The 72,089-nt window shown below is 35.3% G+C and overlaps 1 protein-coding gene across 3 annotated transcripts; it reads left to right on the top strand.

Moving 5' to 3' along the window:
• The first annotated feature begins 17,035 nt into the window (after positions 1–17,035).
• On the top strand, positions 17,036–47,715 carry LOC136028006 (uncharacterized). Of its 3 annotated transcripts, none has more exons than XM_065705548.1 (2): positions 17,036–17,417; positions 46,603–47,713. In XM_065705548.1, the coding sequence occupies exon 2, from the start codon at positions 46,921–46,923 to the stop codon at positions 47,614–47,616; it is 696 nt and encodes a 231-aa protein (XP_065561620.1). In that variant the 5' UTR covers positions 17,036–17,417; positions 46,603–46,920; the 3' UTR covers positions 47,617–47,713. The 3 variants fall into 3 exon arrangements, with proteins under 3 accessions (XP_065561620.1, XP_065561618.1, XP_065561619.1); XM_065705546.1 differs by lacking the exon at positions 17,036–17,417 and adding an exon at positions 39,457–39,484 and having other exon boundaries at positions 46,603–47,715; XM_065705547.1 differs by lacking the exon at positions 17,036–17,417 and adding an exon at positions 39,461–39,506 and having other exon boundaries at positions 46,603–47,715.
• The last annotated feature ends 24,374 nt before the right edge of the window (positions 47,716–72,089 follow it).

Genomic DNA, 72,089 nt, shown 5'->3' with positions numbered 1-72,089 from the left:
CTCTATTTTGCTGAAAGTTCATTTACGACATATGGACATCTCCCTTCAAAAGTTATTCTTGGCCTTGTAAAAACGTCGAATCAGCTGGGAAGCTATGAATCCAGTCCGTTTAAATTTGAGCTTTTTCATCTATCTTCTCTGCATTTTAAAGTGAATGGACTGCCAATATATTCACTAAGCTTTTCTGATCAGAATTATAGACTTCTTTATGAAATGAGAATGCGAACTTTGGGAGGAGACGAAACAACTTTTGAAAATGGACTATCCTCTGATAAATGGATACGTGATTCTTCCCTTATATGCTTGGATATCTCTGGAACTCCAGACCTATCTCTTAAAAAAGACGGAACACTACGATTAGATCTCACTTTTTCACAAGCTACAGATGCGTCTGTTAGCCTTATAATTATCGGATTTCAAGAGACATTTTTGGAAATTGACAATTCAGGAGCTGTATTTCTCCCGATTGCACCATGAATACGAATCAAGTGCTAGCTGTTTTAAAAAAGGGCATTGTTACTAAACAATACAAAAATTTCTGCTTACCTTCCAACTTTCTTGATCGTCTTACAATCACAAGTTTCCCGACAATCATCTTGGTGAATACCAGTCCATCTAGGCTGATTTTTAGCCATTGGGTTGGTTTACTAGTGATGTCCCGGAAGACAATTGAGGTTTTCGACACCTACGGAAGAAATTATTCTGAATGGAAAAATATTGGACAATTTGTAGACAAATTTGATATAGTGACTCAGATTCGAAGAAAAATTCAAAATACAATGACTATGGCTTGTGGATTTCATGTTTTAGTGTTTATTCTTTTACGCTTACGTCGTTATTCATTTCAAAGTATTGTTAATATTTTTACACCTAATGCATTGTGGAATGATTTTTTAAGTGAGAATATTATTGTGAAATTGTTTAATGTTGATTTCAAAGCATTGTCTTCGTTCTGTATTGATAAGCATTGTGTACAAGTATCGCTTTCTTATTAAATTTTTAAGTCGATCAGCTTTGTCCAATAAAAATTATGAAACTCGAAAATGTATCTATAGAAAGTTAGACATTTGACCCAACAAAGTATAACCATAAGTGGTTGAAAACTAGACCTTTTACGTACTTTTCTGGTGGAGGCTCGAACCCAAGTCCGATATGAAAAGTTGGATATGCAAGTCCAATCTAGAAAATATAGTCCAAGCTGTATTTAGCCTAGGTATATTTCTCTATTCAGACTTTGCAATTCTTTAACTACAGGTACTAGTTGAAGTACAGTATAATCTTCTAAAACCTACCTATACTAGAAAACATAATGTAAAAAACTTACCTCTTTTGAATGCAATCTATCCATAGGTGTGTGTTCGTATTCAAAGTTTAATTCAAAATTGTTGCAAGCCCACATTTCACAATAAAACCAACTTATGAACAACGTTTTGGTTGCAATCTTTTCACCGCTAGCTGTGTTGAAACAAACGTATGAACAACAATTAAGATTGCCGGGATTGATCGCTATCTGCGGAGAATCTAGTTTAATTTAAAATTGTATCGGGTCACACGTAATTTTTCCATGTCTTTTTTCCTAATTTTTCCTAATTAGGAATACGCGAATAAGAAATAAAAATTAAGAGTAATGTGGGAAAAAATTGAATTGTCTATCCTTGTCGCAGAAACTGTTACGGCCTATACTTCTAATAAATTTATAAAATAAATTGACCGTTGTTTTTACTAGAACTTCGGAAGATTACCATTTTTTATTAGATTGCAGAGTTGATTAATATTTCACACACCCTTCTCCTTATTTCCAATTATTTTTCAGAACATTTCCCTTTATTGCTAAGAAGGACGTATAATTTAAAACATTTTAATCAGTAAGCATTTTTCTTATTCCGACAAAATGTAGAAATCCATGACGATCCCTTGACATCAAGACCAACACAAACAAATGCTAGATAATACCGCATGAAAACCATTACCTTTTATAAATAGATTTATATCCAGTGAGAGGAGGGGGTGACTTATTAAAGGCAAATTAAAGGGAGGACAAAACATTTAACTTATTTCCATATTTGTTCATTCTTTATTGGTATTATTTTCTGGGAATTCCCAGCCTGTGAAACTCAATGGGCGGTACAAAGCAGCTTCTGACATGCATTATCACTTGAAGGGTATTTTTCAGGCTAGTTTTTGAAAAAACAAAATCCGTTGACACTAAAATCAAAGATTTAAACTTCAAGAAAACTCTTATTAATAACACACTAAAAATAGAGCTGGTTCTGATGACTCCTGGCCATTGAGGCTAATGTGAAACAATACACCCGCCCTAAGGAACGCAATGGTGCAAATTATCACACCTAATTCATTTTTAGCCTTTATATATATATATATATATATATATATATATATATATATATATATATATATATATATATATATATATATATATAAATATATATATATATATATATATATATATATATTTATATATATTTATATATATATATCTAAAATCATATCCAAAAATATATATTGTATAAAACCAAGCTTCTAAACTATAGAACAATTGGTGAAAAAGTCAATATTTATTTATATTTATATGAATATTTTTTTAACAAAGGACAAAAAAATTAATTTCTCAAAGATAAGATTAGTCAGAAATAATGAAAAAAGATACAAATAGCACAGAAACAAATAAAGGGACATACAACTGAAGGCCAAAAAGAGAGAAAAAGAGATAAACACTTTTAAACAAAGTGAAAATATTAAAATTGTCGGTTCTAATTTATAGAGTAAAAACACGTTTGTTAAGTATTGATAAAAAATTTCAACTTAGAATAAACATCATTGAGTGAAAGAAGCCAAATCAAGATTTAAATGAACAAAAGTTATTTTGTCTCTAATTTAGAGTTCCCCTTTATACACTCTCGACCGCTAAGCAAATGTTTGTTCGGGCTTCAAATAAGCTTCCCATTGTCATAGTATGAAGTTTATATTTATACAAATTAAATTTCTCAATTAAATTTTAATGATGCTTTTCACTTTTAGTAGAAATTTATTTTTCATTTGAATAAGATGCTAGAGCTGTTTTTAATTTATATTTTGTAAGCAACATTTCTAAAATTGTAACTCTTAGGAAACCTGTTAATCTTAAATTCTGCCTAGATGTCTACCTTCCGTGAAAATATCCTCTCCCTCACAAAAAATCCTTCTGTATGATTAATTTTTTGCTAGCTTAAATTCCTCTTCTACTGTTGAAACTTCCCCAGACGATTTCGTCCTCACTGAAAATTTCCTATTTACAATTCCCTCCTGAAAAGTCTCTATACTTTCATATAAATTTAAATTCAATTCTTATCCTTTTAAAATAATCTTAGGGATCAACTCTTCCTTCTTGAAGGAATTTCAACAAGTAATAATCCCTCCCATATGATCACTTATCTTGAAAATCAGTAATATCTTTTCAAATATCAAATACTATATTTAGATAAGTAAGAAATAGTGCAACTTATCCGGCTCTCCCAACAAGAAAATTGTCTTGCTCCATGAAACAATTTGACTATACAAAATCATCAGGCCTAACTCCCCTCCAGAAAAATTATCCCCACTCAAAAATTGTGTTTATGACGTAATAGTAAAGTAAAAGTAATAAAAAAATAAAACCCAATGAAAAAAGCTCATTTTTTCAAACCGCTTGAGAGAATTTCAATGGAAATTGTAGACTCACTCCCGAAGCCTTGCGCTCGAAACAGATTCATGCTACTTATTAATGATCTTGCTTAAGGATACCCATAAGCCATCCCAATGCTAACAGTAAAATCAACAAAAATTGCAGAAGATTTAGCGAAATATGTTTCACGTCACAGAATCCCAAAGAAAATTTTAACATTTAATGGAACCAAGTTTACATCGACATACCTTCGAAAATTATACGAAATTTTCGGGATTAAACAAGAATTTACTGCTCTGTTTCACATATAGGCAAATGGATTGACAAAAATATTTAACCCTATACAGGCCATTATAGTCAGACTATTGACAAAAAAAAATTGTTTGCATGATTTATTCAAAATTGTCAATTTTAGACCACATTGTAAAAATACAACATTAACTTTTCAAGTGTCTAAAAAAGAGGCACTTTCATTTCGTATGAAATACTTTAAAACAATTGCTTTTGGCAGTAAGGCTCAGTGGAAGGTCATATTTTGGCATTCAATAGAGGTGTATCCTGATTTGCACTCTTTACAGTGGCTCTGGTTGTCAGTCTTTTTTGGCGAGTGATCAAGTCCATCAGCTTGAGCAGATATTGCCGGTCGGATTTGGATGCGACTTCGAATTGGGCTGGGACTTGTTTCGACATCTGCGGATGGTCTACCACGTTTAAGCTGGGGCATCACACGCGCCGAGGCATACAACCCTACAACAACTTCAGACCTAAGGGCTCTCAAGATCATCGGTTCGTCTCTCCTTAAAGTCAGCACTTTGACCTCTGATCTGAAAAGAAGCCAGCTATTGCAGACTGCTGTGTTAATAAGCCAACAGAAGATTCTAATATACCATTTTCGTGTCCGAAGATGAGTTCGGCCCATCTTACCAGCATTTCTGCTAAATCTATGCCACTCATATGACAGTTGTACTCATAAATAATGGCTGGCTTTGAAACTTCAACCCTGAATATATCCTTGACGTTCCAGCGTCTGCACGTATTCTGAGGCGTTATTCCTGCATACGTCGAAGCTAAGCAAACCGTGTTATCCAACCATTTCACTACAATCACACCGGAATGAATGTCAGTCCTGTAACCTGAAGATCTTCTCTCTCTTTTCTCTATTTCACCATCTGTGAGGATCGGGAAGCCCTTCAGTCGTGCTTTGTTCAATGTACCAATACAAGGGAATCCTTTGATTTTAAACAAACTCATTAGTTTCAACCTCGAAAACCAGTTGTCAAAGTAAATCTTCTAGTTCATTTTCTCGGGCAAGATACTCATCAGACGTAAAACTATGTTGCCTCCGACTCCAAGATTTGGCTCTATGTCATCTTAAACAAAAGTTCCCTCCCCTTGATAAACTTCAAAATCATGTACAAAACCTGACACACCAGCTCTTGTGAAGACTTTGATTCTCCACTTCGTCGGCTTTTTTGGCAGATATTGTCTCAAGATGCTTCACACCTTGAGAGGAATCATTCGCTCGTCAATTGAATGGTGTTCTTAGGGATTGACTTCAAGAAACATGGAACGGATATGACTCAGGATGGATCAAATCTTATATAGCTTTTCCAATCCATGTTTTCCAGGTTTCTTAGCTTTACTGTTGCCATTGAAGCAAAGAAAACATTTGATCTTGTCAAATCTTTGTTGACCCATCTTGTCGGCAATTTGAGAGTATCTGACAGCTGCTTCCCGGTACATTCGATAATAGGGAACTCTTATGACCCACAATTATAGAATAATGCTCATGAAACCTTTTCACTCTTTGGTAGTGAGGCAGAGGTTGTATCCCTCAGTTTGAAGTGCAAAGACGTCACTTTATTCAACTATCAGTTATCACTTTGTTCAGCTTGGTGAGGCTCTCCTTTCAAAGAAAGATCAACTTTTTCTATTTCTACTTTTCTCCAGCCAAGTTTTTCTTGGAATTTCATTTTCTTCTTTGATTTTCCCGTACTTGCTGATCCCGGTTACTATTGATGACTGGAGGGTAGCGTTTCCAATCGTCGCTGGGTTCAGTGTTAGCCTCCACGTCATCTTGTTCCAAAAAGAAGTGACGATTGTCCTGTAGAGGCAACAAGTCTTCATCAGGAACATTGATAAGATCTTTTGGATACAAGAAGTATGGATCATCATCATCATCATCGTTGGACAATCCGACAACATGTCTTCTGGAATGTCAATAATGTACTTGGCGGCCTCTTCTGCACCAATTCGGCGATTTTGAGCTCATTTTCTTAGTCTGTCGTAAGATTCCACCATCTAGAAAGAAAACAAAAATTAGTTATTCGTTTCACAATTTTGAGCCACGATCGTCCAATGTTGTATTTTTACAAGATGAGGAAATGTATCTTGCTACCGATCCAAATTCTTGCACACTTCGTGAATCTCAACTGCAGTAATTCTAAACTGTATATATTTTATACAAATATGACATACAAGGAATCTACCACCTTTTCATTTTATTTCTAATTTCTACTTTAAAAATTGCCTATATTTTCATTCGTTTTCCTTATCGTTTGGCTAGGTGACTTACTGTTTAGGCCACGCGTCACACAGCAGCTCCTCAAAGGCATCAATCGGCTGCTATTTTTCAGCCCAATCGAAAGATGTTGCTAAGAGCGATATTTTTATACGGCAGGATGGTAGTCTAAGCGCGAAGAGTACAGTGTTGTTTATCTACAACACTTGCCCCTATAGGGTTAACGGAACCTTAATTATTATGTGGAGACGTTTTGTAAGAGATGATGTATATCAACGGGACAAAATCCTTTTTATGTCCTTATGAATTTAGAGAAACTCCAAACCCAGCTATAGGGTTCCCACCATTTGAATTACTATCTTGGACAAAACCTAGGGGGTCATTTAATATTTCAAAGGGATCATAGAAAATAATGAAAAAATTAAGAAATCTTGATAACACTCTTGCTATCACCGCGAATAAAATTGAATAAAGACCATGACCTTATAAAGCAGGCAGAAGACCTGCAACTTTAACTTTAAACTGTAGAAAATCTTAGTCCAAGCAATTCACACTGTCATGGCAATATATGGCTGTCCCTTAAAACACAGAAAAAGTAATTAAAACTTAAGGAGCAAAAACCAACAACGTGAAAAAAACTTATAAGAGATAAAATATAAACAAAAAGAGCTGTGAATTAAACAAAGATGAAAACTCTAGTATTAAGTCCCATCAGTCTCCTAGCATCCAATGTCACCTTTGCCTAGCAAAGAATTCCAAAAGAAGGAGATGAGGATTAGCAAGCAATTCCACCGGGGGGGGGGCTGTTGTTAGAGGTAAATTTAAGACCTATTTAAAGCTATTTCTGAGTGGTTTTAATTGAAATACCACCGTTTGTTTGAGTCAAGGCTCTGTGTATTCAAGCCACCGTGACAATACGCTACTGGCCCATCCTAGCTAGCTAGTATTTCTGAGTAATTGTAGAGGGGAATGGTTGTTATTAGATACAAATTTAAAAGACATTAAGATTTATTTGAGAGATTTTAATGAAAATATCTTGTTTCTTTGACTGAGTTTTAGATTTACCTTCATCAGTCAAAAAATTCCTTTAATATATCTTACCTTAACTTTAAGCTGTAAAACATGTTAGTACAAGCAACTCCCAGTCTGTGACACAGAAGACCAGACACACGGCCCTCTCTAGCAGGTATTATCGCATATATACCTGTTACGGAGCATTTTTTGCAAAAATACTTGCCTACACTAGAACTGATTGCTTAAACTTAATGACAAAAATCCCCGTTAGCGTTATTTCTGGTGACTCCTAGTAATTGAGGCCCAAGTGGCACAATGTGCCATATAAGCCATCACCCTCCCTCCGATGACACTTTTCAGGTGCATATTACTACACTTAAGGCTTTAAAACTTTTTCTCTCAAAGAAAAATTTATAAGCCAAAAAATTACCATTGTCCTAATTTGAATAGTGGAAAATTCTTATTTCTCTACTAAACTTTGATATTCCATGACAACTCCCAGCTTCTGACTCTGAATGGCTGACAAACTGCAGGCATTATCACCAGCAGGCATTATCGCAAATATAACAGTTTTCGGGCATTTCCTGCAAACATATTTGCTTACACTTGAGTCGATCACTAAGAGTTAATGAAAAAATATCTGTTAGTGGTTCTTACGATCTTTTCTAGCAATTGAGGCAAATGTAGCACGATGCCCCCCCTCGAATAACACCTTTCTAGTGCAGATTATTGCACCTGACAGTTTTTCAATATTTTTTCTCATAAATAAATTTAAAATTGTAAAAGTACCATTGTTTTTATTTGAACAGCGGAAACTTGCCATTTCATTGGTTGACTGCGATATTGTAGGCCTCTGGCAATTTCAAGCTCGTGACCCTAAACGGCTGACACACGGTACTCTAGCAAGCAATATCCCACAGATTTCTGAGTGTTTTCCTGCAAAATTATTCGTTTACACTAGGATCAATTGTTACACTAGAATAGAAAATAATTCCCATTAGCATTTCTTATGATCATTCTTGACAATTATGACCAGCGAATCACAATGTACAAGCCCCGATAGCACCATTTGTGCGTAGATTATCACAACTAAGGATGTTTCAATCTTTTTCTCTCAAAAGTTTATCTATAAATTAAAATACCCATTATTTTATTTGAATGGCGGAGACTTTCCATTTTTGTGCTAGATTGTTATGTTCTATGTCGATTCCCAGTCTTTGACACTCTATGGCATACAAACGACACCCTCTAGCAAGCAATATTACACAAATAACATTTTCAAGCACTTTACTGCCAAAATTTTTTGTTTATACTAAAATTGATCGTTTCAACTAGATGAGAAAATTTCCAGTAGCGTTTCTTTTCAAAAATTGAAGCTAACGTGAACAAAATGTGCTAGCCCCAATTACACCATTCTGTCTCATATTATTACATCTAATATTTTTTAACATTTAAAACTAAAAAATATATTTATAAACTAAAAATGATATAAATTTTATTTGAACAGTTGAGACTTGCCATTTCTTTGTTAAATTTTGATGCTCTATGGCAAATCCCAGCCTGTGACACAAAACGGCTTACATGCAGCATAATTTAAGACTTTTTTGAATAATCCTTTTCATTATTTGAACAACCTATAGAAACCCACTCCAAATTATAGATATCAAGACCAAACCGTAGAAAGCCCGGAAAACTCATATTGATCTTGACCAAACTGTAGAAATCGAAACTACCTATAAAAAAGACCAAATACATAGAAATCTAAATGAATTCATAAAAATAAATTTATACCCTAGACATCAATAGACAAAATACATAGAAATCTATATGAATTCATAAAAATAAATTTATACCTTCGACATCAATACTTATTCGAAGTAATCAAGAGATCAATATGTAAAACTCCAGAACAATCCTCAGAGATAAAAACAAATACATAGAAATCAAGACTGAACCATAGAAATCATAACCAATGCATAAGAACCCAGACAAATCTGTAAAAACCAAATTATAAAATCATGGTCAAACTATGAGATCAAGACTAATCAGAAGAAATATACGTCTAAAAATATACGTCTAAAAAATAAATAACATCTAAAAACCAAGCAATTACAACAAAATCCTGACCTAACCATACAAATCTAGACGAAGTCATAAAAATCAGGACCAAACTAGGAAAAAACCAAGGCCAACATATGAAAATCAAGACCAAACCGAGGAAATCAAGTGAATAATTTGTAAAAATATAGAGCAAGCCCATAGAAATCATGAGCAACTCATAGAAATCCAGACGAAATTACAAACATCAACATATCAATTTGTAAAAATTCATTGCAATCCTTAAAAATCAATTCCAATTCATAAAAATCAAGGCCAAGCTCTAGAAATTAAGATCAATCTGTAGATATCGAGACAAATGCGTCGATATTAGGACCAAACCATAGAAATCAAGACCATACTGAAGAAATCAAAATGCCAACCAATACGCAGAAGCCTTGACCAATTCATAAGAATTAAGACCAAACTGAAGAAATTAGGTCCAACCTTTAAAAATCAAGACCATTGCGAAGGATTCAAGAGGTTAATATGCAGATATATAGACCAACCCCATAGAAATTATAACCAATGCAAGAAAAATACTGACGAACTCGTAAAATCCAAAAACTTGACACATAGAAATTCAGACCAATCCTTAGAAATCACAAGCAATACATACAAACCATGAAGAACCCTTAAGAATATAAATGAATCCATAAAATCAAGACTGGAGAAACCATGGTGAATCTCTAAGAATCAAGACCGAACTGAAGAAATCAAGTGGTGAATATTACAAATCCAGACCAGATCTTAGAAATCAATATGCAATGCATAGAAATCCAGACAAAACAACAGAAATCAAGACCACCATCCCCTAGAAATCAAGAGATCAATATGTAGAAATCGAGGAAAAACCTACAAATCACAACAAAAACATAAAAATCCAAACAAATTCTTGCAGATCATAAGCAATGCGTAAAAATCTACACAAATTTACAAAAATCAGGGTCAATCCTAGAAATCTAGACAAAACCATAGACTTGAAGACTAGTTTGTAAGAATCTAGAGATCAACAATTATAAATCAAAATCATTCATTAGAAACTATGACCAATTCATAGACATCGAGACTAAACCGTAAGAAAGAACTCTAGAAATCATGGTGCACATCTAGAAGACTAATCCAAAGAAATCAATGGCAATATCTAAGAATCAAGACTAATACATACAAGTCATAACTACAACCTATAAATCCAAAAAAATTCTAAGAAATCAAGAACAAACTTGTGAAATTAAGGCTAATCTCTAAGAACCAGGACCAATCCAAAAAATGAAAAGGTCATTATGTAAAATTAAAGAACAACCCCAGAGAAATCATAACCAATACTTTGAACTCCAGATTAACTCGCAAAAATCAGGAGATCAACCAGTAGAAATCCAGAACAATCCTTAGAAATCCTGACCAGGGCATAAAAATCCATACCAAGCCGTAAAAACAAAGACGGAACTATATAAATCATGGTCAATCTCTAGAAGTGAAGAAATCAAAGCAAAATTATAAAGAACAAACTAAAAAATCAAGGATAATCTTTAAGAACCAAGAATAATCCAAAAAAAATCAAGAGTTCATTGTTTAGAAATCTAAAGCAACCACATAGAAATTATAAGCGATTCTTCGAACTGCAGACGAACTCACAAAAATCAAGAGATCAACTTGTAGCAATCCAGAACAATCCTTGGAAATCCTGACCATGGCATAGGAATCCAAACCATGCCGTTAAAACAAAGACTAAAGTCTAAAATTCATGGTCAACCCTGAAAATCAGGAAAAATCTAGAGAAATCCAAGCTCATTTCTTTCTGTATGTTTTTGTCTCTCCCTCGTACCTCTGTGTCTGACTTTGTGTGTGCTTGTGTGTCTGACGTTTCAGGGTTTCTATGTGTGTGTTTTTAAGTTTGTGTGTGTTTGGGATTGTGTGTTTGCGTATGTTTTTTCCTCTCAGTATTTTTCCCTCTGTGTGTTTCGTGTCTCCACCCACCCGTGCCTCTTTGTCTGAAGGTGTGTCTGACTTTTTGTTTTTGTATGTGTGTTTTCCCCACTGTGTTTTCTCTTTCTCTCTCTCTCTCTCTCTCTCTCTTTCTTTCTTTCTCTCTCTTCCTATCAATGTGTCTGACTGTGTGCTGTTGTCTGACCAAAGGTTGCCAGAAGACCAGTCATATTATGGAACAGTGACGTGAATTGACATGTTGTATCATATTGAGGGTTTCTTGCAAAAAAAATTTACCTATCGATCGATCAGATATGAGACTCAGAGATTTCATTGTTTTTAACTCTCTCCACCTCATAAAAGGGGTGATGGTGGTTAAATTCCACTGCAAATACAAACACACAGAGCAAGACATACAAACGCAAAAAGACAGCCAGCAAGACCAGACAAGAGCCCTTAACAAAGGTATGCAGTGAGAGAGATACAGAGAGAGAGTTAAACAGAGAGGGATACACAGAGAGAAAGAGAGATACTTTTCTCTGTGTCTTTTTGTGTTTTTTTTTGTCTGACTCTATTTGTTTTCTCTTACTTAGTGTAAAACGGGACTTCCGCGCTTTCCTTTGGCTCCAGCTTGTTTGACATGTAGGAAGATAAAAACTAATGGTCCCCAAAAACATCCCGGTTGAAGGGGTGGATCTCACTTTTCTTAAACCCGCTGAAGATATTCCAAATTCGAAAGGCTTTATGAAAAGCAGCAAAAACATGAGCTCCAATGTCGTAGATCAAGATTCGTCTGTTAGGGTTTTGGAGCATAAACTTGTTACACCCATCGTTGTAATACTGCTTGAAAGGACCAAACACGGAGATGTCAAAAGGCTGCATCTTGTGGCTAGAGTAGGGTGGCAACGTGAGGAAGTTGATTATCTTCTCTTTGCAGAGATTTACAACCTCCAGTGAAATATGTGATTCGTGCTTGTCAGTGATAAACAGTGTCCTTTCTTCAGATCCGTAGTTGGAATGCTTGGCAAAATGTTTGACAACATTTTGAATTATTTCAGACATCATCCCTCCTGATCTCTTAGCATGACCATCACTACCAGGAGGCGAACCGTTCAAGAGACTATTTAGCCACCTCACTCGGGGATTGACAAGAAAAGGTGGTACAGCTTGTCCTATTACATTCGCACAGCCTACCACCGGAACCACAATTCCCTCTTTCACCAGATGTGATCAACCCTACTTATTTCTTCCCCCTTGGTGCCAATATCTTCGGTGGCCTGTGAACCATAGCTACTTCCCACTCGTCCAGGCTGTAGATTTCATGTGACTGGTAATTATTTTTCTCAATGAATTTTTTCAGATTGTCCAAAAATTCTCCTACATTTTCCCTGCTGAAGCTGGTAGTGTGTCCCAGGATCGTTGCGTTGTTGCCGGGCTGAGCGACAAGCAATGTTCTTATGCTAGGCCAAAAAGAAACTAGCCAATTCTCTTCCAGCAGTCTTTTCGTTGGTCAAGCTCTTAGGCACCGTTTCGGTTTTGGCAGCATCAAATTCATATGCTATCTTACAGCCAATACTCCTTGCCAGGCCGTGATGCATGGCACAGACTGCTGTGCAATAATCCAGGAGCTGCCGTTCTTCCTCTTCAGAGAACTGTTCTTGGAAGTCCTGTAGCCTTGGCAACAGACCGCAGCTTGCTGCCATGAAGAATATCGAATGCAGTCTTTCTCAGAGCAGTTGTATCACATAATCCCCTCCCAGTTTTTCTCTGACACTTCATCATATTCTGCATTAGATAGTGAGTCAAATTGATTCCAGCATGTCAAATCGTTTGTTAATATATATCATGAAAAGAGAAATCACCAATGCTACAGCACAAAAAAAAAAAAAAAAAAAAAAAAAAAAAAAAAAAAAAAAAAAAAGAGACAGAAGGAGAAAAGGAAGACTGTTTTCCTAAATTAGTGATTAATATAGACCAGCACTTGAATGAGGCCTTAACCCTACTCATCCATACAATCACATAGGTCAAACAGCATAGCCACACACAATCAACCATAAAGAATAATCCATGGACAGGCAGTCATGTCGTCAATTAGTATAAGTCGTCATTTACCGAACAATAGAAAAAATAATATAGACAAATAATTCAGAGGCAACAACCAACATAAGGGCTCATCAGGAGAATACACTGGCCTATATAGGTTTTTGCCACTCTAAATTCTCTACCCAGCACAGTGTTGTGGCTACCACAGAATACCCATGGCATGCCCGCGTCAGGTATCACCCCCAAAATACATGCCTATGAAAAAAAAACCAGCAAATGTAAAACAACCAAGTAAAACCAAAACAAGCTTATCCTGTTAATATATCCCTCCCTTTAGCAACAATAGGTAAACTAAATATTATAAATTTTACCAAATCACAAATATTAACATATTGCAAAAAACCTGAATGAACTAAACAATTATAGAATTCATCTTTACCATGTGGCTAATTTTTTTAAAAAATCTGCTCAATTAGAAACACAATTCAAAATAAATGGCGCTGTGACAACATTTCTCGAACCTCCGAAATTAGTTAAAAATTTCTTTAAGTATTTCTAGATAATTCTTTTGATATTTATTTAAAAGTTCGTTATAATGAAAACTAAATTTTTTAAATTGCCAAGTTAATTTATTTGCAGAAAAACCTCTTGATATCAATTTTTGGCTTAAGATTTTACATCTATTTTTAAAATCAATATAATTACTACAAATCCTTGCATAACGAAGTAACTGTGAGAAAAACGCTGAATATGTGATATTTGAGTGTATATTACTTTCAGGGAATGGGAAACTAATCACTTCAAAATCAAAATCATCCGTTTTATTATACATTTTAAAACTTAATTTATTATTATCACAAATATTAATATTTAAATCTAAGAAATGATCTTCATGACCAGCGCCATGACTAGGCTCAAGAATAAGCTCTGATGGATATATATTTTTAGAAATATCGATGAAATCCTTACAATTTAAGACCAAAATATCATCTAAATATCTTTTATTATTTGACAAAGCATGTTTTAAATTAATAGGATTATTCTTATCCATCATATATTTATATTCTAGTTGACTTAAAAACAAGTCAGCTATAAATGGGCTGGCATTCCCCCCCATGGGAATTCCCATTATTTGCTTGTACAAATCACCCCCAAATCTTATATAAGTATTGTATAAAACAAATTCCAATAACTCAAAAATCATATCCAAGCTGTAACATCTCAAGTTAACTGTAGTATTAAAGCAGTTTGTCCATATGGCTTTTTTATTATAACTGTCTATTTTTAAGAACCTTTTACTAGATAAGAGGAAAGATTTCTTTATAACAGTTTTTAAATTATCAAACACTAAATTAAGTGATAAATTAGTATACATTGTCGCAAAATCGAAAGACTCAATTCTTTTAGCTGAAACCATTGTTAAAGAATCTATCACCTGCAGTGAATTATTAACACTCCAATATGGACTAAAATTCGAAAATTTTTTAATACCAGAACAATAGGTTTTAAGTTTATTTACAATTTCCTTTAAAATTAAAGAGAGGTCAGTAGCAGCAATGCGGGTTGGACATTTTGCTGCTCCAGCAATAAACCGTGGTTTAGGGGGATTCTTATGAAATTTTACAGTCCAATATAGGAAAGGGAACTTTTTATCATTGTCATTTATTTTAATATTAAAATTTTTAAAAAGTATTTCTTCAGTCTTTTCAATTAAATTCTCATCCTCTATATATACCTTTTCATAAACATTAGTTGTGCATAACTCCCTTTTTAAGATATCACAATACAGCTTCTGACAAATTATGGCAAAATTATTATTAGCTTTATCCACTGGCACAATTACAAATTCATTCTTTAGATTAGCAATTGCTTGTTTAATCTTCGCATTATAAAATAATGATTTAGTGTTACTATTTTTTACGTTAGAATATATTTTATTTCTTACTCTACTAATAACTAAATTCTTCCAACTTTGAAAACTCTCTTTATTTTTATTCTCTTTCTTGCACCACTTATCAATAAATAAATCAAAATCATTTTCCAAGCCATCAAGAACACTCGATGGTTTCAGATGATGAGAAAGACGGAAATTAGCCCCTTTATTCATTATAATTTGAAGATCATCTTGCTTTATTATTGACAAGTCCCCTGTTATAACATGTTTGTAAGTAGGATTTACAAATGGGCCAAGTTGCTTACAATTACAAACCGGTTTCCCTATTATATCGCTATCTAGTTTGTTTAGTATTAAATTATAATTAAAAATAATTTGCCCAATAGTTTTTGAAAATTTATAAGTTAAAACTGGACTATCATTATAATTTAAATTACTAGGAAGGGCCTGTTTCACATGCCGCTGATTTAAAATTTCTGGTAAATTAATATCTTCAATCTGCTTACAAGTAAAATTAATAGGTAAATATAATCTGTTATCCTTATTACTAATCTTATCGAACTTTTTCTTTTTTGAAATAAATTTCGTTTTAGTTAGAATGCAAATTGTATCACATATTACTTTAAAATTACAGTCAAGAGCTGTATTATTCTTAACAATCCAGAAAAGTTAGATTAAATTCCTCTTGGATAAATTATTTAGACACTTTATTACAGAAATCATACCCCTAGATTCAAGTAGCTGGCATAGATCTATAGAAAGCATATGTACATCTAATTCATTTTTCTATTATTTTTCCTATGTCCTCTCGATCGTTTTTTACGCTTAGTAGGACAAGTAAAAGAAGGATGGTCCATAAAACCATCAATACATTTAACAACAACATGAGACATGTCACCATATTTTGCTACACGATCGTTTAGCCCAAAAGGATAAGCTGTACCAAGAGTATGGATCCAAGAGTATATATAGATATATATATATATATATATATATATATATATATATATATATATATATATATATATATATATATATATATATATATATATTTATAGCTTATACTTCGGGGACGGTAATTTTTACCCAGGTTTTCTATTTGCTGTTTAATCCTTTAAAGACAAAGTAAATTTTACTAGGCAACTTTTGGCCGTCAAAATAGCCTGGGGGGCCTAGATAACTGTTCAGGGACTTATTGTTGACAGGAACCTCCTTCTTTTTTATCTCAAAACCAGTTCTTAATGTTCCCAGGGCTAGCTGGCAAGCCCTTGCCACTTATGCACTATTATTATGTATATATATTGTAAAAGTTGGCCTTTTTACGTATAGACCACAGACAAACGTCTGTTTGTCTATATATATATATATATATATATATATATATATATATATATATATATATATATATATATATATATATATATATATGTATATATATATATATATATATATATATATATATATATATATATATATATATATATATATATAAATATATATATATATATATATATATATATGTGTGTGTGTGTGTGTTGTGTGTGTGTGTTTATGTGTTTGTATGTGTGTGTGTGTGTGTTTGTGTGTGTGTATATGTGTTTGTGTGTGTGTGTGTGTGTGTTTGTTTGTGTGTGTGTGTGTGTGTGTTTGTGTGTGTGTGTGTTTGTGTGTGTGTGTGTTTGTGTGCGTGTGTGTGTGTGTGTGTCTGTGTGTTTGTTTGAAAGCAAGCTTTACTATTATGAAGACAAAATTGTAGATGAAATAATCATTCTCAATAACATTTTTTCGCCTTGCTGCTTTAAACTCGTTTTAGAAACCTGTCAGTTATATTTCTCTGTATTTGCATAACATGTAGGAGTAAAAATACAGATTTCAAGTGTAAGGCTTATTTCTAAAAGAAAAATAGTATTTAAAGACCTAAAATATAGAGTGATACTATGTTTTCGCTGACAAGAAAAACGCGGAGAAGTGTTTACACTGTTTTTGTTCTATGCATTATTCTTTTATATTTAATCAGATCGTGGGAATTAAAAAAGTGTGGAACCTTTCAAGACATGGTTATAGGCAAATTTGATATGGCGAATGAATGCTTGATTGACTATATAATTGTTCCTCCATCTAATCAGCCATATAACCTTACCACTAGAATAGATAGTTATTCTACAGGTTTTGATTCACCAAATTCAATTCTAAGCTTAAAAAAGGAAAAAGATTCCCCTTGGGTTCAAGCTCTTATTGCAGTGGAAGTATTCGCACCAAAGGTAATATACGTTTTTCTGGTCTCATTATTTTTAGCAGTTGGTATGTCTAAATGATTTGTAACTACAAAGACTTTTTTTTTCTATATGAGTAACGTTGTAACGTATTCCACAAGAGCTTAAACTTCCTAAAAGAAAAATCTAAAAAAAAATATAAATATATAAAAATATTAGGGCAAAAATGTATTAGGTGTGATAATTTGCATCAGAGGGCTCCTTAGGGTGTGTATATTGTTTCACACTGGCCTGAATAACCAGGAGTCATCAGAACTAGCTCAATTGGGAGTTTTCTTAACGTTTAAATGTTTGATTCTAGTGTCAACAGATATTTTTGCAGAGAACTGCCTAAAAAACACCCTACTTGTGATAATACATGCCAGAGGGTACTTTGTGCCACCCATTGAGTTTCACAGGCTGGGAATTGCCAGAAAAAATTACCAATATAGAATGAACCAATATTTTGTTTGAACAAATTAATTTTTGAATTAAAATGGAGGAGTTGTGGGCATCAAGTCATTGCTAATTAAAGAAAAGCCTAAGACAGATAGAAATCCAGTGAGACCTAATTTTTGTCTCTTTGTCAAATTTTTGCATTAACTAAATCCTTTTGTTGTTTTGCTTTTAATTTGAGCTGTTTGGCTACCTGAGTTGCATATTTTCACAGACCTTTCGGACACTCAGTTTGGCGAGTGAAGTTTTTTGCAAAGCGTTAACCCTTCTGGTCCAAGGGCTTTGGTATCAATTGACGACTCGCCAGTGTCTTCTCAGGTCATTTTCTGTCGTAGTCCAGCTGGTTGTTGCATCATCCGTTTTTGTATCATTTCTGTTGGGGATTCCAAAGATTATAATCTTTTAAACTCTTCGGCTGGTGCAGGCTTTAGAAATCTAGTAAAGTCCATCTTTGGTTCTTTGGTTCTGCTGGTGCTGAGGCCACAAGTGCAATCACCACGCTCCAGAAATCCTTCCTTTGCATGCTCCTCACAGTCTTGCTTGCGACTTCGCTCACAATCTGGACAAGTTAGTAATTTTCTTCCTGCGGTAAGCTCCATATTTGGTGTTTTCGTGTGCATCCCCATTTGCAAGTTATTTGGTGGATGGGCTATTGGGATGATGGGTTCTACAATGGTGAAATGGTTGACTTCCGGAGAAATTGGTGAGCTCTGTTTAGTTGGAAAGAATTGTTGCTTAAGCTCCTCATCTCCGGATTCGATTTCACTCGATTTTGGTGGATCTGGCAAGTCTTCCTTTGATTTGTATTGTTTGAGGTAGTCCATCCAAGTGTGTGCTAGATAGTCCTTTTAATTCCTCCAATTTCTTATGATTGTTAAAACGATCTAAGAACTGATAGTGCTGATGCTTTAGAACTGGGGCTACCACTTCATCATTATCCAAATAATTTTCCTCAACAGGTTTCACTTTCCATGGCTGGTGATAGAAACCAAGTGTGATGCGGTTATGGTGTACTATTTCCTCTGTTTGTTAAAAGGCCTCAAGATATATGTTAAATTATTGGAAAGAGCCTTTATCACATGGAAAGGTCCATCCCATCTTTCTTTTAGTTTTTTTGTTCCTTCTAAAGTTGGTTTTCGAACCAAGACTGTACCTCCTACTTTGTATTCCCGCGTATTTTTTATTCTATGATCATATTTGTCTATTTGTTTTACCTTAGCTATTTCTAAGTTTCTAACTACTTGTTTCATTGCCTTTTTCATTCTCATAATCATTTCTTGTTTGTACTGATCCAGATTATAGTACACGAGCTCACTTCCTATAGACTCTGTGCAAATCCTGGGATCCCACAAGTGCTATATGAAAAACGGTGTGTCTCCTAAAGTAGCAGAACAGGCAGTATTTATTGCGAATACGGCCAGACCCAAGAAAGAACTGCAAGCAAGAACCAATGACTTGGTTCTTGCTTGGAATGAATACCCAACATATATGCAAGCTCACAGTTTTTACGTTCTGCTTTCCCATTACACATGCTCATATAAACTGATGTATACCACCTCTTTACCTTAAGGTAGCTGGTGACTTTGTATAACTGTTTTGCCCGAAAACCTGGCACAAAATCTGTTATAATAGTCTTAGGAAAAATATCGTGTTCCACATATAGGCAAGTGACTAGAATTTTTGCGATGGTGCGTGTTTTTTCATAAGGCACAGGGTAGGTGTATAAGAACGAATTGAAATGCTCCGCCATGGTAAGAGTAATCCGTTTCCTTTAGCCGATACTGGATGTCCACCACCTGAGCCCCAGATGTCAATTGATATCAGGTCTCCAACTCCTGCTGATACTCCATAGGTTCCCAATTCTGCTCATGGTAATATTTGCGGTAATTTGTGTTTTGAGCAATCTTCGCAGGTCTGAATAAATTCTTTGACCTTTTTATACATGTTTGGAAAATAGAAATTTCCCTTGATTCTACCCATGGTTTTTGTTTCTCCCATATGGCAACCATTGGCGACATGTGATAAGTAAATGACTTCTCCTTCCAGACTCTTTGGTATAACTGGTATTAATCGATTAATCGGGTGTCATTTTGCCTATACGTCTGTAATGGCCTGTAGTATATTAGGAAGACATTTTCGTCCTTGTCTAGTTCGTAATGATCTATGCTCTTCATACGATGTTTGCAGTGTTCGGGCAATTCCTTAACCTCCGCTATAAATAATGAGCAAAAATCGTCTTTGTTCTGATGAAGTGCTATGTTTCTTATCGAAAAGATGGCGCTGTCCTCCTGTATTTCGGCTATAGTTAGAGATTGTTCGGTTTTTTTCTGGGGTTTTCTAGACAGAAAATCTGGCAAAATGCTACTACGCTCTTTGATATAGATTGGAGCGCAGTTAAAAGCTTGAAGACAATCGTGTTAAGCATGCGGAGTTGTTTTGCATAGTATGAAACCAAATTAGTGATTTTTGGTTTACCCTCAAATTAAATTTTTTCACCAAGAGAAATTGTCGAAAATGCTCCATCTACGCAACGACAGCCAAACATTCTTGTTCAGCTGTGGAATATTTCCTTTCAGCCTCAGTTAAAGCACGACCCGCATATTAAATAATCGATTCCTTTATATTAGGATTAATATTGAAGAGCACGGTTCCTATACCTACTGACAATGTATCCGTTTGTAAGCAAAAATCATTAGAAACGTTGGGAAGCTTCAGCACAGGAGCTTTTAACAATTCCTGTTTCGGCCTTGAAAAGGCTTCTGTTGCTGCTGGTTGACATTCAAAATTTCCAAATTTCTTCAGGAGGTCAGTTAGAAGTTTAGCGATACTATTATAGTTTTGAACCTAGTGCTGGGAATAGCTTAATAATCCACACACTGATCTATAGGTTTTTTGATTATTTAAAGGCTTTAGCTGCTTGATAATTTCCATTTTATCTCGATTTTGAGAGATTTCATGACCTAAGAAGCCCGGCTTCTGTACCAATATTGGTAGTTTTTGGGGTTTCAATTTTAAACCTGCTCTCTCAAATTTTTCCAAAATTCGTTCCAGTCCATGCAAAGGACTTAAATTGTTTCAGTGAACAAAATGACATTATCCATATAACTGATTTGGTATTGGTGTGAGAAGGTTTTTCCTGGTCCTTCTCCTTCAGAACCAAATTCATGAGTAAGCTGAAGCAAGTCGGACTGAAACCCAAACCGAAAGACGTCCGTTGAAATGTGAATGTCCTACCATCATCCAATATGACAGTTGTCTTATACTTGGTTTCAGGATCTAGTACTATTTGCCAGTACCCAGCTATCAGATCGAAATTAGTGGAGAATTGAGATCCTCTTAGTGAGTCCCAAACGGAATCCATGCGGGAAACTGTCATTACATCTTTCACTGTAACAGTGTTCAAGACTTTAAAAGCCAAAAAGCATCACCACGTACTAAATTGCCGCATGGTACTGTGCGACAAATGTTAACGGTCAAACTGTGCCAAGAATTCAGCTTTTGTTTTCCCATTTTCTTCCTGCTTTGGTCACTGCGTATTAAAAGATATATCCTGTATGCTTTACTCCAATAACTTGGAATTTTCAAGTGATCTTGTATTTTCATTAATAATCAGCTCTGCTACTCCTAGCTCAATATTTGGAACTTTGACATTTGACTGTTCAAATTTGACACTTTCAAGTACGCTGTCCCCCTTTCTATGGTCAGAAGCTGATTTTCGACAAAAATAGAACAATATTTTTCTAGCGTAGAGTCTTCTAATAAAGCAGTAATTTGGTGATTGGGACTACTATTTGTTGTTCTTATACCTGAATCCTAGTACCTGCCTCTATTGCTACCCGATTATTGAGCTATAATTGATATTTTTCGCAAGGATCAGCATCTTGCAAAACTATACAATTAAATTCCCTTTTTATTGTGAAACTAGTGATTTTGATTCCATTACTGGTCTGATTTCAAAATTATACCATATTTTCGAAGTGTATCTACGCCTAGTTTGTATGGAAAGGCCGTTTCCTGCAAATAATCATCATCATGGTGATCCCATCTTTATCTGTATTAAGTTTTAAAAGACATTCCCCCAAAATACTCAACTGATGACCTGTGACTGATGTTAGGCTATTTGTACATTATAATTGTATTTTGTATATTTTACAGTAGTCTCCTAAATATTTCCTCCCTAATAATTGAAGTTGAAGTCCCCGTATCAATTATACAAGGTACATTTTTAAGACAATTATTGAAATCGCATCATTGAAAAATGTATAAGGGTTTAATATGACTTGCAGCCTTTCGACACTCAAAGGCTTGGCTTTTCGTTTAAATTCACCCCACGATCGTTTCCTGATATGTAGTTTAGCCAAAATGAGCTAGGTGTAGGGTCGTTCCATGACTCATCTGCTGCCTTTTTTGATCTATTCCTTGGTTTCTCGGGATGAATTCTCTAACAAAATGTCCTCCACATCTTCCAGGTGTGTATGTGCTGTTTGGTTCTGGGATGTCCATGTTAGCACTAGATTTTCTGAAAAATCGTTCTTTGTCCCTTTCTTTGGATTGTTCTCCTCTGGGTACACAACTTGGCTGATTGTCCTGCCTTTGGGATACATATCCTCTGTAACCTCTGTCTCCATCACGAATCCTGGTGTGACATTCAGAAGCATAATGATTAGGCTATCCGAAGTAATAGCTGATCCCCTGTCTTTTCAGATTTGTCCTTTGGCCTCCTTTTTACTCTTCCTCATGAAATTACTTCCCATCACCATTTGTCTGCTCGCATCTGGGCCAAAAATAGCTTCTAGAATTGTTCTGCTGAGTTTCCTTGAAAATCTTACTCACTTCTACCGCGATCCTTGTTATGCTTTTCTTCTGTTATATTGATCGACATTTGTTCAAATTTTTTCACTGATCAATCTATTTATATTTTTCTTTCTAAGAACCCTATGGCTTCTTTTAGTGAACCTGATTTTTGAGAAAGAAAAAAGTCTAATTAATTTTTTTGGCAATCCCTGCGCAAATGCATGTAATTTTACTTTTTGAATTATTTCATCCACCCCAGTTTTTCATAGCTGCAAACATACTGCTCTATAAATTTTGTCTGCATACTCCCTAATGCTCATGGAGCTATCAAATGTCACTACTGCTGTTTTTAGCTGTTCGGTCAAACTTGTTTCAATAAACCTAGCTTTATAGGGTTCTATCAATTTGTCCACACAGTCATATGCAGTTTTCATATTTCTAACAGAATCAAAATATTCCAAGGCTCTCCCTCTTAGCCTAGTCGGTAGACATTTCTTCTTAGTCTTAAATCATACGGATGCCACAAGTTCATTGAAGATTTTGAGTCTTTTATTGAATTCATTTGCGTAGCTTGTTCCGGCATATTTAGGAATACTTTTTGCTATCTCTAATACCGTAGTGAGCTAGGATATCTTCTTTTCCTACTCTTCCGTTAAAGACATGACGGCAGAGACCTAGCCCTTGGATGTCCTGTTTCTTAGACTCAGTACCGTGGCCACGATTGTAATGATTTTTGTCAATCGGTTCGCTGTGACTGAAGACTGTACCAGCCCAACGTTTAGATGCCTGAAGGGGGTCCTTTCTGGGGGGTCCTTAACGCTTGTTAAGGCGAGCCCGCCGGTTTCATAACACCCAGTACTAGCAGCTGCAAGCGATATATCAGCAACATCACAGTCGATTCACAGCCTAAGCAAGCATGCACTGGTCCTGACGGAGTTGTAACTATGGAAATCCAAGGTTCTCTTTCAACTTCTGTATCAACTGAAAATGCAGTGCAAGCAAGACACAACCAATAACACTTATTAAAACGCCTAACAAAAGCTAAGACCTAAGCCACACTTTCTTAAGACTTGTGCTATATCCTTTTGATTGCATTATAGTTAGACGACATATTACTTAAAACCAAGTGCCAGGGCTAGAAAACTTTACTTTTTATACTTTTCTAAAAAACCACATATTTCAATCTAGATACTTTACTGTGGTTAACTGACGTGCGCCGAACCAGCTAAACATAATAAAGATCTTCGAATGGGTCTTAATTGTATTTTGTTTAAAGGAATATTTTTTAACATTTAATGTATAAGAGTTTATATTCATTTAGTTATGATTATTACTCGAACATGTCCTATTACATTCCATGCAAACCTTATTACGTTATACCTAAAATCTATTAGGGATAATCACGGCCATCCTGGAGTGAGAAAGCCCTTAGGCATTTTTTAAAGACTGTCTATTTGGTAGAAACGAAGAAATTTGAGGACAAAGAAACCTCTGGAGGTTTCCCTCAAACCATTAGGTTTCTTAGTCCTAACAACTTTATAAGAAAACCTTCCTATGACGAAACAAGAACTTGCATCTCTTGAAAAATTAATAGCAATTGCATCTTGAAGGAATCATTTTTCATCCTAAGTCATTAAAGGCAGAAAGGAATCAAGCAATATGTGCATTTATAGTGCCTATGGTGTCACAACTAGTAGCGCCTTCCTCAATCCTATCAGTTTACATCTCATGTTTGTGTTCGAATCTATATAAAACCAATCCTGAATAACAAGAGCCATGCAGCTGCAATAAGATCCTTATTTTAACCACTTAAAATGTTTTCATACCAATAGAGGCTTGAGTAAAGGGCATGTGAGGGGTTTGTCATTTGTCCTTTGTTTTATCTAAATTGCTTGAAGAGGTAGTCAAAATCAGAGACAGAATAGCTTTTGCTCAATTTAAATCTTAATATTCTCATTTCACCCAATGCTGCGAATTTTTAGCTGATTTTTCTTTACATTATACTTTACAAGAAGTGTTTTGCTCAATAGGATGAGAACGACAATATTGAGATATCTTTCTTTCTTTTAGACCCCTCAGTCTTGTCTGCCTCTTTCTTTGCCTTTGTGTTATCTGTTTCTTTTTTGTTACTTCTTACTAACCTTGTTCTTGTAACTTTAAATACTTTTTGTCCTCTGTTAAAAAAAACAATTATTTGTCTTATGTGGATATGAAGGTGACATTTTAAGTTATTTAAAAGTTGTTCTATAGTTTAGAAACCTGTTTTCATACAATTTATATTTTTTAGATTTGAAAGTGAAAACTATCTTGAGGGTTTACCTGTTATTTTAATTTCTAAGAACCTATTTTTATAAATAATACATTTTCTATAAAATATTTTAATCTATTGGTTCTAAAGTGTGGCTTATAACTCTCAAATTGGAAAAGCAATTTTGCATCCCCTTTGATGACCAGAATTTTTTTCTGTTTTCTGAGAGAGCACATCTGAAATGTTTTCAGTTTTATGACTTTAATAAATAAGAAATTATGGAGACATTAAGAAATAGATATCAGCATATTTTTATTAGAATAAAAATATAAAGTTGCTTAGATTAAACTTCTGCGTTTATTTGTGTTTTTGCTTATGTTTTTTCCTAAATTTCAAATTATGCTCTGGTTTCCGAAGGAATTCAGAAAACTAAAAATTATCAGTAATGTTGAAAAAGACTGAAGGTTACTTGCTGCAATAATGCTCATTTCTGATCGGCTTGTGTTTAACTCGGCTTTTTATTATAATAAAGTGTTGATCTGGGTTTATATATTTAATATGGTGATTTGTGGTACTCTTACACCTAGAATATTATTTGTCTTTATTTCTGCTCCTTTTTGATTTAATGGAGATATTTGTATTTCCTTCAAAACCTTATTGTGGAAAAAGTGTTTCTTATTTAATTTCAGTTTTGCTTTTTATTAAACATTGTCTTTCTAAGGAAAAGTGAAATAATATTTTATTTATTTATGTTTATCAAGTAGTTCGTGGTAGCAGAGTGTATGCAAGAAGTGACGCGAATTAATATAAAACAGAACTATGAGAAATTCTGAGAGTCACGATAACAATAAATGTCACAATAACAGCTAGCCCCTTCCGCCTCCCACGTCCCTTTTCCCCCATAGTAATCTGATCAAAATTTGGGAATAACCCTTTTGTTCAACAAAGCTGAAAGATCTAATAAATATGTATTATAGTATGACTTAATCCCCCCCTGGATCTTCTGGCAGAAAGCGTCGACCATTTGGACTTTATGGGTCTAGTACAGTCACACTAAAAATATTTTTTTATATACGCTGTTATTGAGGGGAGAATAATTTTTCTAGAGGGAGCCAAGGCGTGTTTTTTTGTGATCTTTAAAAAAGTCTTAAATGGTTGGTTGTAATTTTTTTCCTTTGAAAAAGGCTCCCAGATGTAGGGCCAAAATATTTGAAGAATTTTTTTTAAGTTAAAATGTGGTTTTATATTTTATTTTTGATCACTGCTTTGTCGAAATTAAACACGTTTTTTCTTTGCTAAATTTTTCGTCTATAGGAATTGGAGACCAGCCAACCACAATCAGAGGTATTCTTCGTTTTTTTCAGGGGTTGGGGTAGTTTTTGGGGTGTATTTTACAAGGAAGTATACTAAGGGGCGGGGGTGTTTAACTTTAGGGGGGGGGGGGTAAACCCTAGCCATCGTTCTCTAGACTACTTAGCGTCAAAATTAAATTATGCTAAGCACATTTTTTCTGTATTGATTACCAAATTAAACTTATTGAAAATATCCTAGATAGAGGATTAAAATAGAAAAACGTGAAAATAATAAAAAAATTACCTTTATTTAACTACTCTGACATTTGAAAACAACCCTTTTCCCACTATACCTTACAACCCCAAACTCAACGAAAAACTTGTAACAATTTTAAGAAACCATAATCTCTCAATTTCTTCAAAAATGAGCTTAAGGCCGAGTATTTTCTCAATTCTGAAAATAGTAGAACTGAATCTATAATGAGTTGTATTGTTTACCCTGTCTCTTGTTCGCAAGGAAAGTTTCAAATTGAGAAAACCCTCCAACAGCTGAGGGAACGACTGCTAGAACTCGATATATCAACAGATCAATCCCTGATATTTGAAAGTAATATAAAAATAGCAATTTTGATCTTACTTGCACGGTATATTCTTGAAAATTCATATTATTTTGTTCTTTTGTGGAGGCCTTACTACAGAACAAATTAATCGATATTAATTGACAATTAATTTTTTAACAATCATAAAGCTTTCTGCTTAAAATGAAATTAAATATCTCCAAATAAAAAGTAATTGAAATTGAACGCTTGATCACCAAAACTTCATGGACTACACCACTGTGTGTTGGCAGGGTGTTTTCTAATATATTTAAAAGACAACGGAACCTTATAGCAAAAGTATTAGTTTTTTCAGTCTAGAACATGCAAATAAGGGTATATGAATGTTATACATACAACTCCCGTATTAATTTATGTTGCATGACGTTAGGGATATCTGAAAGAAATAATAGTATTTGTGCTTTCTAAAAATAATTTCATTCGTCCTAACCCATTTTTGTTACGAAAATTAAAAGAATTTCATATTTTGGATTCGTTACCCTTGGATCTTCTTCAACCTTTCTTTTTTTTCAGAGCCTAAAAATCCTGTTTCTACTTTTAACAGAAACAATTTACTTTTTATACAAAAATTATTTTCTAGACTAAACTCATGCACTAGTCTAGACAAAGGTGAGTTAAGTATAAAATGTTGTCAGGAGAGAAAAATTTTCAATAACCTCTAGCCATACTCTCCCAGAAAAACCGAAGACCTAAGAAAAAACTTTCAAGATGGATCTTTTAACTTTAAAAGAGTTTGTCTTTTGTAGTATGTTCTTTTTTTGAAAAATTAATGATTGCTTGATTTATTGATGCAAAACATGTCTTCTGAAATTTCTGGTTATGTTTCAATCATTATTTAAATATGCATACTTCGGCGATAAGGATAAGAATCACTTATTCGTCATGAGGGTACATCATCTGAAGTAAACTGAGTTTCTCTGCATAACTATTCGTAATATAGTGTAATTCCTGAATATTTGTACGTCGTAGCGGACTCTAATGCAAATGTATTTGATGCATGCCCTTCCTTGTTCATCCAAAATAATACAGGTATTTTTATTTAGAGGTACATTATAACTTATTATCAAGATGTGCCTTATTAAAAGCAAGCAAGAACTAATTTCATGAAATGAATTATTTCAATGAAAGTTAAGAGGGAAATTAAACCTTGGCCAAAAGTTAAGCATCTGTCGAGAAATATATGCTATTAAATATATATAAGACAAACTAACTGAAAGTAAGTAGCCACAATAAAATCTAAAGTGAATCAAATTAACCGTATATGAGGGGGGCTCGCCAACACGTCTAGCCGTACCCTGTATGCTATAGTTGGGAAGATCTTTTAAAACCTCCTCATTCAATTTTTAGTTTGTAATTAAATAAACTTTTCAAAGAAATTGTGGCAAGAACTCAGTATTTAGTGTAAATATTGGGTGTCCAGGAAGGGGCCACATCCTTTATATATGGAATAATTTGTGTTCTTAGGAAATTTTATTGCTATTGCTTACTTCTAGTAAAAAAAGTATTGCCAAATTGATTTTTGACCAATTTTTAAATCATTCCTAGAAATATCTTCCCCTCCCCCTGTTTGAAGTTTCCCGAAAATTCTTCTCACAAACTTTCGTTCCTTAAACTTGCCCTCTTCTTGTCTACTATGACCGTTAGTTCGATTGGATCACCCTAGAGGATATAATATTAACGCATAATGGTAATCTGTCTTCTGGTAAAAGATGCAAAAATCTAACATGACTATTGCAGACAACCCTCATGTCTTTTCAAAACCAAAACCTAATTTGCACTTCACTAAATAACTGACTATCCATAATCATATTAATTGTTTATTAAAGTCAAAAAGTAAAGATATTTATAATATATTTTGTTTTCAGCAAAGTGCAAATTACCTTCTGATCTTGAGAAGGCACAAATGTGCTCGAAAACAATTTTAAAAAAAATTCAAATTATTGGTTAATCGATTGAAAATCATGAGACGTGGAGGAAAACATTTTCTCCAATTTAAGGGAAGAAGAAAAGCTATTGCATGGTGGCTTTCAAGAGGTCAAATAAGAAATATTATAAGCAGCGTCACGCTATTAAAACTGGCAAAAACATTAAAGCTTTTAAAGGAGCTAACTTTATGGGAAATTAGAGATTTTCATTGTTTTTTCAAGAATCAAAAGAGATTGGAGAGTAAGCAACCTTCTTCTAAGCCTTTTCAGTTTCCAAAAACATTCAATCAAAATTGTCGACAATCATTTGTTGAACACAGTTCAAATTAGAAATTACAATAAAAAGTGAATTAAAAACAAAAAAGCAAAAATTATTGTGAAAAAGTCTGAAAGCACCCATACCGTCTGAAGAACAGACTTTAAGACTCCTAAGACTTTAAGAAATAAAAGGAAAAAATATGTTTGAAAAGCATATTTACTATCTCTAATATGATACTGGTTAAGTTGTTTTTTGCTCTTAGCAATGATGTTGTTGTCTTAATATGTTGTGTGATGTGTTGTCTTTTATATTCTGTGTTATGTTTATTATGATAGTACTAGTCGGAACTTAAATGTTCAACGCTTCGATTATAACGTTGATAATGATTATGATTGCGTATGGTGTATTTGTCATGATATTAATATATTAGTTTGTTTGTTTACTGTTTTTCACTAACTTGCAATCTTCAAGATATATTAATATGAAAGTTTATGGTCAGCTTTATGGCACTTGGCATTTACTAGGTTATATAGAGCGATGGCAATTTCTGTAGGTCTGTCTATTTATCGGTCTGTTGGTCCCAGTTTTGCCAGTTTGGGTGCTTCCAGATAAGCTAGGACGTTGAAAGTTGCAGGCTTATCGGGAGCCAGACCAAATTAAATTAGAAATAGTCAATTTCTCAATTTAACCATCTGGGGAGAAGCATAGAGAGGGATAAGTCGGAAAAATTAGAAGGAATGAGTTATTTTTAAATTAAGAACGGATGATCGGTGGGAAGAATAAACATAATCCCTAGATATGTGATTGAAATAACCAGACCGGATCCGCTCCCTTTTGGGGAGTTTGGGGGATTTTCAGTGCGTTGGTGAGTTTGCTGCTTCTGAACGTGCTAGGACATTGAAAATTGGTAAACAGGGGGATCTGCAAAAATTTACTTTGATACAGTCTTTTCCTAAATTCAACAATATAAGAGGGGGAGGAGGGACGGAAATTCGTGAAAAGTGAGGTATCTTTATCTTACAAATGGGTGGTCGGATCTTAAAGAAGCTTAATATATTAAAAATTATTATGTCTTAGATGCTCCATTTTCAATTCAAGTCAGATCCGAGGATATAAGGGGTGCAGGGGAAACGGATATCTTGAAAACTAGAAATCTTGGAAAAAAAATTATCGTGGAGAAATTGGGATGAAACTTGATGGGAAAAATAAGCACAAGCACTAGATACGTGATTGGCGTGATGCAGTGCTTTGACAAGTTTGGTGCTTCTGAACGTGAATGTCAGGGACCTGCACAAATTGACTTGACAACAGTCTTTTCCCCGATTTGACCATCTGGGGGACTAGAGGGAAAGGAAAAATTGTAAAAAACAAGGTATTTTTAACTTACGAATCGGTTTTATGATCTCTTTGAAATTGATATCTAGAAAGACTATGCGTCTCAGAACTCTTATTTAAATACCAATAGCATCTGATAATATTCCGGAGAATTGGAGAGGGATATGGGAAATCTTGCAAAACGCTTAGAGTGGAGAGATCGAAATGCGATTTGGTTGGAAGAATAAGCATAAGTAATAGATATATGACTTACATAACCAGACTGAATCCGCTTTCTTTGAGGGAGCTGGAGGTGGGGTATTAATTCAGACAAATTAGAACAAAGAGGTATTTTTAACTTACGAACGGGTGACTGAATCTCAATGAAATTTGATACTGGGAAGTAACTTATGTCTCGAAGCTCTAATTTGAAATTCAAAACAGATCAGGTTACATTGGGGGAAGATGGAGGGGGAAACTGAAAATTCTTAAAAAAACGCTATTAGCGGAGAGATCAAGATGAAACTTAATGAGAAGAATCAGCACATGTCTTAGATACGTGATTGACTTAAATGGGCTGGATCCATTCTTTTCTGGGGAGTTAGGGGGTCCAGTATATTGGCGAGTTCGGTGCTTCTGGAAGTGCTAGGACGATTAAAATTGGTAGGTGGTTAGAGAACCTGCACAAATTGATTTGAAAACAATTGTATCCCCCAAACCGACCATCATGGTGGCTTATGGGAGAGTAAAAATTTGAAAAATGAGGTATTTTAACTTAGTAATGGGTGAGTCAATGACATGCAAAAGTTTATTTAACAACATTAGTTTTCTCCGATTCGACCATCTAGGGGGGGGGGGCTGATGTAAAAGGAAAATTAGAAAAATGAGGTATTTTAACTTAGGATTGGGTGATTGGATTTTAATGAATTTTGATATTTAGAACGACCTCATTTCTCAGAGCTCATATTTGAAATCCCAACTCGAATTAAGCCTCTGATTTTCATTTCAAGTCAGTCTATTGATTCTTAGAATTTTGCTACAGCTCATATTATATGAGCTCTTGGCTCTTCCGACCTTGTCACAAGTGCCAAATGCACTCTTAGCTTGTGTTTTTAGGATAATAGCGACTCCTTGAACACAAGAAAAAATACGACTCCTTGAGCAAAATTTTTGGATATATGAAGAGAAACGTACATTTACTTCCCCTAACTTTACTCCCCTAAAAGTCAACATCTTGTTACCTTTTTAGTCTCATCGCTCGTTTTAAACAAAAATTGTTTGTAACTTTTACTGTGTATTTAAAAAAAGAACAAAAATTAGTTTAAAAAACAAAAATTTCTGTAAGGCTAAAGAGCGCAGTCGAAATCTGAACGAACAAATAATATAACATCGTGGATTTGCTTGAAACTAACCTTAGAGAAAGAAAACCATGACCAACCCAAAACCATTATGATCATATCTAGAGAGGATGAGATCTGTTAGAGAGGAGGGACTCTTTGTACGCCTCTCTAACGCTCACCTCTCCAGTAAACAAAATTTTTCCTTAACTGTAAAATTTTCTGGTTCCATAGAACGTAAACGGTGGTTAGGGGTCTATACGACCAACTATCCTAGGGAAAAATATATCCTCGTGTCATCCCGGATACTTATAAGAATCTGACCTTCCAAACAAAATTTATTTACTTGATAAAAATAGCCAGCATGGAAGACCTGTCGTATCTCCTTTCCCAATGGAGAACCAGTCGTATAAATTCATATCCCACTGGAGGACCAAAAGTAACCATGCCTTTCCCAGTAGAGGACATTTTTTTTTGCCAGGAGTCTCTAAACCTATATTGTTAGCATCTCCCATGTAACAATATACCGCCGACGGCACTCATTACCCGGACTGCTTATTTCCGGTATCTACTCATCAATGAATTTTGCTTCAAAATTTGAGGAAATTCCTATTATATATCTAACAGCTATAAGATTTGATTTCATCTTTTTAGCATAATTGGATGACGGGCAACCGGAGATAACTTTCAAAAATTTTGTTTTAACTAATAAGTTTCGAAGGTCTTGTAAAAGTTCCTTAAGGAATTTTGCAAACCCTTTCTCGTAAAAAAAAAAGCATCAGAACTATATGAATTCGTGAAAAAGGGAATACGGGCATTGATTTATATTTTTTTTCAGAAACAAGATGAAATATCAACATGTTGCCTAAATTCTTTAAGAAACTCTAATTTTAATTTTTATCAACAATGACGCATACGGTTAAAATACATCTCATGTTTTAAATAATACTGAATTATTAAGGAGATTGGGCTTATAGTTTTCGGAAATTGGAGTCCATTGGTTAAAATATATTTTATTTCATTGATATTATATAAGAAAAACTCAAGAAATAGTAGTTTTTGTTAACAATTTCATTTTAGTAAGCGTAGCATATATATGAATATTGGAAGGTACCAGTTTTCACACTAATCAGCTTTTCTTAGATAAGTTTGACAATACCATTGTTTCCTTGCACCAAAAAAGTAAGGCCATTTACAATTAATTACACTAATTTTAGGTTCCGAGAATTGTAAAGATTCCCACTATGTGAGAAATGGTACAAGCCCAAACTTTTTTTTTAACTGATCCAAATATATTTGTTAAGACAGCGTAATATTTGCTGAGTATTTGCTTAGGAATTTGGAATTCATTATCAGTGGACCAAATCATCAACACAAGAAAATAATGAACATCAGATTTTAGGTGAAACATACACAGGGCTAATATTTATTGAGAGCAAATATTTTTTTTCGGCATAAAAATGCCCCAAATTGGCATATATGCGATAATGCCTGCAAGAGAGTGCCGTGTGTCGAGCATTCAGTGTCGAAGGTTGGGGATCGCTTGTGCTAATATGTTCTTCCACTAAAAGTTAAGTAGGATGTATTATAGGAATTTTTCGTCTGATAAAAGTTAAATCTAAAACTCAGTCAAAGAAACAAGGCATTTTCATTAAAATCTCTCGAAGACATCTTAATGTCCCTTAAAATTGTCTCTAACAACAACCATTTCCGTCTAGAATTACTCAGAAATCCTAGCTAGCTAGGATTAGCTTGCCGCTTGTTGTCACGCTGACGTGAGTACCCAAAGCCTTGACTCAAAGAAACGGGGGCATTTCCATTAAAATCACTCAGAAGTTGTTCCTAATAGGGCTTAAATTTACCTCTAACAACAGTTCCCCCCTTAGTAGAATTGCTTGCTAATCCTTACCTCCCTCTTTTGGAATTCTTTGCTAGTCAAAGATGAAATTGGATGCTAAGAGACTGGTGAGACTCAATACTAGAGTTTTCACCTTTGTATAATTCACAGCTCTTTTTGTTTATATTTTATCTCTTATAAGCTTATTTCACTTTTTGTCGTTTTTTTAGTTTTAACTACTTTTTCTGTGTTTTACCGGTAGCCATATATTGCCATGACAGCATGAATTGCATGGGCAAAAATTTTCTAAGGCTTAAAGTTAAGGTGGGGGTGTAGTATGATTTTTTGTGGCTGCGGAGGAACTGAAATCTAACACTCAATAAAAAAATTAGGGAGTTACATTAAGGCTCTTTCGAAATAACTAGATTTAATAGGTCTCAAATTACCTCTAATATATCCCTCACTATCATATCCAAAATATATATTTTACAAAACTGGTTTCTAAACTATAGAACAACTAGTTAAAATCTCTAGATATCACTTTTATATCCACGTACGACAAAATACTGTTTTTGTAACAAAGGACAAAAAAGTATTGAAAGTCGCTAAGACAAGTTTTTTCATAAGTAACGAAAAATATAGAGATAGCATAGAAAAAAAAAATTAGAGAAAAATAGTGTTGGGTTCTTAAAAAAGAGAAAAGGTGATTAAAACTTTTAAATAAAGCGTAAATCTTAATTTTATTGTTTTCAGGCAATAGAGTAAAACAACTTCTTGTAAATTATTAAGAAAAAAAATATATTAGGAAAACGAATTCAACTAAAATAATTGGCAAATCCAAGAAAGATCGATTGAGAGATTAATCCTTAAATGACAAATCTTGTTGACTTTCCTCTCAGGTTCATATTTCATTTTTGAAAATTAAACTTGGGTGTTCTCCTAGCACCTTTCATCGGGTTGTTTGTTTTTGAAGCATTTGCTTTTGAATTAGTTTTTTGAAGCATCAAAGCTGATCATCCTTATATCAGACCACTATTCAATTTTACAAAGATGTATCTTTAGGTAATGGGAGGCTTTTTTGGGTCTTCATGCTTAAAGATGGCTGAGTTTGGTGGGCTATCTTTGGGAAAGTGATGCAGGGGGCTTACAAAATTATCTCTCATGTTAATTTACCGATTTCATTGGCGGAATGATTTTTCGGGGAGATTCTGGAACAAAAGCATGAGAAAGCAAAACTATTTTTTTTGTCACTAAAGTGCAAATTAAATACTGGTCTTGAGAAGGAATTATGGTAAGTGCAAAATATGTCCATTGTTAAGAAGGCATGAGGGTTGAAGAACCAAACCTTGTTAGTTTCTGCTAGTTTTGAGTTTAACTCGATTATTTATTGTAATATCTGTTTGTTTTAGGTATTATTTGTTTATTATGATGACTTGTGGTAGTTTTACGCCTGAAAGATTATTTGACTTTATATCTGCTCAGTCTTGATACAAATAAAAAAACAAGTTTTTTTAATTGCATGTAAGGAGCGACTTTAAAGCTTAAGACGAACAAAAATTATTCCGCATATGAAAGAAGTAGTCCCCTCCTTAATGCCTCGCTCTTTACGCTAAAGTTTGACTCTTTCTCACAACTCTACTTTTTAAAACAATAAGAAACTTTAGCTTAAAGAGCAGGGTATTATGGAGGAGACGAACACCATTATATAGGGGAGAGTGGGGTTAGTTCAGACAGAAATTTCGGGTTGGTTGTGGCTTCCACTTCAGTCACTTTCTTAGTTCCATTCTTGGCTGAAACGGAAGAGAATGTGTTAATACTTCATTGGAAATTTTTGTAGATTTTTGTCTTTCGTCTTTTAGCACTAAGCTCAAATTATTCATGTTTCATAAATATCCGAAGTCACCCCATCGTGTGGGGTGAGTTCGGACTGTATGGGGGTGGGTTCGGACAGCACTTAATTTTCAATAAAATGCAATGTACTTAAAAATTCGAATACAAAAAAAATCCTAAAATCAAATAATATGTAAACAAGAGGAATCCCTTTATCTCACGTTGTAGCAATTGAGGTCGTAATGGAAGGTGAGACCTTGCTTTGTCCGTTTTGTCCCGTCGGTAGCAGCAGGCGATGGAAGCGCAAGAACAATGTCATCTGAAGACACAAATGCTTTGTCCTCGATATTTAGGAAGGCAAACCGTGCTCCATTTCTGCACAGGAAAGAGACTTCCACGTAACTTCCACTTTTTCCTTGATTTGGCCACTATAGGAAACATCACACTTCTTAAACTTTCTCTGCTCGAATTTCACAAGAACAAAGCTTTCAACTTGAGCATTTTCTATGTCAAAAGGCTCAAAGTCCTCTCCAAGCTTTCCACAGTGAAGAGACTCGTTGTTTGATGAATCATTCTAGGCAGCCAATCTGGAATAAAGCTCTGCTCCGATGTTTTTGTCGTCGTCACTATGGGCCGTACTGTTTTTGCGATTCTTCGCAGATTGCTTTGTTGGTCTGATCTTTTTCTGCTTTTTAGCTGTAATCTCTTCCTTTTCAGGTGTGTCTGTTAAAATGCGATTCTTGCCTCGATTCCGATTCCTTCGACCCGAAACAGAGCTAGCTTCAACTCGGGGGAAGGGTCTAACTTCTTCCGGAGACCTAATCTGGAAGAAGACGGTGAGGGTACGGACTCGTAGTCAGCCTGCGAAAGAGGACTTCGCGAAACGGTTGTTGTATCTAGGAGCCTGTCTGTCACTAGCGACGGTACAAAAGCTCCCTCCAGAAATATGTCACGATTTAAAGGGAAAATCCCAGTGGCTTGGAACGCAGATACAATATTCAACGCACTAAATTTCTCTAGGAAGGGAGCCCTGCAGAGCGGAGCTACTTCGTAAATCGAAATACACTGGCCGGGATGTAACTGTAGTCACTTAACGGATGCCCTTTTAGTGCGTTATTAAAAGGAGAAGGAACACCTACGTCGAGTGGTTGCAGTTTATGCGAACAGTGAGGCGGAAATTTCAAAAGGGTCACAAATTTTTCCTTGCTGTGTTCGATCACCCTTACATCAAGATGGCTTTCAAGGTTGTCCATTAGCAGGAGGATCGGAGTCTCTGCATCTGGCTTGCTGATCTTCGTAAAATGTCTCACAGTTTCCAAGAATAAGTCGCTATTGACCCATCCACTGGGGTGAGCAAGTCAGGCAACCAGGGGGCCATCGCTAATCATTCTAGATACAAAATTCACTCGTGGAAAAATGAAAACCGGAGGGATAGTTGCTCTGGACGCAGTTGCGAAACAGACAGCAATTACATTTTGACCTCTATCTGCAGACGCTGTCTGACCAACTTGTTTTGTCAAGTCGGCGCTAGGACTTTAGGTGGTGGAAGCATTGTGGGTATGCCAGTCTCATCCACATTCTAGATGCGATCGGGTGTCAGCTTGGCTCCAAATCTCCTGTAGACATCAAGCAGCTTATCAAAAACGTCTGAAATGCAAGTTTGTTGAAGCCGGAGGCTCTCGCTTCACTTGTGGGTTCCGGCTTCCTGACTGAAATGTCTGGATGCCGTTTAAGAAATGCGAGAAGCCAGTCCTTCGACGCTGCTTTGTTCTCCATCCAACTTTCTGGGAAACAAATGTTATTTGCAAGAGTGTAAGAATAGGCAAAACATCTGGATTCTTTTGTCGTAAGTCCGTGGTTCATAGTAGAACAGGTTCGGAAATAGTCTGCAAGTTTCCTCTCGTGTCCCATGTCAAAAACTTGACTGCTGTGTTTGGCTTTCATCAGGAAGTTGATAGAGAGGGGCTGAGGCTCTTCATTGGCACTTTCTGAAGCTTCTTCCCTTGGTGGCTTTGATCGCTTGACGTAGTCCAATAGTGTAGATTTTTTATACCAAAGTTTTCTCCAGTTCCTCACAACGTGCTTTCTTTCTTAATATAAGCCTCAACGGCTTTCTTCATAGCTTCTCGATCTGGAGGAGAATATGGCCGCTTTCTTTTGTACACTTGAGGCATTCTGAATAAAAAAAAACAATTAGAAACAGGTAAAAATAAAAATCATAAAAGGTATATGATAAGAAAAACGATTGGAAAGGGTAAAATAGTTGGTGGGGTTGTTTCGGACAATGTCTGAATGCATCCCACTTTGGTTATCCGAACCACACCCACCTGAAATAAAAAGCCTTAAACCTCAGGTACGCCTCAGAACTTACAGATGGTGCCAAAAACCAAAATCGAAACAATTTAGCAAAGTCTAAGTTAAACGTATCATGCATTAAGAAAACTAAATGTTTATTAATATAGGCTGGTATAATCTCAAAGAAAAAAGATATAGTACGCCTTACCTTGGTTTTTTCAGTTTTTTTCTAATATTTTCAAAACAACTGCACGTGGAGTAACAAAACTATACACGCAAGTAGAATACTAGATGGAAAGTCTACAGCGTGTTTTTCGTGCTAAGCAGAAGGCACTGTAGGAAGAGCAGCGCTTGTCCAGATTCACCCCACGTCCGAACTGACCCCACTCTCCCCTACGTAATAATTTCTGTTCTTCTTAGGTTTTAATACGATTCTTTACTTCCAGCTGATTTTTTTTCTTTTATTTCCTCTTTTTTTTAAATGCTAGAAATTCCTTACCCTCGTCATAAATTCCTCCTAAGAAGGATCCTCCCAGGCAATCCCCTCCCCCAGCCCACATACAACCTTCAACAGAAAAAAGTCCCCCTGAAAAAGTCTGTACACTTACAAATAACCCTTAATATATGTACACAATGGTCAAAGCCTGTAACTTGCAGCCCCTCCCCGGGGACTGTGGGGGATTAAGTACAACATTGTTGAATATGTTTATATTTTCATTACGTATATGAGGGGAATTCCACCCCTTCTCAGTACCTTTCTCTCTACACAAAAGCTTGAATTTAGTTTCAATTCTTTTTTGAATGACCCGAGAATCACAAAGGCCACCGAATAAACAGTTGAAATTAATAAAAACACTTTAGCGTAAAGAGGGAAGTATTTTAGAGGAGATAAGACCCTTTATATACATTATAATTTCTTTTCGTTTTAAGTTTTAATGCTGATCCATACTTCCAGTTGAAAAAAACTTTTTTTTTATTTATATTCTCATTATTTTTTTTACAATGCTAGAAAATCCTGCGCCTCCGTCATGGAAATTCTCTTCCCTTATGATAAATTCCTCCAAGAAAAATCCTCCAACGTAACCTCTTCCCATCGAACCCCCCCCCCCCCCCACCACATAAAAATCCCCCTGAAAACGTCTCTGCACTTAATAATAACCAATAAAATATGTAAACAATGGTCAAAGTTTCTAACTCGCAGCCCCTTCCTTGGGGACTGTGGGGGATTAAGTCCCCCACAGAGGGCTTAGGACCTAGATGCCCTCCAATGTTTTCGGTCACTTATAAAGGGAACTAGAACTTTTAATTTCCGTTAAAATGAGCCGTCTCACAACATTCTAGGACCATTGGGTCGATACGATCACCCCTGGGGAAAAAAACGAAAAAACAAAATAATAAATAAACACGCATCCATGATCTGTCTTCTGGCACAAAATACAAATTCCTCATTTCTGTAGATAGGAGCTTGAAACTTCTACAATAGTGTTTTCTGACACTCGGAATCTGATTATATAATTTTTGTTAAGGTTATATGGCTCTTAGGAGGTATGTCCCCCTATTTTCTAAATTATGGCAAATTTTCTCCGGTTGTAACTTTTGATGGGTACTAAACTTGACAAAACTTATATATTTAATATCATCATTGAAATTTGATTCTTTTGATGTAACTATTGGTATTAAAACTCTGTTTTTTTAGAGTTTCGGTGTCTATTGTCCCAGTTCACTCCTTACAACAGTTCGTAACCTTGAACTGTTGAATTCTATTATCAAAAATGAAGGATGAAGATTCGAGGGTGGAAAATTCAAAAATAAAGATACACACTGAAAATTTGTATTGTGAACTCAATGACTTGAGGAAAACGGCTCAGCGTGGTATATTATTTTTGAATTGAGGGTTTGATATTTTTGTTAAATTTTTGGGTATAGTGGTGTGTTTTACCTGGGATGCAGGTAAATTGGGATCCACATCACTCTCCTGGAGTGATGATTGGGCCAAATGCAGTAGGTCCAAATAATGAGCAGGGGCAGGCCCCTATGTACACAACATTTATTCCACAAGTTGTACCTATGTCTCAAGCTATACAGTACCAGGGTCAGGTTATACAGCAGACACCAGGATTTAATCAGGCAAGACAATCACCATATGTCACAACTCTAGCCCCCCACAATAGTCAATACAGTCAGCATGAAATCTATATTTCACCACACTCTCAAAATAGATTCATTGCTACAGTCCATACATCAAATTCATTTGAAATTTTGAATTCAATTGATGAAAATTACCCACCTCTTCCCTCAGATGAAGCCTTGAATTTAGGCAGTGCAAACCCTAAAGAAGTGGAGGGTATCATAAATTTCCCTCGGCTAGGATTATCTCATGACTTGGGAAAAGGAACCAAGAGAGCTATATCCCCAACCCTCATCGAGGAAAACAATAGAGTTGCAAAAAGTCGCTACACAGCTCCTCCTAAGTACCACCCAAAAAATAAGGGACCCAAGATTCTTGACAGATTTGACAATAGAGTAATCTTGTCTAGCTAAATTGAAACAAAAATCTTGCCTATGGAAAGAGAAACCACTTTAAGCCTAAAAGAAGCATTGAAACCTGAGCACTTTGAATTTGAACTGAACAAAGATAAAAAGAGAGTCACAATATTTCTTCCAACTGAATCTGCTGTAGCAAAAGCATTGACAATTAAGAAAATAGGTGAAACAGAAGTCCAAGCTGAGGAATTTAAACCCAGATGTCAAGGAGTAATAAGAGGAATACCTAAAGAAATCACTGAAGAAGAAATTAAAAGTGATCTTGAATCTGAGTCCAATACTAATGTGAAATCTGTGAAAAGATTGAAAAGATTTAATAGAGAAACAAAACAATGTGAAGATAGCCTATCAGTCTGTATTACATTTGAAAATAATCTCTTGCCCTCAGCTCTATGGCTATATGGTAGGAAAAGAGAAGTTCAAGGATACCAAAGGCCTATTATCCAGTGCTTCAAATGTCAAAAGTATGGACATATGCAGGCACAATGCAGGGCACCACAGCCAGTTTGTCTCAGATGTGCAGGTCCTCACCAGTCAAAAGATTGTGAACTTAAGAAAGTAACATTAAAAGAAGAAAAATTCCAAAAATATAGCTGTGTAAATTGTAGGGGTAACCATTCTTCTACTTCTGGATTGTGTAGAGTAAGAGATCAAAATAAAAATATTTTAAGATTATCTCAAGAAAAAAATATTGGCTTTAATATGACTTCCATAGCATATAGATCCTATGCAGATGCATTAAATAAGAAAAAGGCCATAGAGATCAATGAACAAAACAAAATCCAAAAAGACATTCTAACAAAGTTAGTGATTTTTATTTCAAGTGCACCAGAAGTGGTTGACTTGAGGGACTTGGAATTACAAGAAAGGGTCCAGAAGTTATGCTCTCTTATGAAAACATTATTCAATGAGAAACTAGAATCAAGTGAAATTCTAAAGCTAATCAACATAAGCCCTTAAATGAGAATTTTATCATTCAACACTCAATCAGTCAAAAGAGTTAAAAAGGACTTAATTGAGAACTTTGCAAAGAATAAAGAAATTGATATTATCTGCCTACAAGAAACATGGCTGACAAGCAGAGATACGTGTTTAATGAAAGATTTTCACATAATTAGAAAGGATCGAGAAGAAGGTAGAAGAGGTGGATTGATTACAGCCATCAAAAAGACAGTTGTTGTGTAGAGTTTATAGATATAGAAAACCAGCACTGATATTAGCCAATGTGTATAACCCAGAAGGAAACAATATGGATTTGGAGACTGTTTTTGATTTAGTAAAAAATGCTGTAAAACCAAAAGAAGAGTTTTTAATAGTTGGGGATTTTAATGCCCACTCTGATATTTGGTGTGGTTGTGGAAAGTGGAAATGCCTTGGAGAAAATCCTAGAAGGACAAGATGAAATAATTCTTTTGACACCGGTTCATATTCAAAAAAACTAATTGGAAAGGGTACAGAACAAGTCTGGGATCTATTGAACTGGAGAAAGAACTCAATTCTTGTCAAAACATAGAGGACAAAATTTGTAAATTCCAACAACTTCTGCTGGAGACAGCAGAAAAAATCATCCCACAGAGCAAAAAAGGGAAGACTAGCCACAAAGAACCTATATGGTGGAATACTGAATGTGAAAATACCAAGAAAGCAATGAATGGGGCAGCAAACAACTATGGAAAAATTATATTTACAGAGAACTACATTAAACTAAAGCAAGCTAAAGCAAAATTTGTAAGAGCCACAAGTGATGCTCGAAGTGATTCATGGACAAAGTTGGTACAGAGTTTAAATTTTAGAGATTCATATGGGAAAGTCTACAAATTTATAAAGAGAATGGGTAGTAGAAATAACCCTCCAAATCCTAACATCCCAGTGCAATTTGATGGAGAGCTAATATTTGATGACAAGAAGAAAGCTGAAGCAGGAGTTAGGCACCTAAGTCAGAACATAGGCAAAGAGGATCCATTTATAAAGACAGCCCTTCACTCTAAAGTATTTTCTAAATCAAGAAAACTTGCAGAGGAGAAAAGTAATGAACCATACAATTTGCCTTTCACAGATGTAGAACTAGAAGTTGTGTTAAATAAATTGCCAGAAACAGCCCCTGGGCCTGATAGAATCCACCCAGCATTATTGAAGAATCTTCCAACTAAATGGAGACAAGAACTATTAAAAATAATTAACATTTTATGGAAAGAGGGAAGATTTCCAGATTGTTGGAAAAAAGGCATAGCTTTAATGATACCAAAACCTGGTAAAAATAATTTAGTGGAAAATCACTGATTTATAACATTGCTGCCAGTTGTAGGAAAGATCTATGAAAGACTGGTCAAAAAAAGGTTGGTTTACACAGTGGAAAAAACACAAATTCTTCAGGATATTCAAAATGGGTTCCGGCAAGGGAGAAGCACAACTGACAGTCTTCTAAGCATTTTGAGAGATTCACTCTACGCATTAAATAACAGGAAAGTCATGATACTTATATTTCTAGATGTTAAAGGCGCATTTGACAACATTGTCCTCCGACAAATATTAAATGGACTTGTAAAAGCAAACATCCATGGCACACTCATGAATTTTTCAATAGAATATATGTCTGGCAGAGAAGATGCTGTACTTGTTGGAGAGTCAAAATCAGAAAACAAGGTTCAAATTAAAAGAGGAGTTCCACAGGGAATTGTCATTGGTCCTGATTATTATAACATATCTGAACATGACATTCCTTTTAAAGATGATGCATGCAATGGCTGTATTTTTGCTGATCAAACAGTTCGTAGTAACGAACTGTAGTAAGTAGCGACCCGGCTCAATAGTAACCAAAACTCTAAAAAATGAAATTTTGATACCAATAGCTACATCAAACGAATCGCATTTTAATGTTGATTTTAAATATATAAGTTTCATCAAGTTAAGTCTTACCCATCAAAAGCACCGAGCCTGAGACAATTTGCCTTATTTTGGAAAATAGGGAGAAACGCCCCCTAAAAGTCATAGAATCTTAACGTAAATCACACCATCAGATTCAGCGTATCAGAGAACCCTACTGTAGAGGTTTCGAGCTCCTATCTACAAAAATGTGGAATTTTGTATTTTTTGCCAGGAGGCATATCACGGATGCGTGTTTATTTGTTTTTTTTGTTTTGTTTTTCCCAGGGGTGATCGTATCGACTCAGTTGTCCTAGAATGTTTCAAGAGGGCTCATTCTAACGTAAATAAAAAGTTCTAGTGCCCTTTCTAAGTGACCAAAAAAATTGGAGGGCACCTAGGCCCCCTCCCACGCTAATTATTTTCCAGAAGTCAACGGATCAAAATTCTGAGATAGCCATTTTATTCAACGTAGTCGAACAACCTTATAAATATGTCTTTGGGGACGACTTACTCCCACACAGTCCCCGTGGGAGGGGCAACAAGTTACAAACTTTGACCTGTGCTTACATATAGTAATGGTTATTGGGAAGTATACAGGCGTTTTTAGGAGGATTTTTTTGGTTTGGGGGAGGGGTTGAGAAGAGGGGGATATGCTGGGAGAACTTTCCTTCGAGAATTTGTAATGGGAGAAGAAAATTACCATGAAGGGAGAGCAGGATTTACTAGCATTATTTAAAAAAAACAATTAAAAAATAAAAGTGTAAAAGCTTTTTCAGCTGGAAGTAAGGAACAGCAATAAAACTTAAAACAAACAGAAATTATTACCCATATGAAGGGCTAACCTCCTTCTAATACCTCGCTCTTTACGCTAAAGTATTTTCAGTAATTTCAACTACTTATTCTACGGCTTTTGTGATTCAGGGGGCCATTCTTAATGAATTGGGATAAAATTTAAGCTTTAGTGTAAAGAGCGAGGTACTGACGATGGGGCGAATCCCCTCATATATGTAATAAAAACATGAGAATACAAAAGTTCTTTACGTAAGCTAATTTATAAGTTACGTAAATCTTTTACCAATAAAAAGATTCGTAAAAAATTAAAAGTTCTAGTTGCCTTTTTAATTAACCCAAAAATCGGGGGGCAACTTGGCTTCGTCCCCCGCTCTTTTTTTCTCAAAATCATTCGATCAAAATTATGAGAAAGCCATTGAGCCAAAAAAAAATATGCAAATTTCGTTTTGACTATTCCTCTGGGAGAGCCAAAATCAAAACATGCATGGATTCAAAAACGTTCAGAAATTAAATAAAAAAAACAAGTTTTTTTAACTGAAAGTAAGGAGCGACATTAAAACTTTAAACGCACAGAAATTCCTTCGTATATGAAAGAGGCTGCTTCCTCATCAACGCCCCGCTCTTTACGCTAAAGTTTTTTACTGTTTTAAAAAGAAGAATTGAGAGAAAGAGTCAAACTTTAGCGTAAAGAGCGGGGCGTTGATGAGGAAGCAGCCTCTTTCATATACGAAGTAATTTCTGTGCGTTTTAAGTTTTAATGTCGCTCCTTACTTTCAGTTAAAAAAACTTGTTTTTTTTATTTAATGACAATAAGACATGGACTGTCCAGGATACTGTAGAGGAAGCTGAAAAAGAAGCCCAACAAATACTTCTCCAAATAGAAACATGGACAAGTACTCTAGATATAGTATTTGAACCATCCAAAGCAAAAGCCATGGTAATAACACAAAGGAGAAATATCAGACAACCTGTTTTGAAATTTTATGGAGAAAATATAGAAATAGTAAAAGAATATAAAGCCCTAGGAATAATACTGGACTGCAAGATGAGATTTACCAAACATATAGAAAATCTGAAAATATCATGCCTTAAAAAGATAAATCTTCTGAAAATGATGGCAGGGGGGAGGTATGGAGCTAACCCAGCAGTAATGAGATAATTTTACATCAAGTATATACGACCAAAAATTGAATATGGGGCCACTATATATGGCAGTGCAAATGAAGGTCTGCTAAATAAGCTAGAAGTTATACAAAACACAGCTATAAGGATTGCTTTTGGTGCAAACCATACCACACCAATTCCATTCTTATTAATTGAATCTGGTATAGAAAAACTGTCAACAAGGAGAGATGTACTATTACTTAAATATATTCAGAAACTATGGACATCAGATAAAAATCATCCAATCAAGAAACATATTGTCAAGCGTGGGCTATTCCATACCACGAACCCAAATAAACTAAGGAAACATTTAAACCCATTTGAGAAAGCAGAAGCACTGATGACAGTAGAAGGCTTGAATTTCTCTATTACTAGAATGTTGCAATATAAGAAGCCCATAGAAACCCCACCATGGCTTTGGATGCAAATACCCTGTACCATAGAAAAAATACAAAAAAATGAAAGAAATCCACTACACACAAAAATGAAATTTAACAAACTTATCACAGAAAAATTTCAAAATATCTGTCTAATATATACTGATGGATCCAAAATAGAAGGAAAGCGAGTGGGAGCTGCAGCTTATGTTCCTCAGAAGAACTTAGTGGCATCCACATCTCTAGGACAATACTCAACAGTCTTTGAAGCAGAAATTGAAGCAATAGAGATAGCGCTTGATTTAATCCAAAAGGCCACAATAAAGGACAAAGAAGAACGAAAATTTGCTATTTGTAGTGACTCAAAAGCTGCTATACTGAGCTTACAAAATTTTACTTCAAACCAAAACCAAGAAGTCAGCTTTTGTTACAACACACTTCTCCAATTGCTCCAAAATGGATATGAAATTCAGCTTGTATGGACACCAGCACATGTAGGTATACAAGGCAACGAAATGGCTGATAAACATACAAAAATAGCAGCAGTACAACCCCTTGACTGTGTAGAGGGAAATGAATATAAGGAATTGAGAGCAATCAGAGGAGGATTGAGAAAAAGAAGATTTGGACTTTTGAAGGATTTAATCCATGGTCAGCTTGTAGCCCAGAAAAAACATAACCACTTTGATAATAAATTTATAGTAAGTTGAAAAAGAGAAATTGTAATTTGTTATTCCGTTTTCGATCAGGTCATGTAAGTACTAATGCTAGACTATTTAGGATTGGGAATATTGATAGCCCTGTTTGTAAAGCTTGTAATTTGCAGAATGAGACTGTACATCACTATCTAATTGAGTGTCCTTTTTGTGAGAGACTTAGAAAGGATATGAGAATTATATGCCAAAAAGAAAAGCTAGGCAGTCTCAATGTTAGTCTTATGCTTGGGATAGGGATCAATGATGATATTATAAGACTTGAAATGATAATGATGTTTTTGAAATTTGTGAAATTTAGTGGCAGAATGGATGATTTTAGCTAGGATTATACATTATTTTAATTATATAAAAAAATTTTTTTTTTTTTGTTTTAGTATTATGGAATAAATATTGAAGAGGGTGGAAAGGAATTATTTGCTTGTTGTGTGTTATTTCTGTATTATTGTCTAAAAAAAAAAAAAAAAAAAAAAAAAAAAAAAAAAAAAAAAAAAAAAAAAGACTGAGAGAAAAGAGATTATGAAGTTTGTTTCAGATTACTGCATCAAGAAACAAAGAGAAAAGTGTGGAACAAGGAAGATCGTCTCAACAGAAGCTGGATTCTAGAGGAGACGTTAATAATCAACAACAACAACAACAACTTTTATTGTTTATTTAATTGGAATATGTGGCATCTTTAATCTATCCATTAAATTCGGAGATGTATGAAGAGCTGGTTTAGCCTGCCAACCAGTCCAGTGGGAAAGGCAGGCAAGTCTATCAGCCCCAACCCCAGGGGTGCAATTGGGGACCCTCCAGGTACAGTCTTTTTATTTTGTGCTTGATGCCTATATCTCTGCTATATCTTTAAATCATGGGTGATAATTCAAAAAAGAGCTATAGACCTAACACCAGAGAGATGAGATCAGACTGCTCCTTCCAGTTTCGTGGTACTGAATCCATTAATGATCAAATTGCATTGCTCACCTCTCACTTAAACACTCTAAAGAATAAGCAGAAGCTGAATGATCAAACGCTCAAAACTACAATGGCAGAGGTTGTCAGTCAAGCACTGTCTACTGAAGTTGGTCCATTGGTTGAGGCCTCTGTTAAAAAACTTACCCCTAGTCATGAACCTGCTACTTTTGATGCCAACAGTATAGAAATAATCAAACAAGAGGTATACTCTAGCCTGAAAATGGATTTTGATGTGCTTGTTGAAAAATCACTCAAACAATATGATCTGAGGATGACAAAGCTTGAATTCTCCCTGAAATTGCTTGACTCAGGTTTGTCAAAGCTGCAAAATTCTCTGAAACCAATTCAATCCAATGTTGATCGTCTGAGTGATCAGTTTGACCAAATGAAACTCTCAAATCAGCTGGTCCTATTTGGTTTAAAAGAAGACCCTTATCCAGAAGCTTCTGAAAGCAGATTCCTTGGATTTTGCAGTACTAGATTTCCTGGTATTCCTGTGACCCAGAATGATATAGTTTCTGCTAGAATGATTGGTAAACAAGGCTCAGGTTTCAAAACCTCGTCCACTTGTTGTGGAATTTTGCAGTTCTAGAATGCAGCAGCTCATTCTTAGAGAAAAGAAATGTTTGCAAGGTAGTGGTGTCTTTATTTCTGAGTCACTCACAAAGTCTAGACTTCATCTACTTAATTATACTAAATCAAAGCTTGGGAAGAGGTCTACTTGGTCTAGTGGAGGAGACATACTGACAAAGCTTTCTGATGGTAAAGTAATTACTGCCAAAGAGGCATCTCAAGTTGATACTCTCTATCAGTTAATTACAGCTCATCCAAGTCCATCCAAGCCCCTCCCAGGACTGAAATAAATCATTTCTCTTTTTTCAGCTCTGTTTTGTAAATTTATTTATGATTTAATAGTTTTTCTTATGTTTGCATAATGTTGTTTATTATTTTTATTCCCTTTGAACCTAGTAGTTTATTATTGTCTTTGTTCTTGCAGTTGTTTTCTCTATTGTTGCCTATATGTCTTACCTTTCAATCCACCCTCTCTTACTTCAGCCTGCTTGTATGGATATTGTGTTCATTTGTAAAGTTGTTGTATACATTTGTCATGTGTAGTATATATGGGTGATTTCTCCTTTCTTTTGAATTCTTCTATTCTTAATTCAGTTATATTTGATCAACCAAGTAGTGCTGGTAGACAAGAGGCACACACTTTTGACCCTCTCCTTGAATCTATGGTTAGTTCTAGCTGCAATTATCACACCACCATTGATTATTGTGATAACATTTTGCCCTCACTCTCTTCAAATAGTTGCTTTAATGTATTTTGTTTGAATGTGCGTGGAATAAGAGATAAGTGGGACAGTCTTAAATCGTATTTGTGGTCTAATAATTCTTGCCCTTTTGATGTCATAGGCTTGACAGAAACATGGTTATCTGATAGTGATAATTTTACAGCTTATGATATGGATGGTTTTATTGCTATTCATGTCCCTAGAATGGTAACAAAGTGTTCTGGGGGTATTTCTTTGTTTATAAAATCTAATATTGAATTTTGTAGAAGATCTGACCTTGAATCCTTGTTTACATCAGTGGTGTCTAATAGTAGGAGAGTTTATTGTCTTATCATTGATCTGAAAAGCCAGTTTGAATGTGATACTGTTTGTTTGTTTTATAAGCCCCTTCCTTTTCCAACACATCTGTTCTGTGATTTGCTTGATCAGCTTTCCGGTGTGGGGACTTTCTCTAAAAAACGAATTTGTGTTTTGGGAGACTTTAATTGCAATATGTTAAATGTTGGATCAAATGATGAATGTGATCATCTTTTTGATGTATTTTCTTTTTCAGGGCTACTTCCTTCAATTTTTTTTCCTTCTCATGCTGACCCTTTAAGAAATTCTGCCGCTTTAATAGATAATATTTTCACTTCTCATTCTCCTAATTTGAAGTTCTCTTCTGGTCTTGTTTTCACTGATCTTTCTGATCACTTTCCTATTTATCTATCACTATCTGTGCCTAAAACTGAGATTACTGTGGATGAGAAAGGTAAGTCTTCTTTCAGAACTTTTACAGATAAGGAAATTTCTAATTTAATACATGGTCTTCAGAGTAATGATTGGTCTAGTGTTCTTGAAGCTAATGATGCTGATTGTGCAACTAGATTATTTTTGTGTCGTATGGGAACTCTGTTGGATAAGCATTTTCCTCTTAGAAATAAGCCAAGGAATTTTACACAGGTCTGATCAATTATGAAGACGTCTTTGTTCAAGGCTGCATGTAAAAGTAAGACACAGGATGATCTTTTGAAGTATAAACATTACAAAAATGTGCTCACTTCTTCAGTTCGTGTAGCAAAAAAGATGTATTTTTCGCGTCGAATTAATGAATGCAAGGGGAATTTGCGCAAGGTTTGGACTGTAATTAATGAAGCTCTCTCTCGCAAGAAACACAAACATTCCTTTCCATGTTTTTATAGAAATGCTGATGGTTCTGTTGTGGACAAAAAATCCTCAGCGAGTGCCTTCAATTCGTATTTCACCACACTTCCTTCAGTTCTAATTCCACCCCCGAGTAGAGTAAGTTGTTTTCCCTTGGCAGAGAAGTCTTTTTTCCTTACCCCATGTAGTACTACTGAGATTTCTAGTATTATTTCCCAACTTCCAAGCAGTCGTTCAGTTGATAGTTTTGGTTTGAGTAATAATGTCTTTAAAAAAATTAGTCAGTTTGTTTCTCATTCGATTTCACACATAACTAACCTCTCTCTTTCTTCTGGTATTTTCCCTCATTCATTTAAAGTTGCTACTGTTCTACCTTTGCACAAAAAAGGTGATTCGTCTCTAATTTCAAAACTACAGACCTATTTCTCTTCTTCCCGTCATCTCAAAGGTTGTTGAAAAAGTAGTGTATCGTCGACTCTCTTCATTTGTATTTAGAACTAATTCGACTGATGGAAATTCTCTCATCACTATCCATCAGTATGGTTTTCGTCCCTCATTCTCTACCTTACATGCACTTACTGATGCTACAGAGTTTGTACGTGTTAATCTGGACAAGGGCTTGTGTGTTTTGGGTCTATTTCTTGACTTTTCAAAGGCCTTTGATATGGTTGACCACAATGATCTTCTGTCTAAACTATCCTTATTTGGTGTGCATGGAGTCCCACTAGATTGGTTTAGGTCCTACCTCTCAGATAGATCTCAGTGTGTTTTGGTTAACCGTACTTCTTCCACTACTTTGCCTGTATTGAAAGGTGTCCCACAAGGCTCTTTGCTTGGACCACTTTTGTTTCTAATCTACATTAATGATCTTGTTGAAGGTCTTCATTCCCAAGTTCACCCTGTTCTTTTTGCTGATGACAGTAATTTTTTCATTGCTGCGGTGGACCTGCCATCTGCCACTTCTATAGCTCAAGGTCTTCTTGATAAAGTGAAGGATTGGTGCTGGTCAAATGGTATGGCTCTTAACAGCCGACGGAGTGCCATTGTCAACTTTAGGACCCCTTACCGCATGAGAGACGTACGGGAGCCAATCACCCTGACTTTTGGGAATGATTTTATACCACAAGCCACTATGGTGAAACTTCTTGGTGTGTATCTTGACTGTTTTCTTTCTTTTAAACTGCATATAACTCACACCCGTTCCTTAATACTCCGCCAGTCTTCATTGTTTCACCGGATCAATTCATTTCTTCCTCCTGATATTATGGTTTCTCTTTATCATGCTTTTATTCATCCTTACCTTTCTTATTGCTGCTCTGTCTGGGGCAATACTAATAAATCTCTTTTCTGCTCACTTCAAAGAGCCCGAAATAGGGCGGTGAAGGCTACTTTTCTTCTCCCTCGGCTTTACCCTTCCTCTGATCCTTATAATGATACTGGAATAACTCCGCTGGATCATATTATAGGTAAAAATACTCTTTATTTAGCGCATTCTGCTTTTCTAGGTACTCTTCCTCCGACCCTGCAGCAGTTTTTCTCAAGGACAGGCTCAGGTAGGTACTTTTCTTCTTTGTGTAATTCTTCTCGACGATTTATTTTACCAAAACGATCCTCTACAGCAGCTTAGAGGTCTCCTGTATATCAGTCAATTCTATTATGGAGCTACATCCCTTTGGATGTCCCTCTTTTTCTTTCTGCAAAGGCATTATTTCGTCGGGTCTTTCCAGTTAAATAATTTTTATCTCTCTTTTAATTCTATCCCAATTTGTATGTCACTTCTCTTCTTTTAAAATCTTGTCTTGTTCCAGTGTTTTTTGTTTTTTTTCGTATATATTTTATAAGTGTTTTATTTTTGTTCTCTGTGGCCCATTACAAGCATAGCTTCTTGGGCCTATTAATTGATTTACTTTTGTAATAGTTTTCTTTAGTATTAATAAATTGATTGATTGATTGATAAGTTAAAAACCAATTTTAATGCTATTCGAGTGGTTTTGTTAACATTATGTCTTGTAAACTATGTGAATCAGTAAATGCAAATTTACGCCCTCTTTGAAGAATAACATCATTTGTACTTTTCTGAACAGAAAGTATATTTTAATGGTTTTCACTCTTATGACTTGAATAAATAAGAAATTGCTAACACTTTAAGGAAAAAATATCAGCATATGTACTTAAAACTTAAAATCTACTTCTATTTGTGTTTGATTCTACTTTCATTTTTGCTACTTTCATAATGCTTTCACTCAATGACTTTAATAAAAAAAATTAAGATTTTAAGCAATAAATATTACTCTGTGCATAATAAGCTTAAAATCTACAATCATTTGTATTTTTACTTCTTGTTTTTTTTGTATAGTACAAGTTATGTTCTGGTCCTAAGAAAGCAATGGGGAAATGGGGAAAGCTTTTTCATTTATTTGTGTTTTTTTATATGTTTTTCGTTCTTCCAAGGGGTGTTTGCATCGAACCACTTATCATAGAATACCATGTTTTTGGGGATTACTTAACCCCCAACAGTTTAATGGGAGCATTTTTACACAGAAGAATTTTCTCATGGGAAAAGAGAATTTTGCGTGGTTGGAAAGCCGGATAAATAGTACTATTTACCACTTTTCTACATATAGTGTTTGCTATTTGGAAATATATTACTGATTTTCAAGGAGTGAATTTTTAAGAGGGGGGCGGGAGATTATCTGCGAGGCTAGCTATTGAAGCACTTTATAGGCTAGGATGTTTTCATCGCCTTATCCGTCTTTTTTCTGTATGTGATTAAATTTGTTTCTTTTGTATTACTTTTGCTGTTTTTCTTTTGTATTTTACTCCACTTAACCTCTGTTTTGTGAAGTGGGTGATTAATAAATTATTATTATTATTACTTGGAGAAATTTCTTCAAAAAGGTAAGGAGATTCCTAAGAGCATTCGAGAAATAATCAGAAATAAAATTAAAATTATATGGAAGCAAAGAGAATTTTTTAGAGGTAATTGCCATGAAGAGATTTTAGCAAGGACAGAATGGTCTGTGGAAAATTCTACTAAAATTGAAAATCATTAAAGGGACTTAAGATGAACAGAAACTATTTTATTTAGGAGGAAGGGGTGCTATATATTCGCTTCATCTTTTTTAGATGTAAATGTCAAAGTCTAACATTTTGGTCCAAATCTAAAAAAAAATAAAAAATCCTAAAACACATGAGCTATGTATTTGTAAGAAAAAGCTTATTCGAAGGACTTAAAATATTAGCTTACAGATAGAGGGTGTGTGAATGGAAAGTCTAAATCAGAGACAAATTTTTTTATTCATTTTAATTGTTGCTCCTTACACTCAGTGCTGCGTGTAACCATAAGAAGTGGTTTTACTCTATAGCCTGAAAACAACAATATTAAGGTTACCACTTTATTTAAAAGTGCTAATATCTATTTTTCTCTTTTAGACCCTACTCTCTAACTCTCTGCCTCTTTTCTCGTCGCCTATTCTTCACCTTTTTGCTATCTCTTTCTTTTTCGTTACTTCTAAATGATCTATTCTTTGCGTCTTTCAATACTTTTTTGTCCTTAAAAAAAAAAAAAAAAAAAATAGTATTTGGATTTTTTAGTGATATATAGATTTTTGTAAATAGTTGTTCTACAGCTTAAAAAAGAGTTTTATACAATCTATTTTTTGTATATTAAACCGATATTAAACTGATATATTAAACCGATAATATTAAACCGATATCTTGAGTTTATAACTATTAGTTTTATTATTTAGAAGCCAGTTTTCATAAATAATATGTTTTCTATAATAGTTTTAATTCTAAAGGTTCTAAAACATGATTTAAAAGAATGTAACTTCCTGTAAAAAGTATCAACCTTCCATCTTTTGATCTATTATTCGGGTACTTTTTCAATCTTTTTTACTTTTTCCAAATATTATCGTAAAATCTACAAAGATTAAAAAAAATGAGTAGAAATTACTCCTGCCAAAGCATGCTATGAGTGACTTTTTGCTACAAAAATAATCTTCCATCCATCCCGATTATCCCACATTAGAAGTCCTGTATCACACCCTTAGCTGAATAAGAATATTCTCTATATGCTGAATTCCCTAAAACATTCTTAGTATAACTCCAGAATATTAGAATAGGGCAAACAGTGTGAGCTGTGCCTCTACACATGACTCACTCTACCCTCTAAATGAAAGGTATGTTGTAGTTTCGACGACTTTTTTCTGAAACTACATGAATTCTTCTCCCTCAAACGTACTCTCTCATATTTTCCCCCTTTATCCAACCATCATGGCAGACCCTAAGGTAAAGAGATCTATCCAATTTTCTAAAGGAGGAATGCCAAGAAGCGAATAGTTGAGGAAGAGCTGTATCCGGCGTTGCGCTTCTATCTGGAACGATTTTCATGGGGATGTTTTTCCAGAATATTCTTCTTGTGACTAATTCAAAAGAATTTAGAACAAACAATAAAACATCAAGGCTACATAACTAGGGAATCAAATAGTGACATATCAGATACCTCACTCTTTACACTAAAGCTTTAATTTTGCCCAATTGTTTAAGATTGACCCCTGAATCGCAAAGGCTGTAGAATAAATAGTTGAAATTGCTATAAATACTTTAGCGCAAAGAGCAAGCTATTTAGGAAGAGATGGACCCCCCATATGCGTAATAATCTCTTTTCGTTTTAAGTTTTAATGCTGGTCCTTACTTTCAGTGGAAAAAAACTTTTTCATATTTATTTTTTCATTGTTTTTTTTTAATAATGCTAGAAAATCCTGCGCCTCATTCATGGAATTTCTCTTCTCCCATGACAAATTCCTCCAAGGGAAGATCCTTCCCGTAGCCCCCTCCCCTCAACCCCCTCCCCCATACAAACAATCATCCTGAAAAGATCTGTACACTTCCAAATAATCATTACTGTATGTAAACGCTGGGCAAAGTTCGGTAAAATCTCTTCTTGGCAGTTACCTCTACAAAATTCTCTTTGCTTCTATATAGTTTTAATTTCATTTTTTATTATTTTTCGAATGCTCTTAGGAATCTCCTTATCCTTTTTGAAGAAATTTCTCCAAGTAATCTCCCCCCCTCTTGGGAATTCCCTCCTTGAAAATCAGTCATATATTTCCAAATAACAAACACTATATGTAGGAAAGTGGTAAATAATAGGCCTAGTATTTATCCGGCTTTCCAACCACACAACATTCTCTTTTCCTATGAGGAAATTCCTCCATGTAAAAACCCTCCTGTCTAACCTCCCTCTAGAAAATCCCCCACCCCCCAAATAAAATATGTCTATAAAGCAATTTAAGTTACTTTGACGGCAATAGACTCTTAAGGTCCCAACAGGCGATGCCTTCTCCCAGTAAACTGTTGGGGGTTAAGTAATCCTTAAAAACATGGTATTCTAGGACGACTGGTTTGATCCAAACATCCCTTGGAAGAACAAAAACATACACAAAAAAACACAAATAAATTAAAAAGCTTTCCCCATTTCCCCATTGCTTTCTCAAGAGCAGAACATAACTTATACTATACTAAAAAACAAGAAGCAAAAATACAAATGAATGTGGATTTTAAGCTTAATATGCACATAGTAATAATTATTGCTTAAAATCTTTATTTATTTTTTTATTAAAGTCATTGAGGGAAAGCATTATAAAAGTAGCAAAATGAAAGTAGAATAAAACACAAACAGAAGTAGATTTTAAGTTTAAAATACATATGCTAATATTTGTTCCTTAAAGTGTTAGCAATTTTTATTTATTCAAGTCATAAGAGTGAAAACATTTCAAATATACTTTCTGTTCAGAAAAGTTTTAATGATGTTATTCTTCAAAGAAGGTGCAAAAAGGGTGCGGAAACTAAAATTTCTAGTTCCCTTTTTCAGCGACCAGAAACATTTGAGGGCATCTAGGCCCTAGGCCCTCTGTAGGGGGGCTTAATCCCCCTCAGTCCCCTGGGGAGGGGCTACAAGTTGCAAACTTCGACCATTGTTTACATAATTTAATGGTTATTAGGAAGTGCAGAGACGTTTTCAGTTTTTTTTGTGGTGGGGGGGGGGTTATGGGAAGAAGTTACGTGGGAGGATTTTTCCGTGGTGGAATTTATCATGAGGGAAGAAAATTTCTATGACGGAGGTGCAGGATTTTCTAGCATTGTTAAACAAAAAAATTAGAATATAAATAAAAAAAGAAAAATTTCCACTGGAAGTATGGATCAGCATTAAAACTTAAAACGAACAGAAATTATTATGTATACAAGGGGGTTAGTCTCCTCCAAAATACCTCGCTCTTTACGCTAAAGTGTTTTTAGTAATATCAACTATTTATTCGGCGGCCTTTGTGATTCAGGGGTCCTTCTTAAGGAATTGGGGCTAAATTCAAGCTTTTGTGTAGAGAAAAAGGTACTGACGAGGGGGGGGGGGAGCCCCCTCATATGCGGAGGTTTCAATAGAGTCAATGAAGAGATTTCCCAACAAAGGTGAGAGAGATACCCCCATAGTCAAACCAAATACCTGTTTGCAAAATTTACCTCTAAAACCCAAATAAAGAGAATATTCAATTACAAGGATAACCAACTTCATAATTTAAATAAATTGTCATAAATTGTTTAATATATCTTTGCACTTTTTCAAATTATAATTTGAATACATGAAAAACACATTAAAACTACAGAGAATTGAATTTTCCTCCAATGTGTATTTTTTTACTTATTAGTAAGATCAGTGAAATTTTTTAAATATGATTCTTGTGTTCCTAATAGTGGACGCAATGCCACCGACAACCATTTTGCTAATTCTGCAGCAGGTGACAAGAAAGTTGATAGAATGGGACGGAGGTAGACACCTGTCTTATTAATTTTGGGTAAACCATAGATCTCGGGTGCGAAACAACCTCTTGGATAAAATTTATTATAAAATTGTGGGGTAATGTGTAAATTGTTTTTTAAAGAATTCAATTCTTTTCTTGTCGGCTTTGCATATCTATCAGCAGGATACAAAATCCAGTTTTTCTCAAGTAATGAATTCAGAATTGCTAAATCGCAAGCCAAGTTGTGGTGTCGCATATGCCTCGACTTAAATAAGCCTAGAAGTGGGACCCCGTTTAATATTTTTTGTAAAGCCAGGAATGAACACAGTATGGTGGCTGACAGAGCAAAGATGGAAAATTATGCCTGAGTATCTAAAGAATCGATCAGTAATCCAAACTACATGTGGAAGTGTTTTAATAAATTGCCTCTGGAAAGTCGACCTGCGTAGACATATCATCAGCCCTTGACTCAGTAATTTAAGAGCAAGTATAAACAAAGTTGTTGGAGTGTGGAGTTAATTCTTACGTTGTAGCAAGTCTTAAATATTGGTATGATAATTCTTTCATTAAAATTAAGTTAAATGGAAAAACTGTCAAAACCAATGAAAACTATACGAGGTCTGCAACAAGTTTCAAATCTTAGCCCCTTGCTTTTCAGCATATTGACCTGATCTGTAACTAAAGGTATTAATGATGGCCTTATAATTAATTAAATAAGAAAACCCAGTTTTTTATACTGCAAGTAAGGAGCGACATTAAAACTTAAAACGAACAGAAATTCTTCCATATATGAAAGGGGTTGTCCCCTTCTCAACGTCCCGCTCTTTACGCTAAAGTTTGACTCTTTCTCACAACTCAACTTTTTAAAACAATAAAAACTTAAATAAACAAAAAAAACAATAAACTAACACTTACACACACAACCATATAAAAGTAAGAAACAAAGGTGCACACATACAGTTAGAACCACTGGTACAAGGTGAGAACAAAAAAGACACAAAGGGAAACACACAGACACACGTATACAAACACAACCACAAAGAGTCAGATACACAGATACAAACACAGTCAGACACATTGGCATGGGGAGAGAGACACAAATAAACATTGTGGGAAATGCCTATACACACACGCACACAAACCCACAATGTTAGACGCACAGGCACACAAACAACCACACAAAGATAGACACAGGTACAAACACAGTCAAAGACACAGACATGGAGACAGTGAAAAATATAGGGGCACAAACACACACACACACTTACAACTATACAAGTCCACAATCACAGGCACATACATAGTCAGACACACAGGCACGAAGAGTGAGGAAAAACAAACAGGGGTAAAAACATAAGCGCATACACAGATAAAAGAGCCAGACACGCACGCATACACACACGAAGAAAAACATTATTACATAGAGAGAGAGACAAAACACAGAGAGGGAAATTTACACACACGCAAACTACAAAAATTCAAATACACAGGCATTCACAGAGTCAGTCACACCGGTACAGAGAGAGACAAAAACACACATACACACATCAACGCAAAGTCAGACACAGATGCACACACAAAAAAGTCAGACAAATGGACAGAAAGAGATAAATTCCCAAAGAGGAAAAAAACGCAAACACACACACACCACAACCACACAAAGTCAGACACACAGGCACACACACAATCAGAGACATATGGACGGAGAAAAATACAAAACACACAGAGGAAAAACACACACACAAATGCAAGTACACATACACACAAACAAACACACAGCCAAAAAAGTCAGACTCTCATGCAAGCCCATACACGGACACGGAGATAGAGATAGAAAACAGAGACAAAACACACAGAGGGAAAAACACACACACACAAACACAAACAATACCACAAAGAGTAAAAAACATACATACCCACGCATTACCAGAAAGTCACACACAGGCACACACATAATCAGACCTTGCTCTCTAAACAGTTTTTAAATTCCAATGATAGAAGGTCAGTGAGTCAATAGAATTTACGAGCCCCTAGATGTATAATATTGAGTTGTGGCTTTTTCTCTCTCTATCTTTTTTCTCTTTCTATACGCCAGTGTGTCTGACTCTGTGTGTCTGACTTTGAGTGGTTGTGTGTATTGGTTTGTGTTTTTCCCTGTGTGTTTTTGCCTCTCTCTCTCTCTCTCTTTGTCTGTTTGTTTGACAGCATGCGTACCCATGTTTTTCACTTTGTGTGGTTGTGTTTGTGTGTGTGCGTTTTTTCTTCTCTAAGCTTTTGTTTCTCTCCTCGTGCCTATGTGTCCAGATTTATTTGTTCCTGTGTCTCAGAGTCTTAGTGGCAGTGTGAGTCTTTGATTGTGAGTTATTTTACACTGTGTAATCTTCATCTCTCCCCACGTTTGTGTTTCTAACTCTGTGTGTGCCACTGTGTCTGAATTTGTGTTGTCGTGAGTGTGTTGTCTGTGTTTTTTCTCGCTGTGTGTTTTGTCTTTACGTTTCTGTCTCTCTCTCCGAGACCATGTGTCTGGTTGTGTGTGTGCCTCTGTGTCTGACTTTGTGGGATTGAGTTTGTCGTTTGTTGTGAGTTTGTGCGTGTATTTTTCCCTCTGTCTGACTTTTTCTTTTTCATTATGCCTGTATGTCTGACTGTATGTCTATGCCTCTGTATATGACTTTGTGTGGTTGTAAGTTTGTGTATGTTTTTCCCTCTGTGCGTTATGTCTCTTTTCCATGTCTCTATGTCCGACTGTATTTGTGCTTGCTTGCATGTCTGACTTGTATGTCAAACTGCATGTCTTGTGGCTGAGTGTGGCTATTTTTCCCTCTGTATGTCTTTTTCTTTCTCTGTGCTTGTGTGCCTGACTGTGCTTGTTCCTGTTAGTTTTACTTTGTTTGGTTTTGAGTGCATGTTTGATTATGTTTTTCCGTCTGTGTTTTTTTCTCTGTCCATGACTGTGTGTTCGACTGCATTTCTACCTGTGTTTCTAACTGTGTATGATTGTTTGTGAATTTCCTCTGTGTGTTTTGTGTCTCTCTCTCTGTGCCAGTGTGTCTGACTGTATTTGTATGTATGTGTGTGGTGGTATTTCTGACTTCGTATGGTTGTGTGTGTCTTTTCTCTTTCGTTGCTAGTCTGTGTGAGTGTTCGACTTTGAATGGTTGTGTGTGTGTTTGTGTCTGCCTATATGCATATGTTTCCCCTCTTTGTGTCTTGTTTCTCCCCTCGTGCTTGTGTGTCTGACTCTCTCTTTCTCGCCTAGTCTAAGTATGAGTGTCTGACTTTGTAAGGTTGTGTGCTTATGTGCGTATGTGTGTGTGTTTTCCCTCTGTGTGATTTGTTTCTCCCCTCGTGCTTGTGCGTCTGACTGTGTGTTTGCCTTTTTTTTAACTCTGTGTGGCTGTGTGTGTTTGTGTGAGTGTTTTTTCCTCTGTGTAATTTTGTCTTTTCTTTCCGTGCCTGTGTGTTTGACTTTGTGTGTGTTTGATGTATCTGACTTTTTGTGGTTGTGCGTGTGTTTTGTGTGTGTTTGTGAATGTGTATGTGTGCTTTTTTCTCCGTTTATGTGTTGTTGTCTTTCTCTCCATGCCTGTGTGTCTTAGTGTGTGTTGGCCTGTGTGTTTGAGTTTGTTTGGCTGTATTTGTGTGTGTTTATTTGTTTTTCCCTCTGTATGTTTTTGTCTCTCCTCCTTGCCTGAGTGTCTGACTGTGTTTTTACCTGTGTGTTTGGTTTTTTGTTGTCATTTGCAAATGTATTTGTGTGTATGTGTGTTTATGTGTGTGTGTTTTTCTCCTTCTAAGTCTTTTTGTCTTTCTCTCCATTCCTGTGTGTCTGAGTGTGTTTTGGCCTGTTTGTTTGAGTTTGTGTGGCTGTATCTGTGTTTGTAGGTGTTTGTTTTTCCCTTCTTGTATCTCTCCGTGCCTGTGTGTGGGACTGTGTTTGTGCTTGTATGTCTGACTTTTTGTGGGTTCGTGTGTGTGTGTATGTATGTATGTTTGTGTTTGTGTTTTTTTTCTCTGTGTGTGTTCTTTGTCTCCACCCATGCCTGTATGTCTGAAAGTGTGTCCGATTTTATGTTTTTCTGTGTGTGTTTGTGTTTTCCCACTTCATTTGTTTCGTCTCTCTCTTTCTCCATATAGTTGTTTCTAACTGTGTATGTTTGTCTGACCGGAGGGTGCCAGAGGGCTAGTTATGGTGTGCCACATTGATGTTAACTTACATGTTGTATCACATTGATGGTGGCTTTCAAAAACATGAACCATTGAATTTAACGTGTGATTTTTAACAGGAAAAAACCTGGAAAATATTCTAGTAATGATGAGGGGGTGGCAAAAAGGTACCAGATGGTCAATGCATGATTTGTGACGAGAAAATATCTAAAAAACGTCTTAAGAAAGTGTAAAGGGGATGGGAGGTCAAAGGGTTCCCAAGGGTCAGTAATAGTGTGGGAGAGAGGCATGATTTACGTAGACTAACTATTTCTAGGCTTAAATTTAAGCTGGATAGTATAAAATGAATTTTTTGACTGAGGATAAATGAAGTCTAAAACTCATTCACAGAAAAGAAGTATTTTCTTTAAAATCCCTGAGAAATACCTTTGTCTGGCTTAAATTTACCTCTAGTGAGATTATATGAAATTTAAAAAGAAAATAATATTCAAATGTGCATTTTTCAACGGGGAAAGTATAGTCTTGGCAAAAAAAGACGGATTTTTATTAAAATTATTCAAAAATATCCTTATGTAGTTCAAATTTTATTTCTAGTAACACGCCTCCCCTCTGGAATTAGTTTGTAGGATCCCCACCTTTTCTTAATTCTTGTTTTTTGGCTTATATTTTATCTTTTATAAGCTTTTTTCAGGTTTTGTTTGTATTTAATTTTTTGAGTTTATATTAACTTTTCTGTGTTTTATGGTCCAGCCACATATTACCATTGTGGCCTCAATTGCTAGAAGTCGTCAGATGAAACGCTAATAGCGAATTATTCATTAAGCTTAAATGATCGATTCAAGTGCTAACGTATATTTTTCCATGAAAATGCCCGATAAAATGCCAGATGTGTCAAAAAGACTCATGTAGACTCATGAAAGACGCACGAGGGGAGAAACAAAATCCACAGAGGGAAAACACAAACACATACGCAAATAAACACACAACCATTCAAAGTTGTATACTCACGCTTAGACTAGGCATAGAAAGAGAGAGAGAGAGAGAGAGGAGAGAGAGAGAGAGAGAGAGAGAAACACACACAGAGAGAAAAAACACACAAACGACCACTCAAAGTCAGAAATGCAAACATACACACACACACACAAATACAGTCAGACACACTGTCAAGCAGAGAGAGAGAGACAAAACACACAGAAGGAATACACGAACAAACATACAAAGTTAGAAACACAAGTAGAAACACAGTCAAAGACACAGTCATGGAGAGTGATAAAAACACACAGACAGAAAAACACAATCAAACATGCACTCACAACCAAACAAAGTAAAAAACACAGGAACACACACAGTCAGGCACACAAACACGAAGAAAGAAAAAGATATACAGAGGGAAAAATAACCACACTCAGCCGCAAGACATGCAGTCTGAAATACAAGTTAGACATGCAGGCAAGCAAAAACACAGTCAGACGTAGAGACACGGAGAGAGAGACAAAACACACAGAGTGAAAAATATACATAAACTAACAACCACAAAAAATCAGATACAGAGGCAGAGATACACAGTCAGACATACAGGCATAGGGAAAAATAAAAAGTCAAACCGAGGGAAAAACACACGCATAAATGACAAACTCAATCACACAAAGTCAGACACACGGGCAAACACACAGCCAGACACACGATCTAGGAGAGAGGGACAGAAACACATAGAGGGGAAATCAAATAGACACTCAAACACACAACAACACAAAGTCATACACACAGACAGAAACACAGAGACATAGTCAGACAAACAAGCACGGAGACAGAGACAAAAGCATAAAGGGGAAAAATACAGGCACACCTAAGATCACAACCACTTGAGTTCAGTCACACATTTACACGCACAAATGGACATACTGGCAAGGATAGAGTGTAAAAAAATACAGAGGGAAAACAAACACATTCACAAACACACGAACACAACCATACAACCAACAAAGGGAAAAAAGAGACATACACTGACACACACAAACACACACACACACACAAACAAACACAACAATACAAAGTTAGACAAACAAGCAGGGAGAGAGAGAGAAAACAAAAAGAGGAAAAAACACACATACACTCATAACCACAGAAATTCACACATACAGGCACACACAAAGTCAGAAACACAGGCACGGAGAGCGAGAGACAAAAACACACAGAAGGAAAAACACATACACAAACACAGCCAAATACAGTCAAACACACAGGCACGGGGAGAGAGAGAGACAAAACACACAGAGAATAAACACACAGACATCACACTCAAGACCAAACAAAAGTCATACACACTGGCACACACACACAGTCAGAAACACTGACATGGAGAGAGAGAGGCAAAAAATATAGAGAAGAAAAACAGACATACACACAGATACGGACTGCCAAACAAAGTCTGAGACGTAGGCACACAAAAAGTAAGACACATAGACAAGGAGATAGAGGCAAGAGCAAACAGAAGGAAAAACAAACACACATATACACACATGCACACACAACTACGCAAAGTCACACTGGTACGGAGAGAGAAAAGACATACAAACTCAATCGCACGTGGAGAGAGACACAACACACAGAGAGAAAAAAAAAACAGACAACACAAACTCAGACACACTGGCTTACACACAGTCAGAAATACAAATCTGGAGAGAAAGGCGAAAAACACACAGTGGAAAAAAAAATTATACACACAGACACGCACTGCCACAAAAAGTCTGATACACAGGCATACATAAAGCTGAACAAAAGGCAAATAAATAGGCAAAAGGAAAGAGGCAAAAGCTCAGAGAGGGAAAAACACACACATACACACAAATACAACCACAAAAGGTGATAAACACAGGCACGCACACTGTCAGACAAACAGAAACAGTGAGAGAGGCAAAATACACAGGGTAAAAACACATACGAACACACAACCACTTAAACTCAGAAACACAGGCATATACACTGTGTCAAAAATACTGGCATGTAGAAAGAGAAAAATGACAGAGAGGGAAAAAGTCAAAATTCAGTATTTTACATCCAGGGGCTCGTAAATTCTATTGACTCACTGACCTTCTATCATTGGCCTTTAAAAACTGTTTTAACAGCGAGGTCTGATTATGTGTGTGCCTTTGTTTGTGACTTTCTGGTATTGCGTGGGTATATATGTTTTTTCCTCTTGGTATTGTTTTCGTTTGTGTTTGTGTTTTATCTCTGTTGTCTATCTCCATCTTTGTGCCCGCGTATGGGCTTGCATGCGAGTCTGACTATTTGTGGCTGTGTGTGTTTTTGTGTGTATGTGTGTTTTCATGTGTGTTTATTTTTTCTCTGTGTGTTTTGTCTTTCTTTCCGTACATGTGTGTCTGATTGTGTGTTTGCCTGTGTGTCTGACTTTGTGTGTTAGTGTTGTATGTGTGTTCGCGTTTTTTCCCTCTTTGTGAATTTGTCTCTCTCTCTCCGTGTCTATTTGTCTGACTCTTTTTGTGCGTGTTTGTGTGTCTGACTTTGGTTTGATGTGTGTATGTGTGTTTTTGTCTCTCTCTGTACCTGTTTGACTGACTGTCTGCGTGCTTGTGTATCCGACTTTATGTGGTATACGTGTGTGTACGTTTCCCTCTCTGTGTTTTTTTCTCTCTCTCTATCTATCTATGTTTGACTTTGTGTGTCATTGTGTGCGTTTCCAATTCTCTTACCTGTGTATGCGCTTATGTTTCCCGCCCCCCCTGTGTATTTTAGTCTCACTCTTCGTGTCAGTGTGTCAGCCTGTATGTTCGCCTGTGTTTTCCGACTTGTGTGGTTGTAAGCGTGTCTGTATTTGTCCCTCTATGATTTCCACTGTCTCTATGCCTGTGTCTTTGACTGTGTTTGTACCTTCTGTGGTTCTGTCTGTGGTTGTTTGTGTGCCTGTGTGTCTGACATTTTGTGTTTTTGTGTGTGTTTGGGCATTTTTTCCATTTTGTATTTTTTCTGTCTCCCCATGCCTATGGGTCTGACTGTGTTTGTAATTGTGTCTCTGACTTTGAGTGTTTATGTTTTGTTGTGTATGTTTTTCCCTCTGTGTTTTTTTGTTCTCACCTTGTACCTGTGCGTCTAACTATATGTGTGTACCTTTGTTTCTGACTTTTATGTGGTTGTGTGTGTATGTGTTTGTATATACCTTTGTGGTTTTTGTCTTTCACTCCGTGCCTGTTAGTCTAACTGGGTGTGTGCCCTTGTGTCAGGATTTGTTTGGTTGTGTATGCGTGTATGTGTGTGTATTTGTGTTTTACTCTGTGTATTTTTGTCTATTTTTCTATGACTGTTGATCTGACTTTGTGTGGCTGTCTTTGCGTACGTGTGTGTTCCCCTTTGTTTGTTTATCTGTCTCTTTACTTCTGACTGTTGTTTGTGTTTGCCTCTGAGTCCTTTTCTGTGTAGCTGTGTGTGTGTGTTTTTTCCCTGTGAGTTTTTGTCTTCCTCTTCGTGCCTGTGTGTCTGACTGTGTGTGTCTGTATTTGTGGCCTCTTGTCGTTGTGAGTAAATGATTGTTTTTCTCTCTTTGTGGTTTTATCTCTCTCTCCATACTTGTTTGTCTACCTGTCTATGTGCCTGTGTGTCTGACTTTGTGTTTGTGCGTGTTTGGTTTTCCTTCTGTGTGTATTTGTTTTTTCTGTGTGTTTTTGTGTCTAAATCTGCATCTGCCTTGTGTATGACTTTGTTTGGATCTCTGTGTGTCTGTGTGTGTTTTGTTTTCTCCATGTGTGTTTTTCTCTCTCCCCGTGCTTGTGTGTCTGACTGTGTGCGTGCATGTGTGTCTGAATTTGCATGGTTGTATGTATTTGAAAGTTTTCACCTTTGTGTGCTTTAGTGTCTCCCCGTGCCTTTGCTTCTGACTTTTTGTGTGTGTTACAGTATGGCTGTCTTTGTATGTTTGTGTTTGTGTTTGTTTGTGCGTCTGTATGTGTGTGAGTGAGTTTTCCCTCTGTGTGTTTTTGTCTCTCCCCTCGTGCCTGTATTTTGACTGTATGTGTGTGAGTGTGTGTGTGTGTGTGTATGTGTTTGTGTTTCTGTTTGTGTGTATGTTTTTGTTTGTGTGTGTTTGTTCGTGTATTTGTATTTTTTTTTGTCTGACTATATATGTGTTTGTGTGTGAGTTTTTTCGCGCGTCTGTGTGTGTATATTTTTTAGAGTTTGTTTATGTTTTCCCTCTGTGCGTGTTTGCATCTCTCTCAGTGCCTTTGTGTCTGACAATGTTTGTGTCTGACCAGAGGGCGCCAGAGGACCAGTCAACTGTTGTACAGTGACGTGAATTGACAGGGTTTATCAGATTGAGGGCTGCTTGTTTGGATTTAATGTATGATTTTTAACACAAAAATAGCTGAAAAAATTTCTCAAGATTTATAAGGGGAGGCCAAAAGGTGCCAGATGGTCAGTCCTAGCGTGACAAATGGTGGCGGGAATGGCAATGGTATATCACCGAGGGTTGGCTTGCAAAAATATCAGACATTAGGTTTAACACAAGGTTGTAAACGAGAACATATCTGGAAATTGCTATTGAATGATAATGGGGGGGGGGGGGGGGTTCAAAGGGAATTCAAAGGTCAGTATTAGTGTGGAAGAGTGGCGTGAATTGTTTGGACCAACATCTTCTAGAGCTAAAAACTAAGCTCGGAGGTATTGAATACAATTTTGTGACAAAGGAGGAGTGAAATCAAACACTTAATCAAAGAAACAAGGTATTTTAATTAGACATCCTGAAAAACATCTTAATGTGACTTAAATTTACCTCTAAAGAGATTACGTTAAATTTGAAGAGAAGAAATTATTGTGCTTGTGAACGTATGCGCTTGTCAAAGGGAAAGTATATTCTTGGCTCAAAGAAACAAAGAATTTTCATTAAAAGTCCTCAAAAATATCTTAATTTGGTTTAAATTCACCGCTAACAACAAGCCCTCCTCACCCTCTGGAATTGGTTTGTCAGATCCCCGCCGTTCTTTAATTTACGGTTCCTTTTGCTTATATTTTATCTTTTCTAAGCGTTTTTTCATGTTTTGTGTTTTCCACTATTTTAGTTTGAATTGCTTTTCTGTGTTTACGGACCAGCCATATATTTCAATAGTGGCTTGAATTGCTAGGGCTAACATTTTCTAGAGCTTAAAGTTAATCTGGGAGGGGTTAAAACAATTTTGTACAAAGGATGAGTGAAATCTAACGCTCAATCAAAGAAACGAGGTATTTTCATTAAAAGTCCCAAAAAACCTTAAAGTGGCTTAAATTTACCTCTAATGATATTAGATGAAATTTAATGAGAAAATATTATTCCAATTTGCACTTATCAACGGGGAATGTACAGTCTTGGCTCAAAGAAACGGGGGATTTGCAATAAAAACCCTCAAAAATATCTTAAGATGATTTATGTTTACCTCTATTAACAAGTTTCCAATTTGGAATTGGTTTTTAGGATCCCCACTTATCTCTAATTCATGGTTCTTTTTGCTTATATTTTATACTTTCCAAGATTGTTAAACATTTTCTCTTTACTATTTTTTTTTAGTTAGAATGGTATTTTTGTGTTTTATGGACCAGCAACATAATGCATGGTGGCCTCAATTGCCATGAGTAACGAAAAGAAGCGCTTATGAGGAATTTTTATTAAGTATCAATGATATATTCTAGTGTAAAGAATATTTTTGCAGGAAACTGCCTGAAAAAATTCAATATGTGTGAAAAAGTCTATTAGGTAGAAAATGCGTTAAGAGCCATTTCCAATATTATCTGACAGTATCCTCTAAAGCATTACTCAATAAGCAGGTGTACTTCAAATTTAAACAAATTTCAGTACTCCATTTGACAGCCTGAATGTCAGGTATCAGAAAATTATGGGAACATAAATTTCATTTGACTAGCAGACTCTATAATTTTTTGCTTATTTAGTTTAACTCGGTTATATGTTTCAATCTCTGTTTGTTTTGGGTTTTATTTATTTAACATGGTGATTTGTGGTAGCTTCAGGTCTGAAAGATTTTTTGACATTTTTCTGCTCATTTGTTGTTTTAATGAAACTCTTTGCAATTCTTTCAAAAATATATTTTAGAAAAAGTTCTTATTATCATTTTTGTTCGTTTTTTTTTATTCACATAGTCTAAAAAGCAAAATAACACTTTATTTATTTGTGTTTGTCAAACGCTTAGCGGTCGCAATCAGTATATAAGGAGCAGTATGGCTCAATAGTAGCTAAAACTCAGAGCAACACATTAACCAGAAATTCTCAGTCTTGATAACAATTGATAAAGCACAAATTTGAACGTCTGTTCCTCTTCAAAGAAAATAAAATGTATCAAGTTTAATTTTAAGCATCAACCATCGATAGTTACCATCAAAAGTTGCACGGCAAATGTTACTCATTAATATTTAGCCAGTTATGCCAAAAAGACGGAAAAACACATAAGAAATCAATTCATCCTAACAAAACCATCTTATTCAGAATATCAGAAAACTGCTTTATAGGTTTCAAGCTCCGGTGTATAAAATGTGGAATTTTTTCATTTCTTGTCAAAAGCAAGATGACGAAGGCTTGTTTATTTTATTTGTTTTTGAATTCGTATACCTTTTGTATTTTCCAGGAGTTATTGTATCAAACTAGTCGTCATATAATATTGAAAAAAGTTTCATTTGATTGTATATCAAAAGTTCTAGTGCCTTTTTAAGCGGCAGTTCTATTGCACAACAGCTAGCACCCAGTTTTCAAAGTGCCCTTACCCCTAAAGTCAATTAAATAATAGGAATAAACTCTCCCTTCTTGAATAAATTTCAACGAGAAATAATCTCTTCCATATAATCTTTTCCCTTGAAAACCCAACACGGAGAATTTCCTTCCCCCATGAAAAAATTCGACCATGTAAAATTCTCAGGCTTCACTTCCCTCCATAAAAATTATCCACCCTCAAAAAATGTGTCTATAAGACAATTATAGTTAGTTTGACTTCACTAAACCCATAAATTTCCTATGGGCGACACCTCCTCCCAGATGTTTTGAGGGCGGATCAATTTATACTAAAATATATATTTATTAGATCTTTTGGCTTTGTTGAACAAAAGGGAAATTCCCAAATTTTGATCAGATGACTATGGGGAAAAAGAGAGTTGGGAGGGGGAAGGGGCTAGATCCTTCGCAATATATTTGGTCACTCAATAAGAGAAATAGAACATATGATTTACAAAGAAATGAGTTCTCTGTCGATCGACGCTGGTTTGATATCTTTTGACAAGAAAGTCAATATTTCAGATTTTGTACGTGGGAGCACATTACTAATATTTTTTAAGTTTCCAAATTCCGTCTCGAGACCAGAAATTAATTTGCAATTTATTTAAAAAATGTGAGAAAAAACACGAATAAAATTAGAAGTTTAATACAAGAAATTCAATATTTTTATTTTAATAAACATATGCTAATATCTATTTCTTGAAGTCTCGATATTTTCTTATTTATTAAAGTCATCAGAATGAAAATATTTCTGATGTACTTTCTTTTCAGAAAAGTGGAAAATATTTTTTGCATTTGCGCTTAAAGAGTTATAAACCACACTTTAGAACCAATAGAAACTTTTTAGAAAATTTTATAGAAAATTTATTGTACATAAAAACAGGTTTCAAAAAATTAGAAAAAAACAGGTAAAAAAATCCTTTAATGATTTAGGTTGAACGGCGATTGTGAGAGGATACAAGTGTTAATAATTAGAAATTATTAACGAATTTGATTACAGGTTTCTAAAAATTAAAAAAAAAACAGGTATACCCTGAAGTTATTTTTCACCTTCATATCCAAAAATATCTATCGTATGAAAAAATGCTTCTAAACTATAGAAAAATTATGAATAACTTAAAATGTCACTTTTATATCCATATACGACTTTTATATCCTCGAATTACTTTGGTTTTACATAACAGAGAGTCATTAGATAACATTCAAGGGCTTTCTGACTTCAGGAATATCATTATTGTAACCTAATAGAGTGTAGGTGTAACGAAATAGGGTTTGCATGTTACGTAATAGGACTTGTTAGAGAGCCAAGGTAAAGTCTGTTACGTAAAAAGGTTTATTTACATTCGGTTGTTACATAATAGAACTTATTAGAGGGACAGGAAAAATGCTGTTACATAATAGGGCTTGTTTACTTTTGGTTTTTACGCAATAAGACTATTTAGAGGGCCATGAAAAAAGTTGTTACGTAATAAGGTTTGTTTACTTTTGGTTGTTATGCAAAAAAGTTTAGTTTACTTTTGGTTGTCACGTAATAGGGAAAGCTAGAGTCCAGTATCCAAGGCTCAGGAGGTTTTATCAAGACATTTTCTTAAAAATATTTTTTCAAGAATTTTCAAAACACTTCAAGACATTTTATTTAAGAGATTTTTCTTCAAGACATTTCTCAAGACGTTTCAAGTCATTACAAAACATTTGTTAGACATTTCTTCAAGACGTTACAAAATTTTTCTAAGTCATACTAAGACGTTTTCTAAGACAATTTTTCATCAAGAAGTTTTTCAAGACGTTTCAAATTTTCAAAAGAAGTTTTCTAAGGTATTTTTCTTCAAGACATTTTTTTCATGATTTCTTTAGTTCTTACCTACAAGTTTCTCCGATTCTTAAGAAGTCTACGAAGGCAAGGTGGGGAAAACTTTCAGGGTCAACTAGTGGGGAACCCAAAACTACCAACCTAGAGCCATAGTGTTCAATTTCACTGTGGGCCTGACGATACAACTCCAACGGAGGGCTTCAACTTCCAATTTCACTGTTTCCAATTTCACCTTAACATAAGCACCAAGAGGTGGGGCTTGGAGCAATTTCTTCCAGCTTTTATTACGAAATGTGTTTTGTTTACTTTTGATTATCACATAAAAGATTTTTTTAGAGTCCACTAGTCAAGTTTCTTTCAGGGTATTTTCTCTCCTTTCAAGACGTTTTTCTCAGGAAACCTTAAAGAACTAAACAATTTTCACCATATTAGGATTTGCGAGGAATCCCCATCAATGGAATAAGGTCCTAAGCATCTCTACCATGAACCCTTTTCGAATATTTTGATTCAGAAAATTGAATGTATGAAATAACCGATTGCACGAAAGTAGAATCCCCGTTCGCATTTACTATAATGGTTAAATGAATTGTGTGTTCCCTTATGATTGCAATAACTGAAATGCTGGGTCAAATATCGATTAATAAAATTAGTTTATTTTTGAAGTTCACCTGTGTGTTGAGTAATGCCTTAGAGAATGTTATCCGATAAATTTGGGGATTTCTCTTAGTGTATTTCTTACTAATAGAGTCTTTTTCACACGTCTGGCATTTTTGGGCATTTTCCTACAAAAATAATCGTTTACACTAGAATCAAACATTTACGCTTAAGCAATCATTCCCTATTAGCGTTTCTTTTGATGACTCCTAGCAATTAAGGCTACAATAACAATATGTGGCTGGCTTGTAAAACACAGAAAAGGCAGTATAGACTCAGAAAATTAAGAAAACAAAACATGAAAAAAGCTTAGAAAGGATAAAATATAAGCTAAAAGAACAACGAAATAAAGAAAGGTGGGGATCCTAGAAACTCATTCAGAGTAGAGGCTTGTTATTAGAAGTAAATTTGTACCACGTATTTTGAATATTTTCAAATATTTTGAATATTTTGATGTTTTGAAGTCTTTCAATAAAAATCCCTCGTTTCTTTCAGCCAAAACTTTTCCCCATTGACAAGGACACATTTGAATATTATTTTCTTTTCAAATTTCATATTATCTCGTTAGAGAAAAAATTCGGCCAACTAAGATATTTTTGAGAGCTTTCAATGAAAATCCATACTTTCATTGAATGAGTGTTAGATTTCACTTATCCTCAGTCGGAAAATTCATTTAACACCTCCCAGCTTCAAGCCACTTTACCACACTATTACTGATCTATGGGAACCCTTTAATGTCCCATCTACTCTACTTTATTACGATATTTTACAGATATTTTCTCTACAAAAATCATGCATTTAATCTAATTTATCGAATGATGGCATGCCAGTCTTTCCTTGATAAACCATCTCAATTTCCGCCAATGCTTCAAACTATGATTGACCATTTGGTACCCTTTGGCTTTCCCTCACCATTAATAAGACATTTTCAAGATTTTTTCCTGTAAAAATCCTATATTAAATGCAATAGTTCATGTTTCTTTAAGCCAACCTTATTGTGATACAACATGTCAATTCACGTCATTGTGGCACTCCATAACGGGCTCTTTAGCAGCCTCTGGTCAGACACACACACACAGTCAGACAAACAGGTATGGAGAGAGACAAAGGCATGGGGGAAAGACAAAAACACACACAGGGAAAAACACAAACACACACCCAGACAAAGACTCACACACATACAAACCACAGAGATACACTGGCAAACAAACATTGTTGAACACAGGCATTGGTGAGAAACAAAACACGCAGAGGGAAAAACAAACACACACAACAACACAAAGTAAAACACATAAGCGCACACACACAGTCAGACACATAGGCATGGAGGAGAGAAAAACATTGAATAATTAATAACACACAAACCCTCACCACCACTCAAGCTCAAACACACAGGCAAAAATACATACTCACTTAAAAAGGCATGGAGAAAGACAAATC

Source organism: Artemia franciscana, chromosome 6 (genome assembly GCF_032884065.1).
Source record: "Artemia franciscana chromosome 6, ASM3288406v1, whole genome shotgun sequence".
NCBI classification, from domain to species: domain Eukaryota; kingdom Metazoa; phylum Arthropoda; class Branchiopoda; order Anostraca; family Artemiidae; genus Artemia; species Artemia franciscana.
This window is presented reverse-complemented; position numbering and strand designations above follow the sequence as displayed.

Bases quoted from the DNA above. Each gene is read 5' to 3' on its own strand.
- LOC136028006 (XM_065705546.1), top strand. From the start codon at position 46,921: ATGGGTGATAATTCAAAAAAGAGCTATAGACCTAACACCAGAGAGATG.